Raw genomic sequence first — 71464 nt, 5'->3', positions numbered from 1 at the left:
TGATTCTGGAATTTTAACTACTGGGATTGGGAGTGGTGGGTTGATTCTTTTCTCACCAGAATGATGTATAAGTTAGTCTCTATCCAGCCTGTTCCAGCTTCAATTGTCAGACAGGACTTCTCAGACATTTAACAATGCCTGAGTTCACATTTTTAAGAGTCCGAAGATCTTAAAATGTATCTTTCTTCTGAATGAGTGAAACCCATCTCAATCCCCAACAGACATGATACATCGATTTTCAAAAACAAAATTTTATCTCCAATGATTACTTAGAAACCTGATTCATATATTAGAGAACCAGTTTACATTGAAAATATCTATAACTACTGAGTCACTGAAGAATTCCTCTAGATTTTTATTTGAAGTAAACAATGAGTAGTCCATGATGACTGTATGCAATCTCTTACTGCTGCACTCATAATTTCCTTTTGGCAGAGCAATGATGGATTCTCTACATGATCCTCCCTCTTCTGAATACTCCTACCACTGTCTTCACCTTTCAATATGGCCTGCATTTCAAAATGCTGTGTGCTGAAGGTTAGAGTGTCCAGGATGAATAATACTCTGTATTTCATGCCAGACTCTTATATCCCTTAAACTACTTGCTTTTTCATACCCCCTTTCAAAACGAAATACCTCTCATTCTTACCAAAGCCCCTGCTCTGACTCCTACATAAACTGACCCAGATTTCTCACTTCTGAAAAAATCAAAAGTGTGAAAAAGAGAAATTGAACCATCCCTCTAAATGCAGCTTTGGCTTTATCCTTCAAATGCTTCAGCTATTGAAGAATTATAGAAGTTGAATCTTCCTATTGTGTCCTGCCGTACTTTGCATGAGAGTGATAAATTAAAACCCAGATGCTTCCTCTATCTACCTCAGTAATCTTCAGGTTCCATGTAGACCGCCTTTCTGATGCACTGAGTTCTGAACAATTGAATCTCCAAGCTTGGAGTCTCGTTTCACCTCAGAGGGCATTATCTTAACTTTTCCACACTACTACATTCTGATTCACCTCTTTAAAGGCCCCTGAGATTAAGAGCATCAACAAGCTCTTGGGTTAATACAGCTCTCCCAGTACCCCATACGCAAGGGGAGGGGTCACCTATATTGTTAACGGTAGGACTGAAAACTCAGTTCTTCCACATGATACCAGAAAGCCTCTTGGTACAAGTCACAGTAAAGATGCATGTTGCTACAGGATTTAGCAGCTTAACATCTCTAGTGTGGAAAAGCTGATTTGCCCTCAAGAAAACAGCTCACTTTCGCCTGATCTGGGAGACTGCTGAACATTCATTTGCATCTACAGATGACCATTAGGATTTGAAGTTCACCAGCCTGGAAAAGGGTATGTTTCACTGTAAGATACAGCATTAAGCTGGTCTTGGGATAAGTTTAAAAGTGAAATAAGTATGAAGATGTTCAGTATAATAAGTTTAAAGTTTATTATGAGACAAGAACGATGAGAATACTTGGAAGTGTTAGTGGTCAGGATGTTACTGAACTTAAGGGGTTCACAGCTTGGGATGTTCCATTCAAGAATGAGAAATAGTTGTGGTTGTCATTAGGTAGTTTTATTTACTTGCAACAAATAAAAGAGACAGGGGATTCACATCCAAAGCTCTGTCTCCAGGAAAGGAGGCTTAGACGCTGCTTTTATACAGTATTTGGTTAATTGCATGTTTGTTTCTTCTTTGACAAAAATTATCTGCTTGCAATTCCAGTCAAGCTCATCTGATTGCAGCAGCATCTGCAAAATATTGTGCTACATTTTAGCATTCAGCAAGCATAGCATTTAGTAAGAACTGTCTAGACTTTGAGACGTTTGTCCTATCCAACAAGGAGATAAGAAACATTAAGACAAAGATTCAAATAATAGTAATGTCCAGTGTGTGACAACAGCATTAAAAATGACTGCTACAGGTCCTGACTAGGTAGAAGCAGGGCTGCACATCAGAGCTGACTGGAGGCCACCTGTGCAGGGTTTCTGGGCAGTGACACTGCTCTTAGTGAGCAGTGGGTCCATCACCCCCAACATCTCCCCTCTGTAATCAGTGAGGTGGTCCACTACAGAAAACCCATCATGGCAGGATAAATGAAGAAGGATACTGGGAAGGAGCAAAGCACTGATTACAAATATCTTAATAATGAGCAAATGTGGCAGGAGAAAAAAAATCATATTAAGGCAAATGACCATGGAAACAATTGAGTCCCAGCAGGATGGAACAGATTCTGTGTAACATTCTGTGACAGAGAGCGAATCTTCTCATATGTAGACTAATCAGAATTCAAGCTCTGCTTTAGCTCAGGTTTCTGTAGCTAGATCAGATACCAGAAGTAGCTCCCTACCTATAAATCCAGTGCAGCTGCTCTCAAGCCAAACTGTACATGTTTAGGGAGTAATTGAGACACTGCAGCCATTGGTTATTCAGTTGCCACAGCTACAAATTGTTCAGGTAAAAAAAATTGGAAGGACAAATGAATCTACAGAATCAGAAAGTGTCATCGAATCTCAGAAACATAAAGAAATAAATCCTTTCACGAACACCCTTTATAGAAGAATACTGAGTGAACTTTCCTCTGATGTGCCTGGTATTTCCAAAATTGAAGAAGAAAATTCAGAGGAATGAAGAATACCACCTAATATTGACACCATGGCTGTACTGACTAGCACAAGGCATGACTGTATGTATGCTTCAGTAAGATATGATACAGTGCTAGCCTTAAGTCTTCTCTAGTTACAATAAAGCAACACAGGTTTTGACATTACATTGTTTCATTTAAAAATGCATCATTAATACTTAACCTGTGTATTATAAAATGAAAAGTAAATTTTTTGTTAAAGTGGGGAATTTGTACAAATAGCTGTCATATACTTTTGAAAAGTAAACATTTTGTTACTGAATATAGAAGAAAATTTGGGGTGAAAATAAACAAGGAACAATTTTTTTATTTACATGTTTATATTTTTCTTTTGTAACAGTTTAAAATGTGTTTGTTGTTGTTTTTATGATACATGCAAACATAAGATGCAAATGCCTGTTTCAATCTTGTTGGCTTTTATTACTAAAAATTATATATCATACTTACCAATCTAAAAGAAGTACATTTGTTTTCTAAATTGTGTTTTAAATGTAATTGTTTTCAGGACTCTCTACTGAATTAAATTGTGCTGCAGTTTTTTCCTAAAAGAGAATGGGAAAATTATTTTTTTACTATAGCAACTGGAGAGATCATTTTATTAAAATAGTAACTGCCAAACAGAAACAGTCACATTTGCTTTTTAAAATCACATGAATTATATTAAGGTTCAGAGTAAGACAACAAGGATAGATAACACTTGGAATAAAGTTAGAGTTCAGTGTTTGTAACAAACATAAAGATGACTACCAGAATAGAGTTAAGATTCAGATTGAAACCACAAACGTAAAGCTGACCACTTATTTGGTGTGAGACACCAACATGAAGATGGCCCCTGGAATAAGGCTGTTCTCAGTATGAGAAACAACCCTGAAGATGACTGCTGAAATGAAGTTAAGGTTCACTGGGCGACACAAGTAATTAGATGGCTGCTAGGATAAGATTATGTTTCACTTTAACATAACAAGCATAACAATAAATGCCAGGGTGGATTTATTCATCAGTGTGAGACAAAAAGCATCAAGGTGACTGCTAGACGAGGTTAGGTTTCATGTGCAACAAGAAGAAAGAATATCACTGAGGGAATAAGTTTAAAATTCAGTTTGACACAATAAACATGAACATGACTGCTGGAATAAGGTAAAGGCTTAGAGTGTGACAGAAGGTCACTGAAGGAAGAGGACTGTGTTCAATGTAACACAACAACCAAGACAATGACTGATGGATTATGGTTAAGGATTGGAGTGAGACAATAGTGTGAAGATGATGACTGGAATACGGTTAAGATTTAATGTGAGACAATAAGTATGATGATGACTACTGGAATAAGACTAATGTTCAGTATCAGATAATAACTATGAGGATGACCAGTGGAATAACTTTGTATAGTGTATGACAACAAGCATGATGATGAATGATAGAAAAGGGCAATTATTCAGTGTGAGACAACAGGCATGAATATGACTACTTCAAATAATTACACTGCAGTTTGAGACAAGCAAGGAGATGACCACTGCAATAAAATTAAGAAACAGGGTCTCTACTGTAGAGCAAGTCAGCAGTACCCAGGAGTGACCCAGCCACTGCTGGTGATCCCTGTCTCTAGAGACCCAGGGAAGGGGTTTTGACACCATCTTTAATAATGGCACAGGGTACAAGAGAGGGGGGCTGCCCTCTACCCAGTCTCCCTCTCCTCATACTACATAGAGAGGCACTTAATCATCTGGCTGGTCTTTGCAATTAGTTCTGGTTCCACTCTTTTGATGTTCAAAAACTGACCAGTACTGGATTTTTCCCATCAACAGGGCCCAAAATAGATGACTGTTGTGCATGCTATGCACATATGATTATCCCTGCATGTTATGTGCCCTAGAAGGCTGACACTTATAGACTGTATTACCTGGGCCCCCTTGCCCTCTGGCTAGTAGTTGTGTTTGGCCAATGTTAAGCAATTCATGAAATCCAAGGTGGGAGGAGAGAGGCCAAGGTGTTTATTCCTAACCACAACCCTGACTTAATCATTATGTCTCTGGTAGTACCTGTGTTCCTCCACAATTGTAGTTCCTGGTAAGTGGCCCTTCCTCCATGAATCTATACTGATAGGAAATAAATTAATGGTTGCTTAGGTGCAAAGCAGTGGTCCCCAACCTTATTGGCATCAGGGACCAGTGCTCCTATGAGAATCTAATGCCTGATGACCTAAAGTGGAGCTGAGGCAGTGATGCTAGTGCTGGGGAGCAGCTGCAAATACAAGTGAAGCTTTGCTTGCTCACCCTCCACTCACCTCCTGCTGTGTGGCCCGGTTCCTAGGTTCCTAACAGGCCACAGAATGGTATTGGTCTGTAGAAAGGGGGTTGGGGATTCCTAGTGTAGAAGACAGGAAAGGATGGGAGGAAGAAATTAGAAAGAGGCCTGAGGAGACTTGAGGGTGATGGACGTATTCATTTGATCGCACTGATGGTTTCAAGAGGGTATACCTATGTCAAAACTTATTAAATTATACACCTTAAATATGCTCCATGTATTGTACAACAGTTATGTCACAATAAAGGTGTCTAAATAGGAAATAAACATTGTCTTTTATTTCATGCCATACACAATTTTTTTTTTTTTGGCTGGAGCGGGAAAGTTTTTTCTCTGTACGCAGATGCTTCCTGCAGCTCCACTCTCCTACTCCCTTGCATTACGAGCCACAAGCTGCCACTCTAGCCCAGGAGAGGAAAACTAAACATTATTTTGAAACGAGCAAGATCAAAATGCAAAACTAAAACTATAAGACTTGTAAAATAAAGCATAGGAGAAGATCTTGGTTACTTTGGGACAGGCACAGATTTTCTACATGAGACCAAAAACCATGAACCACGAAGAAAATACTGATAAACTTCATCAAAAAGAAAAAACTTCTGGTCTTTGAAATTTGCATTGTGAAAATTGAAAGACAAGTCACAGACTGGGAGAAAATATTTACAAGACATATATCCCACAGAGGCTTGGTATCTGAAATATGTAAAGACCTCTTACAACTGTTGGGGATAGTGAAAATTTACCCGCTCTCTCCTTCTTTAGTTCTTACAACTGGACTAATAATAAAATAATAAAATTAGATCAACAGGAGGAAAATCAATTTAATATGTAAGCATGGGAAAATTACAATATGAAAATGTTCATAATATAAAATGAAGCTCAAACAAATGATGGAACCAGGTAACTTTTTATACTTTTTAGACAAAGAAACAATAAAAATGTGAGAAATTGACAGAACAAAGAAAGTTAGTGCTCATTAGAAAGGACTCTAAGCAAGGCTTGGGTATTCATTAACGAGGAATTTAAACAAAGGCATTCTCAGATGAAGGCAATCTAAGAGAATTGGTAGCCAGCAGACCTACCCTTAAAGAATGGCTAAAGGAAATTCTCTAACCAGAAAGGAAATTATAACACAAGAAGGATGGGACTTTAGGAAGGAAGACAGATCAATGGAGTGAGTAAAATCGGGGTAAGTATAATAGGATAATCATCTCCTCATGAGTTTTTGAGATCATGTTCTATGGTTAAAGCAAAAAGTATAACATCATCTAATGTGGGTTCAGTGTACATAGAGGAAATACTTAAACTATATTTAAAAGGGAGGAGGACAAAGGGAAGTAAAGTTTCTCTATTTCATTCAAAGTGGTTTAAGTGCTGACACCAATACACTATGATATGTACACATGTATATTGCATTTTAAAAACTAGAAAATAAATAATAAAACTATAGAATGAAATAAAATGATAAAAAGCTATACAAAGAGCTATATTCTAAAACATTATAAATAAGTAAAAATAGAATTTCTAAAAACTGTTCAAGTATCCTATTGGAATGCAAGAAAAGGAAAACAGTAATGAGAAATAAAATGAACAAAAAAGACACAATAAAATGGCTGATTTACAAATAACAATTAGAAGACAAAAATTGGCAGAGTAGATTTTTACAAAACATCATCCATCTCTATATTATCTAAAAGAACCTCACTTCAAATTTTTCTGTGATTTTAAAGATTTATTCATTTTAAAGCATAGTTTTATGTTTTGTATAATAATAGCTTTTATACAAAAACATGTTTTCCAAATAAATTACAAAATAAAATTACTTAATTTTATAATGAACATAAATATTAGAGAACTTGGAAGCAAAGGAGTTTGGAATTGTAAAGGCTCTTTCAGGCCATCTAGTCAAATGGCCCCATCGTGGAAAACCTCATTTAACAATATCACCAACCAATAATTAATTTCCAAATGGTGCTAGGACATTTGAAATGACAGGAGCCTCATTGCTTCTCAAGGTTACCCATCCCTTATGTTGGCCAAGGACAGTTTCAGCTAACTGGCCTAATTCTAAAACATGGAATTACACTGTAGTAGTTTAATCCCTCTCAAGCACAGCAGATCTTCAAGTATTTGAAGGAGATTTTGTATCTCTTTTGTAAGTATTTGTTTTTTAAACTACAAACATTTCAATCATTTATCACAAGGTATGGATTCAGTTCTTTCATCACCCACACCACCTTCCTCTGGAATCACTCCAGAGGAATGCTCTTCTTGAAGTCATAAAACAAATCTAAAAATATATAAAAGAATTAAAAGCATACACGGTTTGATTTCTGACCACAATGGGATCAAACTAGAAATTAATAATAATATAAAGATAACAAGAAAATCTCCAAATGTGTGGAAAATAACACACTTCTAATTAATTTATATAACTTCTACATAGTAACAAGCACACAGAAACTCAAATTAAAAATACAGTATGACTTATAATTGCTTTAAAGAAAATGAGGTAGATAGGGTAAAGGGGGTCAAATATGTGGTGACAGAAAGAAATCTAACTATGGTAGGTAAACACACAGTGTAAATATATATATGCCTTACTGTTTAAGTGAACAGCTTAAACTTATTGGATTTTGTTAACCAATGTCACCATAAAAATAAATTAATTAAAAAAAATGAACACTTAGGAATATATTTAGTAAACATGTACAGGGTTTGAATGAAAAAAAATTATACAAATTTTGATGAAAGAAATCAATGATATAAATATATAAATAAAGAGATATACTATCTTAATAGATTAGAAAACTAAACATAGAAATGATGCCCCAAAGTGGTCTGTAAGTTTCCACTATTTGTAGCAAGGATTTTGTACCCATAGACAAACCTATTCTGAAATAGCTAAAAAAAAATGTTAAAAAAGTGGGAGGAATCACTCCACCCAATATGAAAACATACTACATAGCTACAGTAATCATTAGAGTGTGGTATTATAGGTCAATGCAACATAATAGAGGACACCAAAATAGACTCACGGAAATATGTTCAAGTATGACAAAGATGAAACAATAAATTCAATGGAGGAAGGATAGCCTTTTTAACAAATTGTGCTTTAGCAATTGGACATTCGTAGTCAAAAATTGAACCTGGACTTAAACCTCCAACCTTACAGAAAAATCAACTCAAAATGGACCACATACTTAAATGTGAAATTAACATTTAAAATTTTTAAAAGAAAACATAGGGAAAAAAATCTAAGGCTTGGTAAAAAGATCATATGTATAATACCAAAACCATGATCCATAAATTAGGCTTCATCAAAGTTAAAAACTTTTGCTCTGAGAAAGCCCTTGTTAACCGAATGAAAAGACTGGGAGTAAAATATTTGCAAATCACATATCTGACAAAAGGTTCATATCTGGAATATATAAAGACTCACAAAACTTAATAATACAAAACAGTTCAATTAGAAAATGACAAAAGGCATTTCACTGAAGAGGATATACATATAGAAAATAAGCACATAAAAAAGATTTTCCCCACCATTACCATTAGGGAAATACAAATTAAAACCACAATGAGATATCAATAGATACCCGTCGTAATGGCTAAAATAAAAATTAAAAAAAATAGTGATAACACCAAATGATGATGAGGATGCAGAGAAACTAGATATATTCATAAATTGCTGATGGGAATGGAAAATGTTACAGCTACTCTGGAAAATAGTTTGTCAGAGTCTTAAAAAAACAAAACATGCAATTACCATACTACCCAGCAATAGTACTCTTAGGCATTTATCCCAGATAAATGGATTTTTTTTGTTCATGTAATAACCTATAAACCAATATTTCACATCAGCTTAATCCCCAACAGCCAAAAAGTAAAAACAACCCTGATGTCCTTCATGGGTGAATGGTACACATACTATGGTACAACCATATTAAGGAGTACTACTCCGCAGTGAAAAGAAATGAACTATTAATACTTGACATTTCCAACAACTTGGATGACTCTCCAGAGAATAATTCTGAGTGAAAAAAAGCCAATGCAAACAGGATACAGACTGAATGATTCCATTTCTATAACATTCTTGAAAAGACAAAATTAGAGAAATAGAAGATCAGTGGTTGCCAGGCATTAAGGAAGGAGAACAGGATGGAAATAGGTGGTCATAAAAAGGCAACAAGAGGGATCCTTATAGTGATGGAACTCTTCTGTATTTTCACTGTGGTGGTGGATGCATAAACCTACCCATGTGATAAAAATCACATATAACTAAACACGGACACACACACAAGAATAAGTAAATTGGGGAAATCTGAACAAACTAGGTAGATTATGTCAATATCCTGATTTTGATATTATACCATAGTTTTGAAAGAGGCCACCACTGTGGGAAACTGGGTAAAAAATACATTGGATCACTCTGTATTTTTTTTCTTACAACCATATATAAATCTATAATTATTGCAAAATAAAAAATTTAATTAAAAATTAATTGCAGTTCTATATACTAACAATGAACATGTGAAAATCAAAATTAAACACACAGTATCATGTATAGCCACTCCAAAGAAAATGAAATAGATACAACTCTAACAAAATATGCATAGGGTAGCTGAGTGAGAACAAAGAGGTAGCCCAAAAGAGTTATTTTGTAGTGATGGACTATTTTTGTGTCATGATTATATTGATTGTTTCATGAATCCTGACATGGGGAAAAATTACTAGAGCCATACATGTGCACACACAAATCAATGCAGGTTAGAAAAATGGCAAATGCTGAATTAGGCCTGTAGTCTAGTTAACAGCAATGTATCAATGTCAGTTTCCTGGTTCTTGTATTATACTGCATCCACAGAAAATATCACCATTGGGGAAGCTGGGTGAAAGGCACAAGGTCTTTTTTGTACTATTTTTGTAACTTCCTGAGAGTCTATAATTATTTCAAAATAAAATGTTAAAAATAAATGAGATGAGGCCAGGAGAGGTTTCGGAAATGATTGGAGGAAATAGGCTCTGCAAATGAATGAGGCTAGATCCAGTTTGGAATAAAGGGTTTCGATGTAGCTTATGTCTATATTTCTGTGGCCACTTTTTCATTGTATCACACATATTATATATATATATATATATATATATATATATATATATACACACACACACACACACACACACATAAGGACACGCATACATAAAAATAATGAGTAAGGTCCATGGCTATGCCACCCTGAACAAGCCCAATCCCATCTGATCTCAGAAGCTAAGCAGGGTGGGGCCTGGTTAGTACTTGGATGGGAGACCACCTAGGAAGACAAGGTGCAGTAGGCACAAACAAATAAAAAATAAGGGATTGTAAGCTGACAAGGTCTTTGCAATCTGTGAGGTCGACCAAGGGTTGTCTCGCCTAAAAAATAAAAAAATAAAAAAATAAGAATGAGTAAAAAGTGTTAAGTTGTCCTTCCTACTGCCTTAGCAAGAAGTAAAAACAATGCTGAGTAGTTTGACATATCTGCCCTGGTATTTTTTATGCATTCATACACATGCATGGTTATGCTCTCAATAAAATCATGATGCCACACAATAAACTCGCTTTTTTTCCTTGACCATGAAGGTATTAGAATTGCTCAGTTAGTGAATACGAGTCAGATGGGTCCCTTAAACAGTTAAACGATGCCATAAGGATGTTTACGTGTGACGGTGAACATGCATTTCAAGAGGGCCTTAACACTCAAGCTAGGTCTCATGAAAATGGGGAGTCATGAATCTACTTCTTGCAAACAGATTTTTAAGAGTCATGACTCTAATGAAGCGTGAACATTTCCATAGTCTTGAAAACATGATAGAGTTTGGGTTGGATTTGATTTAGAATAAAGATTTGATGAAAGCATGATAGGGCTTTTAATCCCACCAGCAAGAAAAAGGCCATGAACGAGGACAAATGAAATCCTGAAAAAACTTTCTGCAGTGTCCAGGGCAAAGACAGACTAAGAGAAGGGCTTAGAAATCACTATGGGTTAAAAGGTAAGGGAAATGGGCAATTCACGAATAAAGACACATGACAAGCAAATATACCAGAAAGGAAAACAAAAAAGTGTGTGTGGGTCTGGTGGAATTCCGTAGTGCATTGGCACCAGAGAAATGTGAATTAAAGAAAGGTACAATGGGTTGGCTGGCAGAATTTTCTGAGGAGGCAGTGGGATATGGTGTGAACTGGCAGAGAATTCCAAGTGGGCCTTCTGTACAGAATTAGCATACTGGTCCAAACTTTCTGCTCTGCACGCCCCTCTAGGGCATTCCACAAAAACAATCCCTGGGGTGCACTAATTTAAATAGGCTCAGACTTCCCGCTCTGCTCCGAGGAGCATTGGCTTACCAACTGGGCAATGTCGTGAGCAGGGCTATGCCTGTGGCGGTAGCTCAGTGGCTCCCGCTAAGGGCTCAGGTTACAGCAGGGGCGGAGCTACACTGGCGGCCTCTGCTCAGGGAACCGCCGAGGGGGCGGGGCTGTTCGTGGGCTGCGAAGAAGGGGCAGTGGCTGCCGCGGCGGTGACCTGAGCTCAGCCAGGGAGGAGACCGAGTCCTAGGGCGGGGCAGAGCAAGGGACATCCCAGGACGCGGGTCACTCCAGGCCTCGCGTCCACCTGCCAGCCCGCTTGCGCTCCTGCGGGTCGGCGGGGCCTGCGCCTGCTGGGCCCATGGCTGCGTCGGCGGCTGTGTCGGCAGCGGCGGCGGCGGCGGCCCTGTCTGGCCTGGCGGTGCGGCTGTCGCGCTCGGCTGCGACCCGCGGCTCCTACCACGCCTTCTGCAAGGGGCTCACGCGCACACTGCTCACCTTCTTCGACCTGGCCTGGCGGCTGCGCATGAATTTCCCCTACTTCTACGTCGTGGCCTCGGTGATGCTCAACGTCCGCCTGCAGGTGCGGATCGAGTGAGCGCCTGTGGCCACAGCGGCGAGTCCGGAGGGTCCCGCGCCCGCACGCCTGCGCGAGTAGGGGCGCGGGTATGGAGGACGGCGGGGTCGCCGGGACGCTGCAGGGGGGAGGAGGCGGGGCGCCCTGGGCCCCTGCACCCTAGACCTCCGCGGGAGGACGCCGGCCACCGATCCCCGGACCCAGCCGTGACCCGCCCACACGCGCGGATTGCACACGAACTCACAAAACGGGCCCTTTCCCTCGGGCTCGAGGAAATTATCTGAGTGTGGCCGACCTGTTGCCTCACCTTGGCGGAAGGGGGAAACCAGAAAGAAGAAATTGTGCTGCAAGGACTTGCTCTGACTGGGCCTGACCGAAAAGGTAGGCGGCCAAAGGTTGGACCTGTGGGCTGGAGGGGGGCGGTTGCCGTGACATCTAGACGTCCAGACCCCTTGGGGGTTCAGGGGAAATATGGAACGAACCCGAAGAAGCCAGTCTGGTGAGCTGCAGAGCTGAGCAGAGGCAGGCACAGCCTCCGCAGTCTCTCTGAGTCCCTTGTCACGACTCCAAGATGGGGATGAGGGGCAGCGGTGGCTTGTGCATCGTCCATATCAGAGGTTCAGCCCATCACCAATGGAGACCCAGGCGTCCCGCCTGCTCACGACCCAGTCCCCGCCTCTTTTTCCCCAGAGGCCTCGAAGGAGTCACCTGAACCAGAAGAAATGGGGGGGAGGGGTGGGGTGGCCCCCAGAGAGGCCCTAGAAGAGAAAAGATGCTGCCAGCCTTCTCCACCCCTTGGGTTGGAAGCCAGAAAGGATGGTTGTGTTCTTGACCAAACCGCAGGTTTGTCTCCTCAGCTCTCAGGCCCCTGGGCCCTCTGCAGCTCCCTGCACCCCATCTTCCCGGCCAGGGGCGGGGGGTGGGGGGCACAGCGGAGGGGTAGACTGCTGTCTGCCTGCCCCTGCTGCCCCTTTTGCTCTCTCTCCTCTCTGAGGGCATCCTCCCAAGCTCTGCATGGGAGGCAGGGGAGAGGAGGAAAGACACCTTCGTCCCTATGCCCACCCCCGCAGTCTTGCTCTTACTCCTTCTCCGCCATGCTCCCTCCTGCCCTCCCAGATGCCACGGAATGCCATCCTCCAGCACTGACGGCCTCCAGCAGCCCCCTGTGGACAAAAAGAATCTGGAAAATGGCGATTTCCTTGAGCAGAGGGCAACTCTTGGGCTCGGGTGGAGAGAGCAGATGCAGTAGGGGCTTGTAGAGGAGGCGATACTTGGGGAACTGGAAACTCTTTGGGTGGGGAGGCAACTCTCAAGTCTCCATTTTTTTTTTCTTCCAGGGACTGGTGTTTGTACATGGGGACTCTCTCCAATGGCCTCAAGAGTCAGATTTGTGCCCACAGGCACCCCTGGCCCAAGAGCTTCCCGGGAGCAGCTGAGTGATGGGCCTGACCAAGGAGGAAATGAGTGGTCTTCCAGGCAGCCACCCCAAGGGCTGGGATAACCTAGTGATCCAGTGCTAGCATGTGGAAAGATGGGGACCATGTTACCTGGGCACTGAGATCTCCTAGCAATACCATGAGGGACTTTTATTCTCTTTACCTACTGACTCGGGAAACTGGCTATTGGGCAGGGGGTGCATTTGCCCTAGTCATACAGATAAAGAGTGGTGGAGCTAAATCTGCCCCTAGGCCTGCAGTCCCCCATCCCACCCCCAGTCTGCTCCTAGACACCTGGCACAGTAGGATGGGAGAGGGGAGAACAAGGCTCCCAGGGGACCTAGGGAGAGAGAGGTCCTGGGTAGGGAATGTGGGGAACTAGCTTTCCTTGGAATGGTAGGAGAGGTCAAAGGGAAGACCAGGAGGACAGTCTGAACTGAGATGTGTCCCAGAAGCCCCTGGGGAACTAATGTCTACACCCACAGATCTGGGTCTACCCACGCCCACCCCAAGCTTGACCAAGGGCTCCTCAGCAATTAGACACAAGCTTCTCAGTTTGGGTGGGGGTGAGGGCCTCCTGGGGACATGATGTAACCATGAGGGTGAAGGGATAAACCTGGGGTAGGATGGGGCTGGGAACCATGCATGACCTCTGTCTCCGGGCCCGACCGCACTCCCAGAATCACATGGGAGACACTCCTCTAGGATGAGCTTGGATTGGTCCTGGAGGACTGGCTTGTGCTGCTGACGGCTGGCATACCAGGATGGCCAGGAGCAGTTCAGAAGGGGAGTCAAGAGAGACCATGGCCCTCACCACCCGCCCCTGGTCCCATCAGCTCTGACACTGGTTACTCTCAGCCCAGGCACTCAGAATTCCCGGGGCTGAAAACCGCAGCAGTCTGGTTGGCCCCAGCAACAGAGTGGCCCAGTCTCACACTATCTGCCCTCCTCAGCTGCCCAGCTGGAACTCGGGTCTTGGGTGAAGATCACCTGCCTCACCCAGGGAACTGAGACTGGACAAAAGCCACCATGTGCCCCCTGCAGTCTCCCAGAGACAGAACTAGATGGCTTCCTTCCTTGTGCCAAGTCTCCCGGGAGCCCACAGTCCTGGTGGCAACTCCTCCACTCCAACCCTATCTATCCAGGACTACTACTGGGAGTCTGCCAGCCTGCTGACTCCATCCATATTTCTCTGGAGACAGCCTCAGAGAAAGGAGAGCGACATGGGCTTCATGAGTGGGGAGGAGGATGAGGACCCTTTTTGGGGCTGATACACTGATGTACCACTTTTGAGCCGAGGTCTCACCGTCTGGGCAACTGAAACCCAGCTCCAGCCTCTTCCTGGGTCAGGCAGGGAGGAGGAAGACCTGAGAATGGCATGAGGAAGGCTCCTCATGGATTCTGTGCCCTGTCCCTCAGGGAGAAATGTACACAGGAGCCCCAGGATTCTCTGGCCTCACGGATAGAGAAGCTCCACCCAGTGCTGAGGGGCACAGGAAGTGGCTCTGGGTGGAACTGCTGAGGCTGTCTCTGCTCAAAGGGAATGGGCCTTAGACAGTGTTCCTGCCACTGCTTTTCTCATCATTTTGGCCTTTGAGTAGTGAGCTGCTTTTCTTTTCGAACTCCCATCACACCCCACTGGACCCTAGCTGCTTGATGGGTTCTCAATGCACTTTATTTATTTGCAGTCTCTTTTCAAAGCAACGGAACTTGTACAAAATCAAAGACACCAACCCATATAAGGTGACTTTCACTTTTTTGTGTGTGTGAACTCTACACTGGTCAGCACAATATGGTCAGAGAAATGTTCTCGTTTCTGCTATTGTCAAACCTAAGAGACTCTCTGAGTTGAAAAAAAAAAGTCCTTGAGTTCAATAAAATGAAACGAAACTGGAGGCCTCCTATATCTGGCGTGGTACTTAAACAGTCTCAGCAGCGTAAATACCTTGTGTCTGTGTGGAGAGCCAAACGTCCTGGGCTGAGGAGCAACGCCCCTCTCCAAAGAGTAGGCGGGGGATGGGAAGAAAAGCACTGCACCCACAGCAGTTCTTTAGTAATTGACCCATCTATTTAGTGTAGCGAATTAGGCATTAGCACATGGAAGGGTGAGGCCATCCCAGCAACCAGAGGATGGAAGAGCAGAAAATAGTTTCTATCTTAACCCCTTTGGGGAGCCCAGGAGAGCAGACAAATCATAAACTGGGAGAGCTGGGGCCAGCCTTTTAGAGGCACATAAATAAGCTCAGGGGGCAGAGGGATGTCTCCCGGAGCCACATGAGCTGACACTGTGACGCCGTGACGGTGGAGCGAGTGGGCCTCTCTCCTCAGTGCGCAGGGGGAAGGGTAACTGATGTAGGGAGGCAGGATGACTCCCCAGGTTCCCCATCCCACCGCAACATCTTACCCACTGCGGGGGGAGGAGGAGAGTAGATTTTCTCACTCTGGTGAGATGAGTCCTTCAGAGGCCCGGGCAGGAGGACCCACACAGCTCCTGTAAGAGCAGAGATCAGGAGGCCCCCTGGACACCAGAGTGCCTGAAAGCAAAAGGGGGGAGAGGAACATCCATCACATAACACGTGACCCCAAAACCGTGATGGCAGCGGGACAGCCAAGTGAATATTCAAGAACAGAGTAGGGGGCAGGTTTCTAACATGGGCTCTAGAGAAGCGTACAAGGCAGTACTTCACACTGCCGAGCCAAGAGCAGAGTTGGCAGCACTCCTCTGCAGCTCAGAGATAAGAACAGCGACGCGAAGTAGAAGGTTCCAGCCGTGTTTCTATCCTTTGAAGGTACTGCCGTAACAGGGATTAATCGGAAGTGTAGAAGGCAGAGAATCGTTACTCATCTTTGATCCAATATTAAGTTGGAGACCAGGGCCAGGTGTTCATCTCTGCCTCTGGATTTTTCTCAGCACCACTGCCAGACACACACCTTTTATCCGACCAGTTCAAATAGACACAAAACTCTCCTGAATCTGCCCCGATGGTGACTTTTGGCTTTCAGTCAGGACTTTTTGCTTTAACAGTATTTCCTGTTGTGTATTTTCATTGCACCAGTGGGCCGCTTCCACAGATGAACGCCTCTCCTGGCCTTGCAACCCGTGCCCCATCCCTGTGATATTAGAAGCTCACACAGGTAGTCACCACCACCCCGTCAGTTCCTGAGCAGTCGCAGGCCTCAGTGCTTTCCCCACTAGGCTGGGCCGGACAGAGAGCTGGGATGTTCTAGTGAATGATCGGGCCATCTAGGACTGGTCTGCCACTTCCCCAGTGCCTGCCTACTGGGAAACAGATGGGACATTGCTCTTTAAAAAAAGAGCGGGAGTGCTTCCGTACCGCCCTCACCCACCCCCAGCAGGCTTGTCCACGCTGCCCTTGGGCCTGGCTCTTGGCTCTGGCCCTGGAGCCTTCTCCTTGCACATGAGTTGTTCTGGGCTTCTGGGCACATGGATGCTGCCCCCACATAAATGGCTGCCCCCTCTTGACCTAACCCGATACCGTCCCACATTCTCAGCACTCCCAGCAGGCTGTTCCAGCTCCTCCCAGGAAGAGAATCAGAACGGGCAAGCAGGACCAAGGCAGTGGAGAGAGAGCCCCGAGGGGAGCACGGTCGCACACCGGGACGTTCCAGCTATCACCCAGGTGGAGAGCAGAGACAGAGTCCCTCCTGCACGGTGAGCAGAGCCTCAGGGAATGTCGGGGCCAGGCCCCTACAGCCCAGAGTCCGGGAAGGCCACGGGACTCTGCTTAAGCGCAGGTTGCGCCAACCCACAGGCTGACGTTTCTGTGAGTAGAAGAGGTAGCTACTGTTCTAGCCCTGTGGCCACAGGCTCGAACCCATGAGGAGGCCCTTATTTTGGGTTGGCCAAGTTGCATCAGGCTTTTCCTGGCATCTGGGTGTATGGCGCAGCCTCAGAACCCCAGCCCTGGCATCCTACACTGCTAAATGATGCCCAGGTGCAGCTCTCCCTGGCTGTCTCCTGACTCTGCCTACCCTTGAAGCAGGATCAAGGCCCACCTCCTCGGACCTCACCCAGCATCTACATCTCTCCACCCTTGTATGAGCACCCCCAGCCCGCTAAGAGCAGGCCGCCATCTGCCGTCCCTCTCCCTCCCTCAGCCTCAGCCTCTGGTCTCAACCAGGCCCCTCCCACTGCCTCCTGCTCTGCTCCCACATTTCCACAACCCTGAGCTCAGGGCTCACCCGGTATCTGGGCCGAGACACAGTCTGTGTCTTCCGGTCTAGTGTTCCCAGTGCTCCTAGGCCCCCTTGTTGGCACCCATGTCTGTCCTGGGTCTGCGGCTGCCTCTGAGTCTGCATACTGCACCCCACCCAGCTCCCTGTTTCCCGGATTTGCTCCTGTAGCCCCTCCAGCCAGGCCCATTCTGGCCCCCGCACTGCCCTTCCCACCCACCCAGGCAGGAGCAGAATGCTGTGACAGCACCTGCCCGCAGAGGCCAGCACTACAAGGCCCTCCATCTCTGGTCAGAGAGCCCCTCCTCCCCGGGCCCATGACTGAGCTGCCCGATCTCCACAAACAGCAGGCCAAGGCAGTGGCACAGCCAGCCAGAACTTCCCAGGGTTCGCTCGCCCCCACCCCGCACCAGCACACTGCACCAGATTGGCCGTCCTCCCTACTACGCTGCTGACAGGGGCAGATGCCCCCGACCACACGCCAGTCATTGTGGCCATCTCCAGGATGTGCTCCACTTCAGCCACCTGGAACAATGCTGGACCTGGAGCTCTCCTTCGCTTCCGCAGAGCAGTCCCCGAGGCGACCCCAGTCCAGCTTTCCTCTTGGCCTGCCACCAACCCTTTCTCAGAAGCCTCCCTCTGTGGCTGCCATGACCACCTTCCCTCTCTCTGGCCTCCACAGAGCCCATCTGCAACAACCGCTTTGGCTTTTCCACCCACAACACCCACTTCCACAGAAATCAGGGGTCTCCCCCAGGACCCCCGACTTCTCCCTGCTCCCCCACATACCAATTCGTGCCACAAGCCCTCCGGCGGCGCATTGAAGTAGAGATGGGCTCCATGCCCCCAGGAAAGGCCTTCAGGACACCCCGACAGTGGGCTCACCGCCACGCCCACTGTGCCTCGGGGCGGGGCGGGGGGGAGGGTGGACGCAAAGACCCTTGCCTGTTCACTCAGTAATGCATATTTCCTGGGCCCCTCTCTATGCCCGACCCGTCGTGGACTCTGGGCACAGAATCCAGCGGAGCAGTTGGAGGATGCGACAGAGAACATGCGAGCGCAGAGCCGTTTTGAGGATTGCATGAGTGTTTCCCATCCTCCGCTCACCAGCTATGGGGGACCTGGGCGTGTCGCCACGACCCTCTGCACCTGTTTCGCTGTCTGCTCCACCGGAACAGTAATGCAGGGCCGGAGCAGTGGGTGCGGAGGGGAGGGCGGCGTCACCATTCATGTCAGTGTTTTGAGACCAGCAAACTCATTTCTTTTCTGTTTCTAGTTTCTCATTCTCCATGACCTTGCAGTGGCAGCAGTCTCCACAGATATGCCACCTGCGAGTTGCTGCAGTCCGAGGATGCGCTGCTGGGCGAGCTTCTCCCCGACGTCAAATTTCATTAAAAAAGTCAGACCACATCACGCTTGGAATCACAGCGAAATTGCTAAAGCAGAGACTCCACAGCCTCACACTGACTCCATTTCCCCCACTCCCTTCCGGTGCCCCAAGACCTTCCTTCTCTTTTCTCGCCTCATCAAAGCCTGCTGTGCACCTGCGACTGTCCCTCTCACCGTAGCCTTAGCAACACCCCGCCAGCGCTTTCTGCTGTAGTTCGAGGGAGCAGCCAGTCGATGGCGCTGCTCCATCAGCGCAGGCCAGACTCGGGCGGGAGCACGGAGCATCTCACCCTGCTTTGGCAAAGTCAGCTTTCTGCACATCGAGGAACCACGAGGGTGAGATACATAGGCCTTCAAAAGTTCTACGGGCTGCAAGACCTTGAACGAATCAAAACCTCTGAAATGATCACGTGCTTCTGATCTCTATGCACGCTACAACAGAGATTCACAGATATGGCCGGGGAGCAGCCCCCTCCTCCCCTTGTAAGTCAGTCACCAGGGGCTTTTCAGCACACTAGCAATACTGGGAGATGGTCAGTCAGCCCCATCTTTAAAATGGGCTCGGTGCTGTCGGAGCGGGCTTGGAAGGGGCAGCCAGCCGCAGTTGAACCCTGGCTCTTCAGGTGATGAGCAGAGGGACTTTGGCCAGGTCCCTCACACTCTCTGAGCTTCATTTTCTTCACCTGCAAAGCGATTAGCAATTCAGAGGTTGTGTGAGGAATCGGTGAAACAATGCACACCGCTCAGTAAGCACTGAGCACAATGCCTGACGCCTGGGAGCGTCGGTCAGTAAAGGAGGACTAGTCTTTATTAGCTGTTAGCTTTATTCATCACAGGAGCTGTTCAGTCTCAGGAACATCCAAAGGCAACGCTGCATCAGTGTCAAGGGCACGAGCTTTGTCGTCAGATACAGCAGCTCTACCACTTAATAAGGGCTGTGGGAACACGGTTCGGCTCGGCCTCTCTGAGCCCCAGCTCCGTGACTGGTGAAATCAGCATGTGCGACACCCACCTCCTAGGCTGTCCCGGGGATCAAACACCACCGCGGTGTGCGGTGTGCATGTGGACGTGCCTGGTGTGCAGGAAGGGCTCCGTAGGGGGCAGCTGCTGTGGCAACCCGCACAGCAGGAGCACCGGCACCGAGCATCGAGCATCGCCCACCACGGAAACGGTTCATTCCTTGCGCCTTGTCTGACCCTTGTTCGCCTCTTTTGCATCTGCTCGCATTCCGTCGCACAGAACAGGCAGCAGACATCCAGAGGGAGAAAGGGGGGAAAAAGAAAAAAAAAAAAAAAGGAAACACGAAACGGAGGCAATTCTTTTCATCAAAAATGTCCTGGCTTTGGAATAGACAGCCACTCTATGACTTGGGTGGTTGTCCTACAACTTAGATCCGCACCAAGCCTCCCTGGAGCTCACAGCCTTCCCCTGCCGGCACCCAGCTTTGCGGGGATCATCGCCGATCCTTGTATGCCCGAACCTTAGGCCTCCTGCAGCCACAGAGCAAGCCTCTTGGCGCTGACTCTCCTGGAGAGTGCCTCTGGGAGGACAACTGAAGGGGGCCAAGAGCCCGGCCACATTGCTGACCCCACACTATTCTTTCCTCTGGCTCCACCCATCCATCTCTGTACTTTTCTATCACCTGTGTCTTCCAAGGAGCATATGGATTTGCCCCGCCTCTATGGTCCAAGAGGGCTTAAAACCGCAAAGTCAGCCACATTGCCTCCCCCCTCCCACCCTGCCAATCCCTGAAACTCATGTATCTTCAGACTCCTGTGACTCACCGGGTGCTCCTGAGGACTTTATGTCCCCACTGCCCAGTTAAAATACACCTATCCTGTGATCCGTTTCCCCTGAGAATACCTTCTGCTCTCTAATTCGTATCGGTAGCTTATCCTGACCACTCTCCATAGTTCTCCGTCATGAAAGTTGATTGGCACTCTAGTTTGCAGATCACTCTCTAGTGAATTTGCCTCTATTCTTGACTGTTGTAAAAACAAGTATATGAGGCCGAGGACCAGCCCTTAGATATGGTAACCAAGCAGGTCCCGATCATCGACCTAACTGCCTACGGCACTCTCACATGTTCAAACTTGAAATGTTCCAAGTCGAACAGACCTTTTCTAAAACTAAAACTATCCTCCTTTTCTTCGTGGGTGGTGTCACCACCATCCCCCACCCCCCGAAATCAGGAGTCATCTCTGATGTCACCTGTGTCCTTCTCTCCCATGTAGCCACTTAGTAAGACTCCACTCTCTGTGGTTTCTGGAAACCATCTCCCCTTTCTATCCCCATCAGCCTTGCTGTGGTCGAAGTACCAATTATTTCCCCCTTGACTCTCTTCCAGTTTCCGGTCACTGCCTACCTGTTCCCAGGTTTTCAGGCCCACTCCCCCCAGCAAATCCAAATTCATCCTCCTCGTTGGGATAATGGGATTTATGGAAAACACAAATAGGGCCAAGACACTCTCGTTCCCAACATCTTTCAAAGAATCCCAAAGTTTAGGATTGGGCCCCGCCTCCAGAGCCTCTTACCCTTTCTCTCTGAATCCAATTTCCAATGCACAGTGTGCGTACTGTGAGGCTTGTGTTTCCCCACTCTCTGGAGAACCACAAGCTCAATAAAGCACTTCATGTTCAGGAGGACCTGAAGTTGCAGCAGCTCTCCGAGGCAGATTGCAGTTCACAAATGTCATGGAAATGTTCAAACGCACGGAAGTTGAAAAATAATGCAGAGAAACCTGCATGTCCCATCATCTATCCACACTGAATATCAACCCATAGGCAATCGGGTTTGATCTCCGTCCCCTCCCCTTTCCCGCTACCATGGGATTATTTTAAAATCATGCCCGTGTGTCCTATATGAGTATGCACAGGAAACTGCTTTCAAAAGGAGGGCTGGAAGGCCTTGTGAATAGCTCTAAGAGCACAATTTTTGGATCTGTTGTACTCGTCCAATGTATTGGCTTGCGAAATGCTTCAGACATCCCCAAAGCCAGGACTGGGCTCTTAGGGTGGCTGATGCGGGGATAACTTTTTGAGTTTCTAGGTACGCGACAGGTATCCAGCCCTACAGGAGAATAAACCTTTGCAGGTGACTCCGGCTGTTATGCAAGCAAGTGCACCAGGCAGTGCGATGCCGTGCGTGAGGGTGTTGCATTGCATATCAGATCGTCGTATGCAGCCTACGGCAAGCCACGAGATGACCTTTTCCCTGACGTATAACAAACAGTGTGCCTGAGGAAGCCCGTGCTCTCTTCACCATCTCACTACCTACCTCCCTTGGATCGATACTAGGCTCTGATGCTTGGAGACTGGGTGTCCTGCCATGAACTAACTACCAGGTCTGCCAAGCTACCCTCCCCAACTGGTGATTCCTGAGGCTTAACCCTTTGTTGAGGAAAGAGAGGGACAGGTAAATTAACAGCTCCCTATGAGAAGTGACCCTTCGGGCCACTCCGTGCAGGCCACAGAGCCATATTTGAGGGTTGTATGGGGTGTTTCGGGAAATCTCCTGACCCCGTAAGGGTAAGGCAGAGGTAGGGTGACTGGTGTGGTTCTACGGAAGACCACGTAGGAAGTCAGAGGCCCAGAACTTGAAACAGCGGGCACACAGCTAAATCCTCTTTCAGCTGATATCAGAAACCTGGTCCCTGAACCCTTCAGTTTCCCATTACATCACAGTGCCTGGTTTTGTAAAATCTCTGTAAAGGCAGCATCAGAATAGGTAAGTCAGAGGGATACTTCCGGCACGGCAATGTGAGGAGCTCCACGGACCCACCCCCACAGTGAAACTGGTGCAAATGAAAATGATTTCAAAAGTAGCCATTTAAAGTCTCCACAATGATGCCAAGGGAATACAGGAAGCAAAGAAACGCTTGCTTAAGAAAGCCTACTGAAACATCGGCTCCTGGTGGATCTGACCTGATTTGCCTTTGGTGTGTGTGTGGTGGGGGTGGGGCGGGGCTGTGACTTTGGGTGTGTCTTTCCCCTTCCGTTGTTTTTCTTATTTACCATGTGTGCATTCGTGCTTACACACAAAAGATCTTGGAATTTTACGTGCTGAAAGATGTCAAAACGGATACGTCCCGTGTTTGTATCCTACCGGCTGAAGGCAGGAGTCACAGGCCGATTGGTCTGTCCAACGGGCACCTTTTCTCTGAGGAGTGCCCGCGGCACACCCACTCTTCTCCTGGCTGTGTGGCTGAGTCCCCTGGCCATAGATACTTGGTTTGTGTCACACCTGTCGCCTCACCCTAGTTGAGCCAATCATAGTCTTTGTTCTATTAATTTCCGAGTCTTGAACTGGACCCCGGGACTGGTTGATTTCCCGCTAAGTCTCTCTAAAGCCATTTCTTTAGATAATTTTACTTAGAAGACGTACATGTTGATTTCTCCTGAGCTACCCTTTTTCCCCATTCATGTGATACTTATTTATGGCTCTGGTTTCTTGGATGTTTGTAAAGTACTTGTGTTTTTCTAATGAAATTCGTTTGTTGGAGAAGCTCCTACTTGTAGATTTTTATTATTTGCAATGTATCGCAAGTGTGATCACAAGTGTGATCAAGGCAAGCTGATGGTTCTGCTACCAAGGGTGTACCAGTGTGGAGCTCTGAGCTCTGTGATGTGGGGTATTGTTGTCGGGGGGGGCGGGGAGGTGGCAGGATGAGTGGTCTCCACGCCGGGATTGAAGTTCTCCCCTTGTTAAGGTAAGAAAGGTGGGAAGTAGTCAAACACCTTCCTACGTGAAGTGATCCTTTTGGCCACTACAGGAAGACCACAAATACATACCTGGACATTGTAGAGGTGGTGGAGCATCTTCTGTTCCTGCTAGAGTAAGGCAGACATAGGGTGACCAGCATGGTTCTGCAGAACATCATTCCAGAAGTCACGAGGACCAAAACTGAAAGCAGTGAGCATGCAGTTATTTCCTGGTCAAGCCTACATTAGAATCTTGGTCCCTTAGTCTGAAGTGTTTCTCATTGTACCATACTGCCTGGTCTTATGAAGTCTCAGTAAGGGCAGAATGCAGAGAGGCAGGTCAGCGAAAGAATATTTGTAGCATTTTGTCCCTTAAATGAATCAATACAGTAGCCCCCACCCCGCCCTCCCACTTTATCCACAGGGGATACGTTCCTATACCCCCAGTGGATGCCTGAAACCTAGATACAGATTGGATAGATAGATAGATAGATAGATAGATAGATAGATAGATAGATATAGATATTTATATAGATATATAGATATATGTGTGTGTGCACATATATACGTGTGTATATGTGTGTAAATATATATAAATATATACACATACACACACACACACACTCACACACAATTATTTTCCCTATACATACATATAGTTTATGACTTCACATATTCGAATTGCCAGCATCTTGCACTTTGGGGCCATTATTAAGTAAAATATGGGTTACTTGGACACAAGCACTGTGATATCGTGACAGTTGTTGATCTGATAACCGAGATGGCTACTGAGTTACTGATGGGGGAGGGCAGAGGAGTAGCATATGTAATGTCTATAGGCTGGACAAAGGGCCGATTCACATCCCGGGAGGGATGGAGTGGAATGGTGCATAATTTAAGCCTTATGAATTGTTTATTTCTAGAATCTTCCATTTAATATTCTCGGACCGCAGTTGCCCACAGGTCACCGAAACGGCAGAAAGCCAAACCGTGGATAAAGCGGGGGATACTGCACATTTTCCACTAGTCGTATAAAATTTCCCATTAACTAAAATTGTACGTCCTCTGTACACATTAGCGTGGTCTAAACATTTGTCAAATTGCCTCATCATCGTGGTCGATAAAATCTTCCCGCACGAGCTAGAGAGAAAGAACTGAGACGGACTGTCCTGCCTGAAGATGTGCCACACCGGGTGGTTGGGCACGGGTCACGCCCTGGGATTTCATAAAGATCTTGGGTGGCAGCTGTCGGCAACTCTATTCTTGCCATCCAGTCTGGACGGGCCCAAGCTTCAATGTCTCATGTCCTGCCTGAGGGGTTCCTCAGTATTCAGAGTTCAAAGAACTTCGCCTAGTCTCTCATGACAGCTGAAACTTTATTTATATCCTTATTAGTTACCTCTATGTGTTAAGGAATGAGCCGGCACTAGGCTGTGAGCTACTCCCACCCAGCTACGCTCACCCTCACTCGAACCAGTATATATAGTCCCCACAGTGTGTGGCCCTCTCTCCAGAGAGTCTCAGAAATGCTGTTCTGGGTGCCGAGCAGTTTGTAAGGGACTGAAGAGGAAGATGGTCAGTGACATGTGACTCCATTTCAGTACTGGCACAGCCACAGGTGGCAACAGATGGCCTTCCCAAGCTTGCGATGGGAATCCACTAATGAATCTTTGTCGCGATTCCAATATGGCTTGGATGCCTGGCTCCACTGGCCGCCCAGCCAAGTGCATGGTGTTTTCCCTTAGTCGTTGGACGTTCTCTGAGCTCTCACCACCATCCATAAGTCAGGGAGTACTTAGAGCTGGTTCACCCTGCCACCCCAGCTTCCCTAGAGATTTTTAGTGGCAATGAGAGGTGCCAGCCCAGATCGAGGGGCCTGGGTCTGGGAAAAGGGACAGTATGGGCGTATGTGTGTGGGTGGAGTGTGTTAAACACCTTCAATAGAAAGGCTGAACCTGCGGGCAAGAACCAGGAGAAAGCTTTGGGAGACTCAGGGGACTCACATCTGCTTTCCATTTTGGATCAGCAAATTCAAACCAACCAACCCACCCACTCACACGCACACAAACAAGATTGGGAGTTTAGGTTGGGGTGTTTGCTCCTGACCGTAAGCTGAAGCAATCATAGGGATTGCTTCGTGTGTATGTGTGGGTTTTCCCATTTTGGGGGAACACTCACCACCCTGGCTGCTTGATGTCCAGTGTCGGAAAACTGTTGTTTCATGTATTTTGAATGTTTCTTTTGAAGTCGTGAATAGTTCTGGGACAGCTAGGTGCACAAGAAGTGTTGTGCACTTGAAAGGTCACGGGGGCACCAGGCGCTCTTGCAGCTCAAGCAAGTGGAGGCAAATATGCTGTCACCGTATTGGTACGGAGCAGCAGCTGGCTCTGTAGCTCATTTAACTCCAGCTGCATCCCCTCCATCAGCTTCCCAACTCCTGAGGCAGCACGTGCACCTCTTGGGGCAGTGCCTCAGCTCACGTACTTCCTCCATGTCCTCGCGAGGGGAAAATGAACATCTTTAAGATGTTGTGCCATCCTATCTCAGAGCTGGGTACGCATTTCTGTTTGCCTGAGTATTCTCTTGTGTCCTTCTTTAGCATTTAAAAATGCTTGTTAAGCGGCCTTTACGATTTTAAAAATATATTCCTAGGCACAACTGTTTCTTTGTAATTGCTTTTCCGAATTGAGTCAGTAACACCATTTTCTATATTTTAACTGGTTCTTTTCTCCATATATAAAAGCTTGTGAAGGATTTCCATTAATTTCGTAGTCAGCCAACGAACGAATTCAGACATAACCTGTAATTGCTAGAGTCCCCTCCTTCCATTGGTTAATCCCTTAGTCATTCCTTTCCTTTATTCTTACATATAGAAATGTATAACGTCATGGTTGGAAAGCATCCGACAACTCGTACTTTTGTCTTTCAGTTTCTATACTGATAATCCTGTCGACCCCCAAAAAGAAGACACCTACTAAGATGGGCTCCTGGTGGCTAACCCCTCTCAAATTAAAAAAAAAAAAGTTAAAATAAACAATCAAACAGACAAAAACAGAGCTTAGCAGCCATTTCTGCACAGGTGGCTCTCACGAAAACCGAGCTTCAGGGAGACACCTGCCCTGAACCACCTGCCTTCCTGCCTGCACTGTGCTCCTACCATCTGAGCCAACCCTTATAAAGGAGTTCCTGAATTGTATTCAATCAGTAGGACTTCCCCCATCCCCTGGGAGCTGTGGCAGCTATATCCCCGCCCCCCCAGCAGCTTCACCGATCAATCAGAGCGGCTCTATTCTGACCAATCGGGGCAGTGCTTTTTCATCACTCGCACTGCTTGCCCTCATCTGCATGAGGGCAGGCCAATCAGGGACCAGGGGCGGAGGCTTCTATTTATATAATTCGGCTGCCCTCTGGTTCAGGGAATAAGTGCTTCCCTTCTTCACTTGAACACCGAGAATCACGTTTCCCTAGCTGGAGCTGAAACACCGAAGACACCTTTGCGGAGTCCAGATGTCCAGCCAGACAACGTCCTCGCCCCAGGGCTGCCTGCCTCGCAGCCAGCAGCCGCGCTTTAACACTACCGAGCTGTTGTTCCACAGCCATGCTGTATCACAGTGGAACCGTTTGCACTGGCTACAGTTCCCTTTCTCGGCGCACAACAAATTGGCAATTCCTCTTAGCGTCGGATCGGTGCCAACGATCGGTTAACCATCTTTTGGCCTCTTAGTATAGCAAATTAAGAGAATTCTTATCATTTAACCTTCTTTACAGTCATTGGTCATGGTGCATTATTCCAGTACCCTGCTCTGGATTACGCTGGATAACATTTGAGGCTTTTCAACTACCGACATCTCCAACCAGCAGTGCAATACTTTTCTGGCTGACAGATTCACCCATGAGCAGGAAAAATGTTCACAGGACCTCACTCAAGTCGCGTCCAGGGCCAAAGTTCAGCAAAGGGTATGCTGCGGCCGGGGGAGGGGCGGGACTGAGGGCTGGAAAGGCAGGATTCCGGCTCCTTCCCCTGGCCTCCCTCACTCCCTCTTCTCGGGCCCTAGCTCCGTGCCCCGCTCCTCTGGCTCTCCCCAAATCGCAGAAAGGGGACCCTACGGAAAGCCTCGGCCCCGCCCCCCCATTCTGACCCCGCCTCCTCGAGCGGTAGGTAGCCCCGCCCGCTTCCTCTGACGCCTCCGCCCCCACCCCAACCCCCCTCCTCCCAGGCCTGCGCACTAGCGAACGCCCGGCCTTGTGGGCGGAGCCCGCGCACGCGCCGTGTCCCGCGCCGTGGTCCCGCCCACCCTGGCCCTGGGCCCGCCTCTGTGCGCACGCACTTCCCGCCCCGCCCCGCCCCTCCCCGCCCCGCCTGGCCCCGCGAGCTCGGCGCGCGATGGACGGCAGAGTGCAGCTGATCAAGGCCCTCCTGGCCCTGCCCCTGCGGCCCCAGACTCGTCGGTGGAGGAACCCGATTCCCTTCCCCGAGACGTTTGACGGCGATACCGACCGGCTCCCGGAGTTCATCGTGCAGACGGGCGCCTACATGTTAGTGGACGAGACCCTGTTCTCCAGCGATGCCCTGAAGGTGACGTTCCTCATCACCCGCCTCACGGGGCCGGCGCTGCAGTGGGTGATCCCCTACATCAGGAAGGCGAGCCCCCTGCTCAATGATTACCGGGGCTTCCTGGCCGAGATGAAGCGGGTCTTTGGATGGGTGGAGGACGAGGACTTCTAGGCCGGGAGACCCTCGGGCCTGGGGGCGGGTGCTCGGGGGAGGGTTCGCGCGCCAGTCGCCACCGCCCAGATCGCCACAGGCGTCCTCGCGCCGCGCCTCCCCCTCCCTTACGTTCCAGTCGCCTTGATCTCCCCCGCGCTCCTGTCCCCTCCCGCGCGTGCTTGCCTTTGTTCCAGGAATAGCGCTCCAGGTTCCCGCTGTTGCCGCTGGGCCTCGCTCTGGAGCGCGCCGCCGCCGCCGCCGCCGCCGTCTCCGGCCAGCGCGGCCCCTCTCGTGCACACTTGGACTCTGTCCTGGACTCCAGCTGCGAGCTGGGCTCCCGTTACGCTCTGGACAGACCCCCACAGCCCAGCCGCCGCCATCCTACCAGGCAGGCCCGCATCGATGTGCGCTGCGGTTGCCATCACTATCCGCCGCATCCCACCGACAGACTGCAGCCTCCAGCGACCTGGTCTCACCCGGGAGGTATCTGAGCAGGCCACAGCCCCTGGACAGTGATTCCAGCAGCTCACCACCACCACCACCCGCGCCCCCACCACCACCCCCACCCGCGAGGGGCCGGCCAGCCTCTCACCTTCAGCGGGACCCGTTCCTCCCTACTCCCAGAGACACCTTCTACTCCAGCCAGATGGCTGCCAGGTCCCGGGGGTGCCCGGCAGCCAAATCGTGTCACTCACTTTCTCCCGTGGACCTGTTAGTTTCGCCCAGCATCCAGTTCTCTTCTGAATTTGCCGCCGTCTCTCCGATGTGTGCCTTTCGTCCAACACCGTGACCCCCGCACTCTGCCCAGCTCTTCTACACTACCTGGACAAAAGTCTTTCCCTTCTTTTCAATAAATGTCAGATGCTGTTAAAAAAGAAGTGAGTCTCAATGAATATGGCGCCTCTCCCTCCCTGGTCCAGTGATGGGGTCGTTGTCTTGTTCATTCTGTGGCCGATGTTGAGTCTTGCGGCATACAACAGCCAAGGTAGTCCTGTGGTGGTCCTGGGGATGGAGACCCCGCTGGTGATCATTCAGTCCCAGAGGCTGACTTCCAAACCAGTCGGTTCCATGCCCCTTGGGAAATGGACCTTGATCTGATTTTGGCCAAGGCGATGTAAGGAGAAGTCAGCTAGGAGGCTTCTCTGAGGCGGTTTCCTCGTTTCCAAAAAGCTGCTGGAAAGCACAACACCGAATTGTTACAGACCATGAATTCCACACGTGTGTTGGTCGACACCTGTGAAAGTTTTATTTTATTTAACCCTTTATCCTGGGGACCAGCAGAATGACAGAGGTGCTTACATTTATAGAGCCATGGACCGTGTAAGTAGTGGGGAAAGGAATGCCGCCCAATCGCCGTTAGTTTGGGTATAAACCCCGTTGATGACCTGCGGGACCGTAAAATTATAACTTTCTCCAACAGGGAGAAAAGGAAAACAAATGTTACTCGTTACTGTTTCTCTGCACGCTAACCTCTTAAATCTACAGTGCTGCCAAATCCTCTGCTATCTCACGTATGGCTGGGAACAGTTAAGTATCCCGACGGTCAGAAAAAAAGGTGGGCTTATAGGACAGCACTCTAGCAACTCTGTGCCATTTCTAGTTTAGGTGACTTTTCCAGAACATACGAAAGAGGAATCAATCTCAACAGCGATGTTGATTGTATTTCGTCTCTTTCTCTCAATTTGAACGGGTAAGCCTTTGTCCTTCATGTCTAGTCGTCTGTATGGCCGTATGTGGACCTAGAGGTCCGTTATGTGCATTATGTATCTGATAATGTTTTCATTCCCCCAAATAATGGAAATATATTGATATTCAGATGGTCCTCAGATGGGCTTACAGGGTAGCACTCTGGTGTGATGTTAAGTCTTTGAACCAGCTCTGCGTTATTGTAATTATGGTTATTTCTCCAGAAGTTCTGTAAGAGGTGGGAAAATGCTGAGCTTAGTTCATGCTTGGGTTGGCTTGTTGTGTGGTAGTAAACGAAATGGACTTTGAATAGGGCAAACCTCATTAATTTTCAATTTGGCATGTAATTGGTCAAAGTCTTTGAAATCAGACAGAACACTTGAGTTAATAATATCGAGTTTTATGGTTCACAGGGTTCTAAAATATTTGAAAGCCGCTAATTATGAGGTTCTGTTTGAAGGTGCTGGCAGTCTGCCTCCCTGGATTCTGCCAACATGGTTTTTGAAGTGTTTGGAAGGAGTTTACTTAATGCAGAAAGTCCATCTTATTCTCTATCATCCGTATCCACCTGGAGCTGGAGGTAGGTGGAATGGGCAGGGACCTGCTGGGTACCCTTTGAAAAATGTCAGTGGGTAATCCCCTACTGCCCTCAGTGAAAGTGTCCCTGTAGTGTTCTTTCTCCTGCCAGAATGGCTCTGTTCAGGATTGTCCCTTGGACTACACTAGTTGTATCATCCCCAGTCCTTTTTCATGCTAAAAATGTCTTGGAGAGGGTATTACTTTGCAAGAATTAATCACGAACATCTATCTTTGCAAGATTCTTTATAGGGACAGAAACAATTGCATTTGTAATAGGAGGGATGTTAATTTTCATTGCTTTGTGTTATTACCCCTTGCAATTGTCATTTTGATTCCCCTCCATTGCCCATTCTAAACAAGAACCTACAGTGAAAAGTAGACGATACTAATTGAGAAAAGGAAGAGGAAAACAGGAACTTCTGGGCAGAAACATTAACTTTAAGAAATTAAGGAGAGATGATTCCCAACGAATTGCTCAGTGTAAAGAAAGCAGAGAAGACCACCACGTCCTACAGAAACTGTGTGCTGTGAGAGAAGTGCACTAGTCAACCACTTGTGTTGTAAAGGTTTTTATGAGCCCAAATCATTCATGTTCTTGGAGGGGGCAGTACTGTAGGGAGGCAGAGATTACATTGTGGAATAGTATAATTGCTTTGTTATATGGAAGAAAATTCACCTCACGATGTGGGAGGCTATCGATAGACCTTTGACTGTAAGTTAAAAACGTATCTTATTTAGGCATCTGCAAAATTCAGGTAGATTTGCAATACAAAAAAAAGTTCCTTCTTCCATAAGGAAATACTGCAACTATGGTCCTGTATTAGTTTGCCTGGGCTGCCATAACAAAGTACCTAAAACTATGTAGCCTAAATAACCAGTAATTGTCTCGCAGTTCTGGAGGCTAGAATTCGAAAATCAAGAAGTTGACAAAGTTAGTTCCTTCTGAGGCCTGCGAGGGAAGGCTGTCTGTTCCAGGCCCCTCTCCTTAGATTGTGAATAGCTCTCTTCCTGAGTCTCTCTCTACACTGTCTTTCTTCTTTGAGTGTCTGTCTCCGTGTCCAAATTTCCCATTTTTATAAAGATGCCAGTCATACTGGATTAAAGCTCACCCTAATGACCTTATTTAACTTGATTGCCTCTGTATAATGCCTTTCTCTAAATAAGGTCATATTCTAAGGTACTGGGAGTTAGGATTCCAACATATTTTGGCGGGGAGACACCAATAACAGGTTTCATGTTCATATCAGTGTCTCAAGAGAAAAAAACTCTCTGGTCTGGTCTGTTTATGTGGCCTCTTTTATTCTAGATCTTGAATGTCATTTCACGTTGAAATGAGTAGATGTGACGGAATCCACCTCCATTGAAATAGGAAGAGGTCCTTGGCTCCTGTCAGTACAGCAGGTCATTAGAAGGAGAGATAGAGATAGGGAGGGAGAGGGAGAAAGAAAATGAATCTCAGTGCAATTCAGATTAACCCCTGCATTGGCTCCCTGAGTAAGTATTTTTTTTTCTGGTTGATCTTGCACAGCTTTTCAGAAACCCTTTTAGATAATTCAGCATAGTCACTCTGAAATCCTCCCCCCACCCCAACAGAAGTATTCCCTAGTAAGTAAACATATACCTATATATTGGTTTGGGATCTGGATAATTTGTGGAGTTATAAATTGTCCTAATAATTTAATTTTTTTATTTTTTAATGCTAATAATTTCTTATACATTCCCAAATCTCTATATAACATTAAAATGTAGCGACACAGAGAGTACTAGCTACACAGATAAGTATTTTCACAGCAACATATTGAAATTCAAACAATTATTATTATCAATTACATTGATGCATTCAGCCCTCCAATTTTTATCAAGTTGTATGTCTTAGTTGGTTAACATATGGTTTACTTATGATGCCTAATATTAGCATAACGCTTTCATAATTCACTTGCCATCCCCTTTAAATCTCCTTTGAAAACCTTGATTAATTGACCGGTTCACTCATTTGTCAGTCACTTATCATTTATTAAGTATTTCCTGTGTCCCAGGGATTGTACTATGAACTATGAACGCATGGCTGCAAAATTATGGTCCAACCCTTCAAGGAATTTAGAGTCCATTTGGCTGTAGTGGAGATACATGTATATGTAGTATGAGCTTTGGGTTTGATTAAGGACTAGAATCCATGCTTGGTCACACCAGGTAGATGACATTTTACAAATTTCTTAACCTTCCTAAGCCATTTATTTCCTCATATGTAAAATGGGTAAAATAATACATATATATTGGGTTCTTTATGAGAATCCAATGGGATAACAAAGTCTGAGTACTCAATAAATAGGACTTGCTAGAACTATAATAACAATAGCTTTACTTTTTTTTTAGAAAGACACATTTATTCAGCATCATGATCAGACCATTACATGACCATGCAATCAATAGCATGGGTGCAAAAAAAATCTACATTAAAACCCTTTGTTGCAATGCTTTACACTTTCCACAGAACAGAAACTAAAATAACCTGTTACACGATTAGTCACAAATACAGTCCTCGAGGTTTTTGCCCATGTACACATGAGTATTGTCTAAAACATGTCTTCTTTGTAGCAGCGAGGCCCTGCCACCATGCTTGGCTGAGTTCACAAATCTGTTGTAACCTGTAGCTTCCCTGTCACTTCTCTGGCTCTCTTCTCCCGCTAAGCTTTCTTTCCCGGCCGTAAACAAACCCTCCTGCCACTGCCATAGCTACTGCTGCTGCTGCTGGAACCACCATAGCCACCTTGGTTTCGTGGTTTGGCAAAGTATTGGCCACCACCACCATAGGGGCCAGAGCTTCTGCCTCCAAAGTTTCCTCCTTTCATGGGTCCAAAATTTGAAGTTTGATTGTTGTAATTGCCAAAATCATTGTAGCTTCCGCCACCTCCAAAATTGCTTCCATCATTATCAAATCCATTATAGCCATCCCCACTGCCACCATATCCTCCACCACCATGGCTGCCACCAAAGCCACCTTGACCACTGAAGTTTCCTCCACGACCAAAGTTGTCATTCCCACCAAAACCACCTCCACGACCACCACCGAAGTTTCCAGAACAACTTCGACCTCTTTGGCTGCATGAAGCACTAGCCATCTCTTGTTTAGATAGCGCTTTCCTTACTTCACAGTTGTGGCTATTCACAGTATGGTACTTCTGATGGCAATCTTATCAATCTTATCTTTCCCATAGCTTTCATCAAAGGTTACAAAAGCCAATCCTCTCTTTTTGCCACTGCCTTGGTCAGTTATGATTTCAATTACTTCAATTTCTCCATACTGTTCAGAGTAATCTCTTAGGTGATATTCTTCAGTGTCTTCTTTAATACCACCAATTAAAATCTTTTTTAAAGTTAAGTGGGTACCAGGTCTTTGAGAATCTTCTCTTGAGACAGCCCTCTTTGGTTCCACAACTCTTCCATCCACTTCTTGTGGCCTTGCATTCATGGCTGCATCCACCTCCTCCACAGTGGCATAAGTGACACACCCAAAGCCTCTGGCACTTGGTGTTTGGATCCCTCATCACCACACAGTCTGTGAGCATTCTCCATTGCTCAAAATGGTTCCTCAGACTCTCATTAGTTGTTTCAAGGCTCAAACCTCCGATGAAGAGCTTCCGCAGCTGTTCGGACTCTTTGGGAGACTCTGACTTAGATATGACGACCACTGGTGGGGCGACTTTAACGATGCTTACTCTTCGGCGTCCACCGACAAAGGCTTTTTTTTTCTTTTTTGAATATGACAATGACTTGGGGCTTGTATATGGCGAAGTGGGAGAATAAGATAAAAAAGCATTTAAATATGCCCTATTTGAGGCAGAGACTATCTCAATAGAGGAAGTTGTAAATGAGTTAAAATTTGATTCCACTCTAAGAGGGCCACCCTTATCGGAAGTACAGAAGAATGAGAGAGTCTGGTTGGTATATAAAAGTCAGGAACAAGATATGGTAGAAGCTGAGATGGTATAGGTGGAACACTACATCTTGAAAAATCTTGTATGTCATGCTAAGGCATATATCAATTATCCTGTATTCACTGGGGAACAACGAAAAGATATTGAATGGGAGACTAGTGTGATTAGATTTGTGTTTTAATGTTCAGTCTGGGGCTGATATTGAAGATAGATTGTGGGAAGATGGAATGTGGACCAAGTACAGCGATGAGTATTTTTCAGGTGATAGTTATTGAGGGCCTAAAGACAAAGGACGGGCTGAAAAGAAGTGACATTTAGAGTCATTGAACTTGATGCTTAGTTGGGGAGAGGTAGAGATCTAGGATGGGCCCAAGTTTCTGGCTTAGGCAATTGGGCTACTTGGACTTGACATGGGCCAGGCTCTTTCTAGCTTTTTTATTCTTCCGCCTGAAATAGTTCTTATTTTCTTTGTGTTTTCCCATAGCTTTCACCAAACTTATTCCCATTCACTAGATCTAGTCATTTAATTCAGAATTTCTGACTTAACCACCAAGTCTATTTGAGTAGTTCCTGTAATGGGCATCCCATAGGTCCTTAAACTTTCATATGGTATCATAGTGAAATAGGATGAATGTCATTAAATTGTGGCTATTCAACACATTTTTTACAGATTTCAAAACCAACTAGATCAAGTTACAATTTACATGCAGTAAAATCACCCATTTTAAGTAAACAATTTGTTTTGAAATACGTTCATACGCATATACACATATGTGTGAGTGTATGAGTGTGTTTTAATTGCCTCCTATTCATCCTGTTGGTGAGGGAGGGATTCCTGCCCTAGAGTTATGGGGATGGCTGAACACACAACTCCTGATACTGGGCAGACAAGATCAACAGCACCTTATTACTCACATATACTCACAATGCAGTGGAGTAGGATACTGCATACCACAAGGGGGGTGCACTTAGGAACAGAGTGAGCAAGCAGGACCTGTGGAAGGCAGGCTTTGCAGTATCAAGAGGATTGCAGTGCCCCTGGTTCCTGAGGGAGGATGTGATTGGCTTGTTTGAATAATTCTTCGTGCTGGTGGAAACTGAAACCTGCTACTGAGGGATAAGCAAAACCTGTGCCTGGTCTCCTTGATAAGAGCTGTTTGGCTGGGGGACCCTACCTATAGGAGTAGAGCGGGGAGGAGAACGTGTGTTTAGAGCATTTCATGCCTAGCTTCCTTCACCTCGGCATAATGTTTCTCTATTCATCCACATAATAGCAAATATCAGTGCTTTATCCCCTATTATTGCTAGATAGTATTCCAATGGATAGATATACCAAATTTGTTTTACTAATGTGACGAAAATGTGGGTAGTTTCTATTATTAGGCTATTATGAATACAGCTACTATGAAAATAATTATGCAAGTCTTTATTTGGGCATATGTTTTCATTTCTAGAGCAAAAACCCAGGAGTGGAATTTCTTATATCGTTGGCGTATATTTAATTTTATAAGAAACTACCAAACTGTTTTCCAATGGTTTTACAATTACACACTCTCGCCAGCAATGTATGAAAGTTCCAGTTTCTCCATATTCTCACCAATAGTTGGTACTGTCATTATTATAGTTGTAATTTATTATTTTAAATTTTAGGCATATGTATGTCTTATCTTTTTTATTTTTATTTCCCTGATGAATAGTAATATTAAGTATATTCTTTATGTCCTTATTGTCCATTCATATATGAAGGGTCTGTTCAAGTCACTTGGCTATTTTTTAATTGTCATTTTTCTTCTTATTATTGAGTTATAGTGGTTCATTATGTTCTGGATAAAAATCCTTTGTCAGATATATGCATTCCAAATGTTTTCTCTCGGTGTGTACTTTGCTTTTCAATTTCCTGAAAGTAGTCTTTTGAAGTGTGACATTTTCGTAGTTTATATGAAGTCCACTTTATAATTTTTGTCTTTTATGATTTGAGATCTCCTGAGAAACAGATGCCAAGATAGAATCAAACATTCAAGAAGTTTTATTGGGGGAAACACTCGTGGAGGATAAAGGAGAGGAAGAGAAGAAGAGACAGGCGAGGGGAGCCTTCAGTCCATGAAAAGTGAGGAAGAAGGAAGGAAGAGGCTCAGTCTCCAGTTCAAGTCCAAAAAAATTCATTCAAGCAAATGGGGAACTCAGAGCAAACTGTCTGTTATTGGAGTCCAATGTCAAACAGTAATGACCCAGCTCTAGTACCCCTGCTCTGCTCGGTCATTGGCTGGTGGCAGCCTGAAGAGAGCCTGACCTCAGTACAAATACTACACTGGGTCCAAAAGTGCAGTAATTGCAAGGTGGTTGCCTACTACTATCATCATAGGAGGTTGTCTTGAAGGTAGATCTGAGTGGCACACTTCCATGGCTACCTCAGTGCACCCCTTGTACAGCACAGTTCTACTTCTCTAGGCAGAATAGGGGAGCATCCCCTTCATGGTTCACATGGCCTCTCTGCCTGAGAGAAAACTTAGAGGTTGTAGATTAGTGTAATGAACTATGGCCCCTGTTGCTGTAATTGGTCTCCAGGCCACAACTGTGACTCATCTCTTCCTCCTCCACTACCCATCCTAAAATTCCATCATCTTCAGGTCTTGGTGGCTTACCTGGTGGTAAGGGCTTGAGTCCTTGGCAACCATATCCTTCTCAGCCCAGGGTAAATATGCAGCAATTCACAGTTAAAATTGAGCGAAGGAGTACCGGGAAGTAAATTACCTGGGTTCAAGCCAAATGAAGTTTGTTTCCTTCTTTTTTAAAATCTGAATAATGTTCCACTGTATGGATATACTAAATTATCTTTATTCACCCATTGATAGACATTTAGGTTGTTTTAATAGCTTGGCTATTGTAAATAATATTGCAATGAACATGGGAGTGCAGGTATCTCTTTGAGATCTTGATTTCAATTCCCTAAAGTGGGATTGCTGGATCATACAGTATTTTTGTTTTTAATTTTTTGAGGAAACTTCAGTGTACCAGGGTTCTCTTTTCTCCACATCCTCACCAATACTTGTTATTATTTTTAAAAAAATAATAGCCATATTAATAGGTGTGAGGTGATATTTTACTGTGGTTTTGATTTGCATTTTCCTAATGATTAGTGATATTAGCTCTTTTTCATATACCTGTTGGCCATTTGTATATTTTCTTTGAAGAATTGTCTATTCTGGTCCTTTGCTCAATTTTTAATTGCATTATTTGTTTTCTTTTGCTATTGAGATATAGGAGTTCCTTATATCTTTCGGATATTAGCTCCTTAACAGATACATGGTTTGCAAATATTTTCTCCCATTCCATAGGTTCACTTTTCATTTTGTTGATTGTTCCCGTTGCTGTGCAGAAGCTTTTTAGTTTAATGACATCCCACTTCTTCTTATTATTATTTTTATTATTATTATTATTATTATTTTACTTTTGTGGCCTGTGCTTTTAGTGTCATATCCAAAAAAATCATTGTCAAGACCAATGTCAAGGAGCTTTTTCTCTGTCTTCTAAGAGATCTTATGTCAAGGAAGATGATTTTGGGGTAAATAGTTCTATATAAAGGCAAAGCTATTCCTCTTATTCATCAGAGTCCTCTAGTCATAAACATAAATGGTCAATCAAGGAACACCAAGTATTTGAATGAAACAGCAACATAAAAGAAGTCCTAGATAAACAATGAAATATTTGGTGCAGAGGGTAGGAGATCAAAAGATCCAAAGGATCAAAAAGGATCTCTAAAAAGTTTCCTTATTTATCACTACCAGAAAGATTAGAAAATATATTACATACATAAAACCAGAAAAACAATCATAAAATGAGAAAGTTCGCAGATAAATAAAAATATCATTAGAAAGTACAATGAATATGAAGGAGACAGTGCAAGATCTAAGTTAGATTTTCAGGAAGATAAACAAAGCACAAAATAGATTTCCTCTGTAACATCAAGCTCTTAAAAGGGAAAGGTATTTTCGAAGCAGTTTCCACAATCGTTCATAAAATTCCTGCTTTTGCACTCAGCGTTGATGGGCTTTTGCAGTTAGCCTTTAGGCCTACAACTTGTTGCATATTCTGTGTCACAAACGTATCACCGAAAAACATCTCCCCTCAAATCTGGAAGATCTCTTTGAAATTATTGCTCTTGACAGCATAAGCAATATTTAGAATTAGTAGCTGATAAAATAAAAATTTGCCATTTATAAGGACTGGAATATTCCAGATATTTAAGAGAATCCAGAAATATTTCAATTTATAGAATTAGAGCTGGATGGAATCTTAAGGTATCACCTCAATTTCAGGAAAAGCCGTGGACCATAGAGAGTAGGTGGGTTTTTCACAGTCACGCAGAGCCTTAGCACCAAAACTGGCCTCTAGATTTTTAGCCCACTGAAGAATGGAAATCAGTTTAAAGCTCATAAACAAACTCTTAGATTTTCTAGAGTTATATGGTTTTTGAAACTTCAGGCATTGGTTCAGTTGAACAGACTTTCGTTAATAGAAAAAACAATAGGCACCTTAGGAAACAAAACTTTTAAAAAGAAGCCATACAAATAGTTTTAGATAAAACACACAGTTTAGTTCAACTGCTGTCAGGGTGACAGGAAAGCTATTTCGATCTTGACCAGGATTTAAATGCTGTGCTCAAACAAATGTATCCATTCCTAATGACATTCTAGGGATTTTAGACACAAGTTTCCATAGAGATGTGATGACCAATAAGAAATCACTGCTCAGTGCTGGTCACATTTTCTGAGTGATGTCCGTGTAGCCTTACCAGTGCCAGCTCTGCCTCTAGGTCTGATGCTTAAGATTTTTAAGACTTTGGACAAGTGAGCTCTCTGAGCCGTTAGACATTCAACAAGTTGTAGCTATTATTATTATTATTATTACTACTACTACTACTACTACTATTATAAATTCTCACTTAAAGTGGGGATAATTAGGTACTACTTCATAGGTAATCAAATGAGATACGGAACTTAGAACTTCAGCATGTAGTAATTGCTCAGTAAATGGTAGTAGCTATTAGTAGCCGTAGCAGTGTTATATCTAATGTGAAAGTCAAGTTATAAAGTCAGCATATCAAGTCAAAAATCACATTAAAATTATCCATGAAAAGTCCTACTCATTTCCCATAACATATACTATCCATGCTTTTGCGTATAGCCTATCCAGCTGATCCTCTATCGCATGCTCATCCTGTGGCACATACTTACTGAATAAAATGGCAAGTGAAATTGCTCTTTGTATTTCTTTTATGTTCCTGCGTTGGGTGGGGAGGGAGGGGCAGCATGCACACACAGTCGAATTTGCATAGCTTGAATGCAGTAGATGGGACACTATTGGTTTGTGAGTGTTAGGAAGCTAGCTCCCTTCAGTGTCATCTACTGTGAACCCCATCCTTTGCTAATTTCTTGTTTTCTGAGATAAAAGAGATGGAAAGGTTTTAAAAGCCTGACCATGGGAAACCAAAGATTTTAGAGTTGGAAAGGGTCTTGAAGGTGTTGGCTACTGTGCTAGGTGGCAGAATATCAGAGTTCCAGGGGCAGCTGGGTTGCTTACAGCCCAGATGAGCCACTTAGCCCCTCTGCCTTTCAGTATGCTCACAGGTGAAATGATGGCCTATGCTGCCTGCCTTCCAAGGTTGTGGAAAAGACTTCATGAGACAGTAAACATCACAATAAAGATACTAATAATAGCTAACACTTCATGAAGGCTCAGTTATCTCATTCAATCCTTACCATACCCTTGAATGAGTTAGTGCCCATAATTATCCCCAATTTACACATGGAGAAACTGAGATACCAGAGGATGTGTCAAAACACTTTGAAAACTCTAAAGTGCTATGCAAGTGTAAGGAATGATTGAAATGAGGATGTTGAGAGATAAAATACAAATGTGACCTTGGGCAAGCCACATCCAAAAACTGGGCCTAGTTTTCTTATCTGTAAAATGAGAAGGCTGAACTCTTTCAAGGTCCATCCAAAACTTCAAGAATCTAAATACAAAAGCTTGGAGTAAGGTTCATGTCTATACACTACAAAGTAAATTATTTCAAGAACAAAATTCTGATAAATTTGCTTGTCAGACTCTACAGCAGCTCTATTCAGTTCACATGTTGAAGCACGCATGACATTTCACCTACTGCCAAATCACTCCTTTCTTTTATGTCTATTTGACAAACATGAATGCTTTGAAATGTTGTAGATGTGACGTTGCACCACAATGGAAAAGCCCCAAATGTCATCCAACATAATCCAAAGCAGGATATTCAAGGAATAATGCACCACGACCAATTACTGTAAAGAAGGTTAAATGGTAAGAAATCTCTTAATTTGCTACGTTAGGAAGCCAAAAGAGGATCATCACTGTAGAAACCCAAAGACAAAAATAAGAGAAGTGGGACTGACTCAGTAGTGGAAAGTGAGTACTTATAACCACTGTGATGTGATAGTGGTGAAACTGTCAAAACTTTCATCAGTGGAGTACTGAGACACGACACCAATGGACGGAAAATTACAGGCAAGTGCAGAAGCTCAGGAATTTCAGATGTTCAGAGCAAGTAATAATTATAAAGATGGAGTAACTGGATGGTTGTTACAAGAGGCGAGTAATGAACTGCAGAATGAAAAGAAAGGCTAAGGGTGAATAGGCCAATTGCCTCTCAAGTCCAAAGCAAAAAGGTCTCATCTAGAGGCAGAATGCACAGGAGTCTAAGGATTTCACAAGCAAACATTACTCCTCTTTCTAGAGAGAAGTCCAATTTGTTTAGTACCACACAACAAGCCAATCCACGCATGAACTAATCTCAGCATTTTCCGAATTCTTAGACGTTTCGGAGAAATAACTATAATTACTATAAGGCAGAGCTGGTTCAATGACCTTGTAACATCACACCGGAGTGCGACCCTGTAAGCCCATCTGAATACCAATATATTTCCATTATTTGGGGGAATGAAAACATTATCAGATACATAATGCACATAACGGACCTCTAGGTCCACATACGGCCATACTGACGACTAGACAGGAAGGACAAAGGCTTACCCGTTCAAATTGAGAGAAAGAGACGAAATACAATCAACATCGCTGTTGAGATTGATTCCTCTTTCGTATGTTCTGGAAAAGTCACCTAAACTAGAAATGGCACAGAGTTGCTAGAGTGCTGTCCTATAAGCCCACCTTTTTTTCTGACCGTCGGGATACTTAACTGTTCCCAGCCATACGTGAGATAGCAGAGGATTTGGCAGCACTGTAGATTTAAGAGGTTAGCGTGCAGAGAAACAGTAACGAGTAACATTTGTTTTCCTTTTCTCCCTGTTGGAGAAAGTTATAATTTTACGGTCCCGCAGGTCATCAACGGGGTTTATACCCAAACTAACGGCGATTGGGCGGCATTCCTTTCCCCACTACTTACACGGTCCATGGCTCTATAAATGTAAGCACCTCTGTCATTCTGCTGGTCCCCAGGATAAAGGGTTAAATAAAATAAAACTTTCACAGGTGTCGACCAACACACGTGTGGAATTCATGGTCTGTAACAATTCGGTGTTGTGCTTTCCAGCAGCTTTTTGGAAACGAGGAAACCGCCTCAGAGAAGCCTCCTAGCTGACTTCTCCTTACATCGCCTTGGCCAAAATCAGATCAAGGTCCATTTCCCAAGGGGCATGGAACCGACTGGTTTGGAAGTCAGCCTCTGGGACTGAATGATCACCAGCGGGGTCTCCATCCCCAGGACCACCACAGGACTACCTTGGCTGTTGTATGCCGCAAGACTCAACATCGGCCACAGAATGAACAAGACAACGACCCCACCACTGGACCAGGGAGGGAGAGGCGCCATATTCATTGAGACTCACTTCTTTTTTAACAGCATCTGACATTTATTGAAAAGAAGGGAAAGACTTTTGTCCAGGTAGTGTAGAAGAGCTGGGCAGAGTGCGGGGGTCACGGTGTTGGACGAAAGGCACACATCGGAGAGACGGCGGCAAATTCAGAAGAGAACTGGATGCTGGGCGAAACTAACAGGTCCACGGGAGAAAGTGAGTGACACGATTTGGCTGCCGGGCACCCCCGGGACCTGGCAGCCATCTGGCTGGAGTAGAAGGTGTCTCTGGGAGTAGGGAGGAACGGGTCCCGCTGAAGGTGAGAGGCTGGCCGGCCCCTCGCGGGTGGGGGTGGTGGTGGGGGCGCGGGTGGTGGTGGTGGTGAGCTGCTGGAATCACTGTCCAGGGGCTGTGGCCTGCTCAGATACCTCCCGGGTGAGACCAGGTCGCTGGAGGCTGCAGTCTGTCGGTGGGATGCGGCGGATAGTGATGGCAACCGCAGCGCACATCGATGCGGGCCTGCCTGGTAGGATGGCGGCGGCTGGGCTGTGGGGGTCTGTCCAGAGCGTAACGGGAGCCCAGCTCGCAGCTGGAGTCCAGGACAGAGTCCAAGTGTGCACGAGAGGGGCCGCGCTGGCCGGAGACGGCGGCGGCGGCGGCGGCGCGCTCCAGAGCGAGGCCCAGCGGCAACAGCGGGAACCTGGAGCGCTATTCCTGGAACAAAGGCAAGCACGCGCGGGAGGGGACAGGAGCGCGGGGGAGATCAAGGCGACTGGAACGTAAGGGAGGGGGAGGCGCGGCGCGAGGACGCCTGTGGCGATCTGGGCGGTGGCGACTGGCGCGCGAACCCTCCCCCGAGCACCCGCCCCCAGGCCCGAGGGTCTCCCGGCCTAGAAGTCCTCGTCCTCCACCCATCCAAAGACCCGCTTCATCTCGGCCAGGAAGCCCCGGTAATCATTGAGCAGGGGGCTCGCCTTCCTGATGTAGGGGATCACCCACTGCAGCGCCGGCCCCGTGAGGCGGGTGATGAGGAACGTCACCTTCAGGGCATCGCTGGAGAACAGGGTCTCGTCCACTAACATGTAGGCGCCCGTCTGCACGATGAACTCCGGGAGCCGGTCGGTATCGCCGTCAAACGTCTCGGGGAAGGGAATCGGGTTCCTCCACCGACGAGTCTGGGGCCGCAGGGGCAGGGCCAGGAGGGCCTTGATCAGCTGCACTCTGCCGTCCATCGCGCGCCGAGCTCGCGGGGCCAGGCGGGGCGGGGAGGGGCGGGGCGGGGCGGGAAGTGCGTGCGCACAGAGGCGGGCCCAGGGCCAGGGTGGGCGGGACCACGGCGCGGGACACGGCGCGTGCGCGGGCTCCGCCCACAAGGCCGGGCGTTCGCTAGTGCGCAGGCCTGGGAGGAGGGGGGTTGGGGTGGGGGCGGAGGCGTCAGAGGAAGCGGGCGGGGCTACCTACCGCTCGAGGAGGCGGGGTCAGAATGGGGGGGCGGGGCCGAGGCTTTCCGTAGGGTCCCCTTTCTGCGATTTGGGGAGAGCCAGAGGAGCGGGGCACGGAGCTAGGGCCCGAGAAGAGGGAGTGAGGGAGGCCAGGGGAAGGAGCCGGAATCCTGCCCTTCCAGCCCTCAGTCCCGCCCCTCCCCCGGCCGCAGCATACCCTTTGCTGAACTTTGGCCCTGGACGCGACTTGAGTGAGGTCCTGTGAACATTTTTCCTGCTTGCGGATGAATCTCTCAGCCAGAGAAGTATTGCACGGCTGGTTGTAGATGTGACGTTGCACCACAATGGAAAAGCCCCAAATGTCATCCAACATAATCCAGAGCAGGATATTCAAGGAATAATGCACCACGACCAATTACTGTAAAGAAGGTTAAATGGTAAGAAATCTCTTAATTTGCTACGTTAGGAAGCCAAAAGAGGATCATCACTGTAGAAACCCAAAGACAAAAATAAGAGAAGTGGGATGCATTTCCAAACGCGACTTTACACATGTTCTACGTGAGAATAAAGGAATGGAATAGCCAAGAGTTTCACAAATTGGAAAGGAGGAGGGGAAATTAGCCCTCACTCATTATGTCGGAATTCATTTGTACTGCTGAGTACAAAATCAATATAAATTCATCACCACTTTTCACACATACAGAAAATATACCCTATTCAGAAAAGCAATTCAAAGGAAATAGTGCCTAGGAATGTGTTTATATATATATATATATATATATATATATATATATATATATATATATATATATAGAAAAAGCCACATTAAATGTTTTAAATGCTAAACAGGGATACCAAAGAATACTCACAAATGGTACAATATCCCCAGATGTAGGATAAGATGACTCAACATCATAAAGATGTTAAATTTCCCTAAGTCAAATGCACTTCCAACACCTGACTAGCGTTGGGGGCATGTCATGAGCCAATATTGTGTTTAATTCAATTATGTGCACTATTCTCCCCCCACCACCATTATTCTACCGAAGAAGCACCAAGAGGATTTTGTTTTGCTTAGACAAGCTGATTTTAACGTTATGTGGGAGAATAAACAACCGAACTGTGTGTAAATGTTTGAGACATAAGGATAATGAGGGATGACTTGCTTCAACAGATACTCACAAATATATTATCATTTATTAGTTTATTTTTATTGTCTTTTCCCCCTGACTAAAATACAAGATGCTGGCAACCTCAGTAAGTGCCCCGGGAATAGGGCTTTCCCACAGCTAGCTCCCAATCAGGGAGCTGAGAATGAGTCTTTTTCAGGGAGCTGTGACAGGTCAGATAATGACAGTGGTCTAGGTTGGGACTTTTCAACTCCATCTGCCATATCCACATGTTTGCACCATGAGACTTTCTTTCACTAGCACCTGCCCGTACCCGAATTGCCCTCATCAGACTTCAGCCTGCCTACCTCATGGCCTCATCACCATCCCTTTGCCCAGAGCCTTGAGAACCAACCCCAGATATCCAGGATAAGATTCCTTTCCTCCCCACTGGGCTCCACATGGAGCACACCTCAGCCACCCTCTCTGCCTTAGCCTTCCATGCTGGCAGATCATGGCAAAGGAGTCCATGACAGGGACTCCCTCCTTCTTCAGTGGGTGCGTTTAAGCACAGGCTAGACACAGCTTAAGAGGCGAGGACCCTGAGAAGAAAGAGTCATTTGATGTGCACAGCAAGAAGGAATTTATCTGCTGAGGTGGACTGTTCATGGTCAACCAAAGGCCCAAATTTTATAAAGAATAAGAGCCTAGCAGGCATTTGCTGACAGGGGCTTCTCGCATACTCTGTACACTGGAAAGAACCTCAGACTGAACTCTCGGCTTCCTGCACTATGTCCCGTTTGTTTACACTGCCTGAGTCAACCACTGCAGGGAAACTCTGGTTGCTGTCTTTCCTGTCCGATCAGAACTGTGTGACTTGGGTACCTCATTTACTTACAATGGACCTAACTGAAAACCTGGGCAAGAACTATGAAAGACGGCATCCTTTTTGTCTCGTGGAACACAGTTTAGCATGCTACCCGAATCTATGTCTGTGTTGCTCAAATAAATGCCTTTTGTTCTTTATTACAGTCTAAAATTAATTTTGGTTTACAGAGGTAAATAGTGGACTGAAAGATATGGCATAAGAAAATATCCAGCATGAAGCACAGAAAGGTAAACAGACGAAAAATACAGATAAAGTAAGACACACGGAGGATATAGTATGAAAATAGTTTGAGAAGGACTAGACAATATTTAATTGGAGTTTGAGAAGAGGAGAAGAGATAGAATGAAGCAAAAGCAGTATTAGAACAGACATTACCTGAGAACAAACACCTAGCATAGAAAGATGAAAACAATCTACATCTAAGCACATCTTAGGGCAACTATTGAAAACCAAAGACAAAAAGAAACATTCTAAAGCCTTCAGTGGAATAAAAGCAAGTTACCTTCATAGTAGCAATAAGCCTGACAGCTGACTTCTCAATAGTAAAAAATAAGGAAAACAAAAGAAAATGAAACATTATCTTCTATATGATAAAAGAAAATAATTCCCAATGAAAAAATCCTGCGCCCTGCCAAAACATACTTCAAGAATGAATTTGAAATAAATATATTTTTATATGAAAAAAAAGAGAAAACCCTGAGAGAATTTGTCACCAGCATAATAGTACTTAAAGTAAATACCAAGAGTCCTCAGGCAGAAGAAAAAAATTTAAGTGAGTGAAAATTAATGAACTGTAAAAATATGGGGGCGGATCTGAGTGAATGCTGCCTTAAGGGTTTTAAAAACACAAAGAAGCAAGCCATGACCCACTGTATCTTAGCTTCTGCACCCCCTGACTCTGCCTTTATGTCTCGCTTCTTGCTATCGGTGGGTAAGCAACAGCCTTAAAATCTAGGCATTTCTTGGGGTTCTGGGCTGGCTCTCTTCTCAGCCCATTCTCTGTCCTCAGGAGATCTCATCCACTGCAGGGACGCCCATGTTGAACCTCCTGCAAGAAAGGCCTCCCAGCCTCCCAGGTCTTTCTTTCCTAAATTCCAGACCGTCTTTCCATTCTACTTACTGTTCATCTTCATTTTGAATATCGCCAACACCGCAACATTGTTGCAACATGATCTCTTTACCTTTCCTTCTCTTTACCTTACCTTTCCTTCCTGAAAGTGTTCTGCCCTGTGTCTCTTTTCTCACTTGATGGGACCACCATCCTTCCAGGCAGCAGTGTCATCAAACTTGTGGTAGCTCCTGACTCTTTGACGTCCCTTTTTTCACATACTGGCCACTGCACACACACCGCAGTCCATGTTTACCCATGTTTTTCATTTAATCTTCACTGCACTTTTAGGAGCTTCAGCATTCATTGCCATCCACTTGGACTAACAACCTGCTTACAACTAAATGGCCTCCCTTTCTCTCCCAACTCCCTGTTTTGATCTGTTCTGCACAGTGACAGCCAAACGATAGATTTGAAAGGCAAATTAGATCTTTTTATTCAAGGCCTCGAACTCTCTAAGGAGTCTGGAGCATCCAACTCAGGTTTCTTTGCACTAGGCTGTTCCCCACCCACCCCCATCTTTTGCCACTTACATCATTAGTGCTCTTTTCCAATCCGACCATAATATGCATTCTTCCCTGAGAAGGCCATGTGTTTCACACTCCTGCTCCTCTGCCCTTTCCCCTCAATCCTTAACACTGCCTCCTCTCTCTCCTGCACCACGTCAACACTTCAGCCTGCCTGCCGCACTTTCTTGTCAGACTAGCCTAAGGTAGTCAAACAAATCTTCAAGAGCACTTCGTCAATTCCTCTATCAGAACACCACCCACATGGCACCTTCTGGTAAAACCAGTGAGTGGACGAGAGAGTTTATGAAATCCTCAAGGGGAAGGATTTCTGGAGCTCTCCCAATGAAAGGGACTATTTCAGTATCTCCTTATGTGCGTTTTGAACCTTCCTATATATTGTGCTATATACTGAGCTACATTACATCAGAAAAGAATAAGCTATTAGCCGAGAAATTGTAAACTGGTGGTAAGCTTAGGAGAGATGAGACGTATACATGAAGAAGTTGTACAGGACTTGATGTATTCATTAGCATAGAGCCATTAGCATAGACGAAAGTAACAGCACTGCGGAACAAAAAATTGGTTAACTGGACAATGTGTTGTAAGATGCGGATTATGTGATACGAATGGTAAGTAGAAAAGGAATTAGAGAAAGCAGATTGGTGTCAGTTGGGATGACATGGGAAAGTCTCCAGGAAGGAGGTGATATGACCAGAGACATGCATGACAATGAAAAAATAACAAACACAGTTGACTTCATATGAAAGCTTAGTACGTGCCAGGCACTAGTCTAAATGCTCTGCTTTAACTTGCCGAATGTTATGGCAGTCCAATGATGTAATTCTCATTGGTATCCTAATTTTACCGATGACTAAACTGAGACACACACACACACACACACCCCACAATGAAGGTCACAAAAAACAACAAGGTAGGGAATAACTGTGATATGAATTCAAACAGCAGACCTCCAGCCCATATACTTAACCACTATCCATAGTGCATAGTAGATAAGAAGTAAGTGATTATTTTCCACAGACAGGCTATGGACACAATTTGAGGTATAGATGGGACAAGAGTGAACTGTGACCATAGATCGAGGGGACATAGGTTATCTGAGAGATAGAACCTGTGTGGCATTCGTCGTCATATGCCAGATACTAAGAGGACCCAGCGTGTGTCCATCTGCTGAGGCCAGCCAGAGGGAGAAGCTTGGTAACACATTGGGAAAGAGCTGAGAGATCCTGGGACAGGATTCACATCTACCTCTTTTGTCTTCCTTCTCTTCCCTCCCCATGGATTAAGTTCCCAGATCCATCCCTTCACTGATTTCTGGACAGAGCCTGCAACAACTCTCCTGCCATCTGGATCTTTGTCAAAGTCTTACCCCAAGACCCCAACTCTGGAGGAACTCACCTATCTTTCTCCGAGCTTGCAAAGAAGCAGCCAGGCTCTATTAGATCGTCACCCATGTGGGCCAATTGCTGTGTTCTTAGCACTGTGCAGTAATCTGGCCGTATGCCTCTGGTGTTTTAGCTTCCTAAACCATAGTTTGGAACTGAATTTAACCAATTTCATGTTGCTGTTTCTTCATATTTCCTCTTGGAGAACTATGAGACCATCTCTCTCAGCTACCGTTGGATGTTGACGATATTCCAGGGGTGGGTAGGGTGACATCATGAATAATTACATAACATGCATGACCCAGTGATGATGTGGTTCACCTACCGCAGTTGGGAGCAGTCGAGTTCAACATCGAAGGCAGTCATTCCTAGGTGAGCTGCATATCCCTGTTTGAGTGGCTGTAAAATTCCCTTAGCGGATGGCCTCCTGAAAAGGAGTAGGCTTCCAGTCTCAACTTAATCATGAAACATGGTGTCCTTTCCAGACAAGATCTGAAGGCGGTTACCTTTCATCCTATAGCAACAGAAGAAATCGTTACTCTGCGGATGGCGGTGGGGCATAAAATGAGGGAAGGAGCCAGAGAAGAAGTGAAGCTGCTTGCGCCTAAGTCTTGAAAGTGGGAAGGGTTGAGGGATTTCTACAGACAAAGGGAAGACAGGATAGGATATGGAAATCCTGAAAAGGGAGGTTGGGGGCTGTTTGAATTAATCGCTGAGGCCAATTCTGGGAGGCCGCTATGAGCGACCTTGTCTTTGGTTTTCCTTATCTTTCTTTTGTCACCTGAACTGACTCGCCGAAATTCCAAGTACAAACTTTGGGTCCTTCACGCTGTGCCCAGGCCGGCACTGTCCGATTCCAGACCTCACATGAGTCCCCTGGTTCCCGTGATCTCTCCCCATGTACCCATCTAAGAGCAAAGAAGAACTAACATTTATTTACCTGTAGGCATGGGAGAAGTAAAGCATGGAAAGCTCTGTGGAGGAGGGTACAATTGAACTAGGCCTGGGTAAACGTGGTCAGCAAGATTTCCAGAATCGGAAATGACAGGAAATAGAGACTATGATATGTGTAAAGGCCTGAGTAGTAGAGGTGCACACTGAAGAATGGGCATAGATGTAAAAGTGGTAGCAATATAAGCGAAGGTGAGTTGTTTTGGTTGAGCCTTGAGCTATGGGCAGAGTTTCCACTCATAGACCTGGAGAGAGTGGACGGTCTCCCTGTCAATCATTGCAGGCCCTCCAATGACGATGTGCGAAGGCGGTGCCATAGAAGGATGTCAAAAAAGCCCTGCTACGCGCGCGACCTAGTTCATTAAAATCTGGCTTGTACACTTGCGGCTTCCGTGGACGGTTACTGCTAGTGCCGAGGGAACATGGCGGCTCCCTGTACCGCGGTCTCAAAATGTAAGTTTACTCGACTTTATTTTGTAATTGGCTTTCTGTAGTGTGATTCTGAGAGACTCGGGTAGATGGTGTGTCCTGATGTTCTTTGACAGGTATGTCTCATGTGCTCCTGGACTGATGACAGGGAATGTCCGTTAGCCGCGTTGGCACAGTGTTCTGCTTTATGTAACGACATGATGGGTCTTCCGGATCATTTTGGCGTTTTTAAGTGTGGGTCTTGAACGCCCCCATGCGTGGTCTTAAGTGTTTTTTTTTGGGGGGGGGGAGGGAGTGGGGGGGGCGTTTGCTGCTTAAAATGAAGAAATGGCTAGTGCTTTTGGCTGAGTCGGTTGTGGGTCCAGGACAGCACAGTGGCGGTGGGCCGCCAGGGAGCTGATTTTGCCGTTTATTGTATAATGTTGTTGGGTGGACATTGTTGCCGGATATTTGTTTAAATCTTGGTCTTGGCCATTTTCCTGAGATTTCTTAGCAGTGACAAGATTTCTCTCATCCTCGACCCGAAAAGAGAAAGTAAGGCCTTGAGGAGCGTGAGTGCATTATGACAGCTGCTGGCCGCGTTGCTGCCTTGGAGCACAGTATTTTTGTTTCGTTTAATAACATGACTGTATGTTTAATGTCATTTGTTTGGTTTGATTTCGGAATCGGCCTTCTTCATATGTTGCTTTTAGAGAGGGAAAAAAATCCTGATAATTTCCGTGTGAAAATGGGTAAACAGCGGCCTGGTTGGCTCCAGGTTTGTTGACTGACCATCGGAATCTCCTTCAGTTACCATTGAATGCTGTTGTGCACTTGTATATAATGTACTTGTGTATTTAATATCGTCGTATTCAACCAAGAGCGATCCAGGAGCTTTACTTTTTGTGCTTTTCCCACAAAACAGGTTGTGTTGTTTGCAATTTTAGAATAAGGCAAATAGCAGTCTGGTCGGCAAGACCTTGTTGCTTTAAGTCCCTGAAGGGAATCACCCTCCGCCAGGGATTCTATTTCTTGCTTTATTTTATAATATAACATAGTATAATGATGTGCTCTTTTCCCTTTTTCATTACATTGCAGTTATTTGAATTTCGTTTAATTTTTATTTTCGCCGTGTTTCATAAATATTCTTCACATGAAAGTGTATTCAGTGTGCACTTTGGGAAATGAATTGTCCCGCTGGACACTAGAACCTTTAACAAACTCTGAATACCTCCGAGTCGCTCCTGTCAGCCATTTAATTTAATTTTACATGCTCATCCTCGGGGATTCAATTAAATTTTGGTTCTGGCACTACTCACAAATTTCCTTTAAGTGGTTTGGTGTAAATTTTTTATCTACAGAGGAGGAATTTAACATCTGATTGAGTGGCTTTACGTTTATAATATAATTGCGTGTTTGACATAAGTTATTTTTGTTAAATTCTGGCCTTGCTCTTTATAAATTTTCTTTAAAATGAACGTTTTGAAGTACTCTCGATTTACAGTGTAGAGCAATCAGTTGGCTGAGGCCTTGGCATTTTACGACAGTGAATGCTATCGTTAACCATGTCGTTATCCGCCGTTAACACAGTACGGGATTTTGTTTTGTAGGAAAAAAAATTGTGTTTGCTATCATTTTATTCTAGTAAATGCGGGTCCCGGCCCTTTTCATAAGCTTCGCGCTAAAGATTTTCACGTTCCTTTCAATTTACAAATGAGGAAAAGGTTGTTTTAATTCTTTGTGCTTCTTGCTTTGCGACAATTAGTGGCTTCAAGCAGCTCGCTAACCTAACCTTTCATTTTAGTTTACCATTAAAATTTAAAATTTGTTGAAAAGCTAGTTTTCGTGTCTCTTATTTTATATGCCTACTAAAAATAAAGGAATTTTCGTTTTCAATGTAAAAATAAAAATACGCGCATCGACCGTCTATCTGGCGGAGCGTTTGTTGTTTTACCACGGTGAATTCCGGGAAGTGCCGGTCACCGGCCACCACCGGACTTCATTTAGGATCTTTGGGGATTTCATATCTGCCAATAATTGCATGTTGAATATGGCGTTGTTCAATTCAGTTCCGATCTTAGTCTTTTCATGCATTTCCTTTGAAAATCTTGGAGCATTTTCAATTTACGTATAAGGAAATTCACTCCCAGGATGAGTGCTCTCTGTTCTCTAGGAGTGGAGGGCCCTTGCCAGTCGCGTGCATACTTTTGAGTATTATTTTAGAACCGTACTTGTGCATCTAATGTATTGGTGTTTCTTTAAATGTTGGCCTAGGTCCTCCTTCCCAAGTGTTCTCCCATGGAAACCAATGTTTTGTGTAGTTTTTCTTCACACACGCAAAAAGGAGGATATGCCCGTTTATATACTGACTGGTCTGGCCCAGGACAACAACTATCCTCCTTGTTTGAAGTCCTGGGCCATACCGCACATGCTACTCCCCGCCCCCAACCTCCCATCGCAGACGGTGCCGTCCTCACCTCCTTGACCACCAGTGCTGGCTGTGCCTTAATGCCTCTAGTGCTAGCACATTGGCTTAAAAAATAGGCAGCACCTGCCTATGTATACTCATGTGTCCATCATGTGACACCTAGTAGGTATGCAAGAGGAGAAGTACATTAAAGGAAAACTGTTGTTTTATCCAAAACCCTAAGGACCCTAATCACTGAGAGTAACCTGATACTTGGTGTTAAATAAAATAGCTACTTCCTTTTGATAATGGTGATAGTTGCCTTTTTCGCTGGTTGATTCTTGATACTGATTCACATTATGCATATTATCTCATGTAGAAATGATTTAATGACTTATAGTGGGGAAACATTGATGATCTCTAAATCCACCTTGATTACTTTTAGAAATGTGAAAGATTCACTGCTGGTGTTTGGGTTGTAGTTTATCAGTGTCATTGGTACTGGCAGGAATGCAGATTTCAGGAAGTGGGATGCTAACTAGCCTCGCTAACCAGCCTCACTAACCCTGACTTTTCAGGCAGAGCCCTAGACCTTGAGCAATATCTAAGTGTGGAATGGAGGTATTTTTATCACATGCCCATCGCCCATTGTATCCTAGGGGTATACTTGCAAAATAAGAGCAAATTCCCCAATCCATATACTACAAATGTTTAGTTTTTCCTGTCGTTTTCTCTTCAAAGACCTATGTTTATTGTCAGATGGTAGTAACGTTGTGTAATTAATGTATGAAAGTATTCGTGAAATTATTCTGAGTTAAATTAGCTCATTTCTAGTTTTAGCAATCTTTGAACTTACTATGTTACCAGTTACTCAGTCTAACATAACGACACAGTTGTTTAATATGCATTTCTTGGTCTCAAGTAAAACACAAAACCCATTTGATTGATTTGTTACCCATAATCTTGCATGGTTTATGTCAGTAATTGGTAACAAAGTGAGAACATGTAAACCATTCCAAAGGTTTGTTACCCATAATTTCATAAGAGCCAATTTCCTTATTGCTGAAGAGAAAAAAACTGGAGTTCTGAGACTCCCCTTCTAGCAAGTAACTGGCAATATCTCTCAACATAATATTTAATAATTCTCCTATGATGTTTGATTAAAGCAGGATGAACCATGGTTCATTCTTGATGGGACAGTGAAGCCTCTGGAACAGTAGTCTTATCTTGTGGTTTGATTCTTGCAGTTCCTGTTTTATCATTCACTCTTTTGACCTACCTTGCACAGGCTGCATGATTGGGTACTCTGGCTCCCCTAACCATTTTCAGAAATTCCTCTGGATAAGAGAAAAAGGAAGGTTGCCCCAGACCCTCATCTTATGAGTTTCCAAGTTACCTAATTTTCCTGCAGTTATGCTAGGCAAGTCTCTTGCAGATTTTTACAGTCATCATCTCCTTCAGGACCTGTGATGGAAAAGTCCAGTACTGGTCAGCCTATGGCCTTGTGATGGGAAGAGGGTGTACCCGGAACCAACAGTCAAGACCAGCCAGACAAGTAAGAGCAACCTTATGTTTTGTGAGGCCACAGATGCTGGGCGGAGGGTAGCACCTATCCCCTGTCAGCTGTACCAGTATTTAAGATGGTGTTGAAATCCCTTCCCCGAATCTCTAAGATAGGAACTTCCAACAATATCAAGGTCACTCCCTGGGCACTGCTTGGTAACTGCATGGTAGAGACCCTGTGTCTATAATCATTTTTTAAAACTAGTCAGTGGCATCTTTTTCCAGTCCTTATTTGTGTTCCTCTGCTTACTGTGGATGCCACTGTTACAGACACATGGACTTTATTAGAATGTCAGGTTTCAAAACAAAACTGATCTTGACTTTTCACTTCAAAGTTTTGATTTGTCTTTTTATCCTTTTTGGAAAACCATTATCATGCCGGGCAGGATGGACCAGATGGGAGTGTCAAAAACAAACTTCAGGAATCCAGAGCTTGTGGGAGTGCTGCTCATGTGCTTTTTAAATCAGGTACGAGAACATGGATTTGAATGGAATTTAAAGCCAGCTCTATCTAGGAAAGGTGGAGTGGCGGGGGAGACACCTACACACCAAGTAGGTGCCAGAGAATGTTAGTCTGCCAGTCTACCTCCACTGCGGGTGGGCATTTATTTGGCAGTGGTCCTGGAGGCATGGGTCAACAATTCAAATAATATGTAGGTCAATATTTCTTTAAATAGTTACTCTTCCATAGAGTTTTGGCCTTTTTATGTATGTATGTGTGTGTATATATATATATATATATATATATATATATGTGTGTGTGTGTGTGTGTGTGTGTATATACACATATATATATATATACATACATACATATTTTTTTTTTGCCTTGCACATGTTGCTGATTTGCCTTGAGGATGTTACTGAGACCACACATCATGTTTCATTCACCATACATTTCTAGTAGCTGAGTCTGAAAGAGCCTCAGCTCTTTCTTACTCTCACCTTTGAGCCTCAGTTTTCACTTTCGAAATGAGAACCACTCCTTGCTATCAGGGGTGTTGTGAGAATCAAGTGTGATAATCTTTGTAAAGTGCTCAGTACAGAGGAGGTACTGAAGGAATTAGTACACCATTTCCAGAATCCATGTATTGGAGCAGAACATTAATGGCTTGGTTTTGCCCCCCTTCCTGCCTGGCCAGACCCCATTCCCACTTCATTTCTTTAGACGTTTGCCGTAATTTCAACTGAATGTTTGTTTCCTTTCACAGGGCCAGCAAATTTCCTCGGAGATGACTGAGCGTCTCTTTGGAAACCAACCTCTTTCATTCTGCTATGATGCCAGGAGGTAGCCCGGCAACCCAGACTTCGCCTGGCTCTGAGCCGCATTGTTTTCTGGCCAACTTGGAAGCCTTACGTTGAAGCCGATGTGGCTCAGCACCAAGTTGGGGCTGGAGGGTGGATGTTAACTGGCTGTGCCAAAAAGAACTTCTCTCTTTCCTTGCCTATGTAAAGTGACTTCTTTTCCGGGCAGTGGTTAATTTGTTGAAAGTCAGGTGTGGAGTTTTGACAGTTGGGGTGGGGGAGACTGCTAAACATAAGAACTATTCGAAGGTGCATTCGATGACACTTTTTATCTCTCGTTTCATAGATAGCCCCGGCTCCTCTATTGCTTTATCAGCATGGGTTTTATCCAGAAGCTGGCATCACAGAACCTGAAGTTCACTCACGAAAGGTTAAAAAAAAAATCCACATTTCTTTGTGATTAGAAACTCAAGTGTATAGCCTTTATACAGCACATTACTATTTCAAAAACTTCTTATTTATCCCTGTAATTAGTTGACTTATTTTAAAGATATGGAAGATGGAGGTCATTATGGTTTTCTGCCCAGTGAAAACCCGAGGCCTGAAATTCTTAGAACAACCTCTACCCAAACCCACATTCCTTCATGACAGTGACCAAAACTGGCATATTTATTAGTCAAAAACAGTTATGAAACTTAATAACTGTGATGCCTTCTTCCCTTTCAACACATACTTGTTCCCACTGCCCATCAAAGTCATCCTGGGTCCCTTCTTTGGGGGTAAGGTAGGGAAGGCCTACATGAATAGTTTAATGAGTAAATCCAGTGAGTATTGGCACTTAAAAATTACTCACAAAGCTGAGGGTTCCACAAGGGTGACTCTCTAATTGGTGACATTCTCAAAACCAACACTCTCAGGGAAAGAGAAGGTGACCCTCCTCTTAATATAAGGTGGGATCTGGTTCAGTGGTTCTTTCCCAAGAGTTCATTCCTAAGCCTGCCATGTCACTCAGACCCATGAGGCACGTACTTAATGTCTCCTCACTAGTGATAATGTTAATGTGCTATACATTCTTGGTATGGAGTATTCCACATCAAACTCATGTTTGCCTTAAGTGTCTGTTCACTCCTCGTAGTTATGTGGGTGATGGAAAGAGTATGGATAATATTGGACACTTTAAGGCAAGGCCTTTGAAATGGAGTATATTTCTTGTCATACTGGTTCTTTGTTATATCCAGACATTTTATAGCTGAATTTTATATGCGTGTATGAGTATGTGTACACACACACACACACACACACACACACACACACACACGTATATATATGCCACATTTTCTTTATTCATCTATCTGTTGATAGACATTCGGTTGTTTCATAGCTTGGCTATGGCGAATAATACTGCGATGAACATCAGGGTACAGATATCTCCTTGAGATAGTGATTACATTTCCTTTGCATGTATGCCCAGAAATGGGATTGCTTTGTTATATGGTATTCATGGCTGGTTCACCAGCCACTTCTGATTGTCTGTTCTTTTAAGGAGAGCTATAGAAGTTAGAGGTTCAAAAGAAGCCAGGTTGCTCTGATCAGGAAAGATGGAACGACCAGCTCAATATGGTTCTTCTTTCTGGTTTCTAATGCCTAAAGGTAGGGAGCAGGTGGGGAAGAGTATCCCTCTGTAGAGCTGCTCTCAGGGCTCAAGGGGAAAGCAGACAAGGGGATACGGGCCCACAGCGTAAAAGATGCCTTGGACTTTGTGTGTACAAGATGCCTCCTGCCCACTTCCCGTCCCTGGCACTACCTGGAATCGGCATAGCTAGAGGACAGAAGGTAACAATGCACATTGTTGATGTGACATGAAGACATATGACCCTCTGGCAAAGATGAAGTTTTTAGGATGGGGGTTGTTCCTTATTTTTCTAGCTTCCCTGAAAATTTTGGACTTAGCTGCTGGGGAATACATTGGTGTTGCTGATTCATTCTGTCCCTTACCTTAGCCTGTGAAAAATGTCTCGAGGGATGGTGGCCTTCGACCTGCTATAGTGCTGTCTAAAACATTAATCCAGGGGAGTCTCCCGAGAGGCAAAATGCTATCACTTCTAGTGAAGGGCGCTTGGTTTAGTTGACCACTGAATCTTTCATACTGATAGTGAGCTGTATTCCCCTGAGGAGACTGATGAAAGTGAACTGCTGTTGCTAGTATGTTCTTCCAATATACTGGCCAGACACTTCTACCTCCAACACTCCTGTGGCTCAAGTGCCTTGTTAAATCCTAAAGCAGGCACATACTGGCAATGGCAGCGTCGGGGGCATGGGGAATGTTGGGTCCCCGGGAGGCAATTGGCCACGTCCAGTTGTCAGCCTTCTGTGCTCTTCCACGTAGGTGCTGAACACAATGATATCCACTATGCCGAGCAGTGGCATATGAGGAATCATTCGGAACCCCAAATTCTGTGGAAGGGAAGGTGGTTGGAGTTTTATCCAGACATTTCCATATTTTAACCCGGCCTTCCTGCGCTCTTCTGCTGAGCATACTCTGCACGTTGGTGGGAAGGGAAATGTCACGTGGGTCCTGTCAATGAACAGTACCTGAAATTATTAGGATGGGGATTCTTATTTTTCTAGCCTCACTGAGAATTTTGGACTTAGCTGTTGGGGAACACATTGCTGTTCCTGCCTCTTTTGTGCACTGCTGTAGCCTGTGAAAAATGGCCTTCAACCCTCTTGTACAGTTGTCTAGACCATTAAAGGGTCTTCTGAGAGGGCAAAGACTGGGGTTGTTTGTTCCTCATGGGCAGGTGCAAATGAACCTGAGATAAGTATTGTTTTCCAGATTCCAGCGAACTGCAGTTCCGTCTGTCACAGAGGCTTTGCTGTCTCATAGCTTGATCTGTGCTTCTCCTTAGCCTGAGAAAAATGGCTCAAGGAATGGTGGCCTTCGACCCACCAAACTGTTGTCTAAAACATTAACCTGGGCGGGGGGTCTCCTGCGGGACAAGGCGCAGGTGACTTTTGGTACTTTGTGGACAAGTGCAAATAAGCCTGGGATGAGTATTGTTTTCCCGTTTCCAAGCGGACTGCAGTTTCTTCTGATAGTGAAGGCTTTGATGTCTCACGGATGATCTGTGTCTTACCTTAGTTTGAGAAAAATGGCTCTCGGAATGATGGCCTTTGACCTATATACTGTTGTCTAAAACATTAACTTGGTGGGGGGTGGTCTCCTGAGGGGCGAAGTGCTGGTATCTTTTGGTACTTTGTGGACAGGTGCAGATGAGCCTGGGACGAGAACTGTTTTCCAGTTTCCAAGCGGACTGCGGTTCCGTCTGCCAGTGAAGGGTTTTCTGAGTTATGGTTGTTCTGTGTTGCAGTAGGCGTGTGCAAATGGTCACTGGGTAAAGGTAGCTCTTTACGTGGTATAGTGCAACAATCTGAGGGAGTTCTGAAGGAACTGCTGTTGCTTATGCTGATTTCGTTCTCGAGAGACATTTTTTTTCCTTTCTCTTGCATCCGTATTCCTTCTTGGGCACCTGTTAAGGTATTCATGTTTCTCTCTGATTTCCAGGAGGGTCTTGCTGACTTTCTGGTTTCAGTTGCTTAATGTGTTCTCTCTTTACCTAGTTCTCAGGCATTGCAAGCTGTTTTTCTGCCAGGTCCTTGCAGAAACATTCCTGGGTTGTAAAGTTGGCAGGAGGCTTATTTAGCTTATAAAAGGTTCGCATACTTTGTGAAGAGGAGACTGGACCATATACCCTCAACTGTCACGGTGGTTGGGAGTGGTGGGGCGGTGGAGCCCATTTCTAATACCTCTGTGGTGTTATTAACTTTTATTGCTTGTGCTCTAGCCTACTTATGTTTTTACCCCTACTATTGTCCTCAGGGGGTGTTCTCTATGATCAATATGATCAATTGGAATGAAGATTCAAACTAGAATTTTTTTTTTTTACAAGGGAACAAATCCACTTTTACTTACTAACTTTCAATAAATTTAGCTCCTTGTGGGGTACAGCATTACACAGACTGAGTGTCCAATGGCCTTAGCAGGAAAGTTGCTTTGCAGTTTAGCATGATCCATGCCACTGTTTCCATGAGCACGAGTCACCTTACCCTAGATTACCCTGGTTTTGTTCAGTTTGCCACCAGACGTCACTGTGTTGTTCTTTGCCTTGTAAACATAAGCACATCTCTTGCCTAGATGGAATTCAGTTTCATCTCACGCATAAACACCTTCAATTTTAAGAAGGGCTGCGTGCTCCCTCTGGTTCCACTGACCCTGCTTATAGCCAGCAAGAAATGGCCTTGGACCATAGCCTTCCAGACATATTTGTCGTTTTAGAAGTCCTGTTCCCTGCAGGCCCCCAAAGTTCAGCAGCAAGAGATCCACTCCAACACTACAGATGTTGTTTAAAGGTGGTTTAAATTGACATGCTGATGTCTATGATCTGTTGGCAAGTCGAGCTGTACTTTTCCGTTCAGGTCCTCCCCAGAGGAGCAGAGGTTTATCTCCTTCTATTGGCAGAGGTTTGATCTCTATGTCTTGTGATACACAGGATGTGATAGAATACTAGGTAGGAGATGAGGAGGACTCAGATCCTGTGTTAGGCCTCTCAAAAAGGGTGGCAAGAATGTGCAAAATGTTCGAATGATCTCCTCTAAGTCCCTCCGCATTCGAGTTTGCCCTCTCAGCCCGTCATGCTGACTTCAGGAGTGCACTATGTGGATTGCTGACTGCTGCCAGCCAGGCCACCTCACAAGGTAGATTTGGGTTGGCCTTCTGAGCTTCTCTCAGCTCTTCTTTCTTAGTCATATGCAGACCTACTGTACCGCTTCTTATTGGCTTCAGAAAAGAACAGCAGTGTGCCGTGTTCAGTGACTCCTAAGGAGATCCGCTGATTTTCTCAGTCTCCCCCATCAGTCAGTTGCAGCAGCCTTACAGAGTGCTTGGAAAGGCCTGTTGTGGACTCCACTCTAGTGTCAGCTCGGAACTATAGGTCGTGTAGTCAGGATGCTGAGCTACAGTATGTGGGGTGTGGTTAAAGCCAGGAACCAAGCGCCTGTGCTCCTCTCCTCAGAGCTCAGGATAGATGTATTGTATACTGAAGATTTTGCTAAGAGGGTAGAACTTACGTTATGTTCGTATTGCAAAAAAAGTAGTAATAATACTCATTAATGAGGGTGGACTGACGTTTGGAGGGGATGAATATGTTTATGGCATAGATTCTGGTAATGGTTCACAGATGTATACTTATCTTCAAACTCATTAAGTTGTATGCATTAAACATGTGCATCTTTTTATATCTCAGTCATACCTTCATATCTCAATAAAGTGGTTTAAAATAATTATAAAAAGACCCCCCCGCCATGATTACAGATGAGTGCTCCCCCTGAAACATATTTAGATTGTAGGACTGGAGGGGAAGAAAGCTTCTACACGGGGAAATGGGAAATGCCATTTACTGCTTCTGTATCTTCGTTTTGCCTTGGTTTTTCCATTTATATGTAGCGTTTTCATTGGCAATGTATAAGGTCAACCTTCGGTCCATAGGATTTTGAATTTCATAGAATCACAGCAGTTCTACAGGAGCCACGAACTTCACCTGCAGGACTTCGACTCAAAGAGTGGCTCTGTGACGTCAGCTATTTGTCATATGACCAGAAGTTGACTTTGGGGTATTGTGATTTTGGGATCGGCGTGGGCTTCTGGGTTGTTTTCATTGTTTACAATATGTGCTTTTGCACTTACTCAAATCTTTAGAAGTATTTTACATATGGTGGCATGTCAAAATGTGTGCGTATGTACTGTATTTGTATTCTACCGAGTGGGAGGCAGTAGCATCAGGCTGGTTCGTCTCTTCAGTAGGTACCTTTTCTCTGAGACCTTCCCACACCCTTCTGTTTACTATGTGAGTTCCCCTGGTGTTACACTTTTCCCCTTATCTTAGTTGAGCCAATCATACTTTTATTATATTTAGAGTGGGACTAGGCCGCAAGAATGAGTGATAGCCTGCAAAGTCTCGTTAATATCATTTCGCTGCAGAGAATGTAATTTGAAAGACCTGCAGTTGAGTTCCCCTGAATTTTCCTGATATCGGCGTCTTTAAAACGCGTTTGTTCAAATATACGGTAACAGAAGGAAACTAGACTTTGGGTGGTGAGCACACACTAGAGTATACAGATGTCTAATTATAATCCTGTACACCTGAAAATGATATAATGTCGTTAACCAGAGACACCCCAATAAATTTAATTTGAAAAAAAAAAAGAAAGAAAAAATGTGTTTGTTGCTTAGGTTCCTTGCAATTTGTAAAATGCCCGTGTTCTTCCAATAAAATTGATTTGTTTCAGAAGATGCCACTTGTAGATTATTCTTCACAAGGAACACCAGCATGATCAAGGTAGGTGTGGCTCTGCCAATGTGCATCATCAACATCATCACCTGAACCAGGGCAGAGCTCGGAGGCATTAAGGACAGGGGTTTGGTAGCAGGGGAATGGGGTCCCCAGGCCATTAGGGAAGTTCTTCCCCTTTGTTAAGCTCACAGTGTTTCCCCTTTGTTTAGAGAAGTATTCCCCTCCAGGTAGTAGGTAATTTAATACCGCCCCATGAGAAGTGATCCTTTTAACCACTTCATAAAGGCCGCAATTGCATATCTGGGGATCTTGGAGGCTGGGGGGTGGGAACCTCCTGATTCTCCCAAGGGTAATGCAGAGGCAGGGTGACTAGCATGGTTGTACAGAAGATCAGTACAGAAGTTAGTGGGACCACAATTAGAAGCAGCAGGCACACAGTTTATTCCTAGTGAAGCCTGCATTTGAATCTTGGTCCCTTGTAGCTGAGGCATCTTTCATGACACTAAACCGGTAGGTGTTATAAAGGCTTGGTGATAACAGAATTAAATTAGTTAGGTGGGTAGAAGAATGTTTTGGCATTGTTTGTTCTTTACACATATCAATACAGTTTCCAGTTCTTGTATAAAATCTCCAGTGGACTAAAATTGCATGTCTTCTGTACAGCTTTCCGTAGTTTAATCATTTCAGAAAATAACCTTATTTTTGTGGTCATTAAAATCTCCCCCTACAGGAAAGGAAAGCAAGAACGTGGCAGTCTGTCCTGCCTGAAGATATGTCACGCTGGGGGCTTGGGCACGGGTCTCTCCCTGGGATTTCATAAAGGTCCTGGGCCGCAGGTGTTAGCAACTCTGTTCTTGCCATCCAGTCAAGAGGGACCCAAAGCTACAATGTCTCATGTCCTGCCTGAGAAAGTTTATAGGTTTACTTTTTTAAATAAATGGCATTAGTGTTCCTGAAGGATTTATTCATTAAGACATTGGGCTTTCCCCACTCCCAAATCTACTCTTCCTCTGTGTTCCTCACGTTGGTCAATGGCAATTCTTCCCTTCCTATTGCTCAAGCCAAATGCCTCGGTGTCCCCATTGACTCCTCTGTTTCTTTCACGCCCCCCCACCATGACCCCATCAGCAAATCCTTGACTCTACCTTCAACCTGCAACCAGAATCTGACCACTTCATTGCACCCCCAGTTGTCCAAACCAACTTTACCACTCTCCTGGATTATTCTAATGGTCTGTTTACTTTCCTTGCTCTATATAGTCGCTTCTTGCACATGTCTTTTGTTGAACATCTAGACATTTTTCTGTATAAAGAACTTGGAGGTACAGTTGCTGGGTCACAAGGATGCTTATGTTTAGCTATGGTAGATTCTGTCAAACAGGTTCCCCATTTGGTTGGACCAATTTGCACTCCCACCAGCAGGGCAAGAAAACATGGCCACAATCCCATCCCATTAATGCATCAAGTGTATTCATTTTTCCTCACTCCTTTCAATTTGGGGGATGCCTCCTTCATGCCATTGGAATGACACACTAGCATCTAGAAGATCTGTGTACGTAGCCATTGGTGGTAAACCCCAAGGCTTCAGAGAGATATGATGCTGGTCGCAAGCCCAAAAGGCAGAGCGGACCAGGACTTGTGTGCCACGATGGGCAGGGCTACCCGCTGTGGGATGTGAGGGCCAAGACTGTATTTCAGAGGAGGCAGGGCCTAGGCTAACCCCCACGTGCCCTCTTTCCTCCTCTCAGTCCTGTCTGCTCACACACATTTTTTATACAACGGCGTTCTGGTGAGAATGAACATGCAAGACAGCTTTGACAGGGAGCAGGAATTTAGAAAACAGTAATAGGTAGACTGGAAGTTGTGCGTTGGCGTGAATGCAGACCCACCTCTGTGCCTTGCTGCCCTGAGGATGGTTTGTAGGCTGCTTATATGAAGATGGGGTTCAAGGACTTCTCTTTGCCATCCTGGAACACTTTGTGTCACTGTGCGGCTGCCAGCAATGCGGGGCCCTGGAGAGCACAGGGCCATGAGCCCTTGGTCCTTTGTGTCTGATCCTGATAACAAGTCAGTATTTTCCAGGGTAGCTTTGAGAGAGCGAAAACTACGCCTGGCCTCACCTCGTGCTCAGTAACTCTGTGGCTCAGGAGTCCATATATATCAGAGCTCCCCAGGAGATTTCGGTTCCCAGGCTTTTTAATATGGAGGTCTCAGGGTTCCAAGAGAACAAGAGCGAAAGCTTTAAAAAGCCTCCTTGACTAGGCTCAGAAATCCTACAGTCTCCCATCCACCGCATTTCATAGGTCAGAGCAAGTCACAGGCCAGCCCAAGTTCGAGGAAGTTGATAAAAGGAGTGGCAAAGTCCCAGTGCAAAGGGCTGTACATCCAAGGATGGGAGGAATTGTTGCCACCTTCTCTGCAATCAATCTGCCATAGTCACTATATGGAAATATGAGTCCATACCTAGAGCAGGGTCTCATAAGCAGAATATGAACTCATAAAATTATGGGCATGAGCTAATATATAGGAACAAAGTCTGCATGTGGGAGATGAGCTTACGCAAGTTGTGTGAATCCCTTCTAACCCACTGGTGTGAGCATTGACTTAAAAACTGGGTGTAAAGGAACCACCTATCAGTTTGTAAGCGGTTAGAATTCCAGCTTAGCCTTTGCACTCTGTGCCTTAAGAGGAATAGAAAAGAAAAAGAATCTCCTGTCTACCACCAGGAAAGTGGAAGAGAAAATAAACATCTAGCCCACAAGTTGAATTATTGTGCAAAGTCCAGATGCAGGGTTAGGGTTTTAGACCACTTTCTGGGATCAATGAAACTTTGCTTCTTGATGGAAAATAAGGCCTGGCTTGACACCATCCGAGTTAGAAGTGAGAATGTGATATGAACTAGTGTATCTGAACAGGCTAAGATTATTGGTTCCTGACTTGGTTTCAATGTTAATCAAAAGAACGAAACCCCAAAGGGTTGGTCGTCACAGTAATACTTTGTTCTTTGACAAAATCTCTCACTGGAGGCACTAAGAACGGTTCGAAAATACACCCCTGTGAGACTGTCTATGCTGTTTTCCCATGGGAAATTGCTGAATATCGTGAGCACTAATTCGTCAAAAGAAAATGGTTCATTAAGAATCTTAAGATGTAGACTCAGAGTGGCCTTGGACATCTCCTAGTCCTGTAGCCTGATTTGCGGCTCTCCCCACCCCCAATTCATATGTTGAAGCCCTAACCGGAACATGATTGTATTTGGAGACGGGGCTTTCTGGAGATAATTAAGGTTAAATGGGGTCACGAGGGTGGCGGCCATGTGAGGACACAGCAAGAAGGCAGCCACCTGCAAGCTGGGTAGAGAACTCTCAACAGAAAGTGAATTGTCTGGCACCTTGATCTTGGGCTTCTCAGGCTCCAGAACTGTTGTTCAAGTTACCCAGTTTATGTATTTTGTCTTGGCAGCCCGAGCTGACTAAAACACCTAACTTGGAGTCTTCCTAATTGCGATCTGGGAAACACTGGTGTACCTGGACTGTTGGTAGGTGTTGGCTCCATGGTCAAACATCTTTGAGAATAATATTAACACCTATTGGAGCTCCACAATGACGTTACCACATTAAAGACGTCCGGTACCCTAGAGCGAAGGAGCTCCTATTAGCTTTACAACACAGATTCCTTAGTGGGGAGTGCTTTGGAAGCATTTGTAGAATGTTTTTTCGTTGGTTTGGTTTGGTTTGGTTTGATTTGGTTTGGTTCTGTTCGGTTCGGTTCGGTTCGGTTTTATACAGGTGTCTAGGCACCGATTCTGCTCCACACCTACTGAACCAGAGTATCTATGGGTGAAGCATGGGCATACGTATATTTTCAAAGATCATGGGTCTTTCTGATGAGTGACCCTAATTACGAACTACTAAAGGCATACAAGCTTTATGGAGCAGCGTTTGGGAACTACTGATCTAGGACAACACTTATTTACAGGCGAGAAAATTGAGGTCCCAATAGGGAAAGTGACCTGGCCACGTGTGAACCCAGAGCAAAAAATGTTTGAACCGGGTTGCTGCTGATATAAATGACCTCTAGATGGCAGTCGACTTCTTGGTTTCAGTCTGTACCCGCAGAGACAGAACAGTTAAACAGTAACGGGATGAATTTGACGTGGAAATGCAGCAGTTTAGTCAAATGAGTGTTTTGCTATGATATGCTGCCTTAGACCAAGCAGCTCCTGGGCTGTTTCTGTGTATTCCCTGCAGTCCAGGTTTCCAGCCTGGCAAGAGGAAGTCTAAATAGGGAAGAGAGAGGTCAGAGGGCAGCAGTACCTTTCCCATAGAACCTGTTATGGCCACGAAGCCAATTGCCCTTTAGAGAGATGCCTTTTGAAATCCAGTCATTTTGAGAACCTTTTACCTCGTCCCTACTGTTTTCTTATTAGAATCGTAGACTTTTTGGAGAGTTTCAGACTCTGGCAGGCCTTGTATCTGCTTATTAACTTCCAAACTGACCTCGAGCAAGTCACCTCCCCTCACTCAGCCTCAGTTTCACCATCTGATTTATTTTCATTAAAGCTCCTTCAATAAATCAGTGACAATCTGGATGATGGCTAATAGCTACCCTAATCATTTATGTTGGGCAACATATGGCATCACACATACAAACACACAGGAAATGCATATGTGTATTTCAAATACCTGTTACATACTCAGGAAGAGCTTCCTTTTTTTTTTTTTTTCAGTGTCACCAGGGGCGAAGTCCAGAGTATAGCAGGCTCCAGACACAGAACTGCAGTTCCACTTTTTTTGTGATTCCCTTGGAGCTGTCATCCTCCATGATTTGGCTTCATTGTCAGACTCTTGGCAAGATGGCTACAGGAGCTCCCAGGGTTCACATCCAGATCTAACAATTTCCACAGGAAAAAAATAAAAGGACCACACCTCCCTGCATTTATTTCTTAGGAAGAGGAAACCTTTCTCAGCAGCCCCCTAGTGCACTTTTCACATTTCACTGGCCCTGATTGGATCATATCCCCATCGATTTTCTTCCCTATTTGCTGACAAATGGAGTGATAGAATCATGATTAGTTTGCATTAATCATAGTGGGGAGTGATGAGTATTGAAGTCAGCTACTCGTAATCCCTTCTTACTCCCTAAGATAGATAAAAATGCTCATAGTACGATGCCAGAATCATTCCAAGTGCACTGAGAAGGATTAAATGGTCGTTTTCATGATGCGAGTCAATACTTGCTATCTGTTCTGTTCCATGTGACCAGTGTGTCTGTGTGTGGAAGGGGAGGGGCCGCCTCATGGAGAGAATAATATCCACCATCCAAAGATGCTGTTATCCTTCTGGATCGACTTAAGGCATATCATCCAGTGGTAGGAAGTGAGATGCAGTGTTATTCAAAGAATAGAGCTAAATACAGAATGGGTGGTAGGAATTCATGAATTTTGTTCACTGTGCTGGGCTCAGGCAACAGGCTGTGATTCTGTTTTCTGGGTTGTCTAATGCAAACCTGGACCAGATTCTAGCCTGTGACCTATGGCATTAAGGGGCTAGAAACCCACTGGCATAAGGTAGGGGAAGAAATTCTAAACTTCTGAACATGAGAATATTGTATTGGATCTAATGAGCATCCACCCGTCCACTCCCTAACTTTGCCCTCCAAGGAAGTTAAAACATCTGTCCTATAACTCTTGCCTCGAGAAACGAGTTGGGGAAGGAAGCATCAGAAGCTTTCAAAAGCATTTATGCTGTCTGTTTTGTCTACACTGAGGATGCCAGTGCTATTAAAATGGGATCTCTGATTTGTAGCATGTTGGAGGGATCAGGAATAGGTGAATCCAGGTGGTGACAGTTAACATCAGCAGCAAAGTGGGTATTATTTCCATAATAGGTGTCTGGGAAATCAACTGACATACTGTTATGGACTGAATTGTGTCCCCCCTCCAAATGCATGTGTTGAAGCCTTAACTCCAAAAGTGACTATATTCGGAGATAGGGCCTTTAAGCAGGGAATTAAGGCTAAATGAGGTCATAAGGATGGGGCCCTATTCTAATAGAACTGGTGTCCTTGTAAGAAGAGGAAGAGCCACCAGTTATATGGAAATAGGTATAGATGTATTACATATGTCCTCATATCTATCTATCTATCTATCTATCTAGCATCTATCTATCTATCTATCTATCTATCTATCTATCTATCATGTCTCTGTCTGTCTGTCTGTCTATCTGTCTGTCTCTCTCTCTCTCTCTCTCTCTCTCTCTCTCTCTGTCTGTATCTCCCTCCCACCCTCTCTCTATCTAAAATCTCCACACAAAAGAAAGGCCATGTGAAGATACGGTGAGAAGGTGGGCATCTCCAAGCCAGGAAGAAAGAGACACCCAAAACCTATATTTTGCTGGCACTTTGATCTTGGACTTCCTGTCTCTAGAACTATGAGAAAATAAATGTCTGCTGTTTAAGCCACCCAGTCCATGATACTTTGTGCAGCCTGGGTGCACTAATACGCATGCAGAGATCTCTGGTTATATGGATGATTAACCTTGGAGTTCTCAGGAATGAAATCTAGACAGCCCATCAAAAGCCTTAGATGGTCTGTATAACCAAAAAGACTCTTAGGTCTGGCCAATAGAGGCCCCTGGCATTTGAGTTACCATACTAGCCTAACAGCTGGAGGAGTAGCTCAGATATGATTCCCAGACATAAATCATCGATTATGCAGACCCAAAGTCCTTAGAATGGAGAATGGTCAGGTGAACCCGAGCAAGAAATCTGCTGTCGCACTTGTAATCCTTCACCTTGGCCTTCCCCTGAAAGCACCTGCAGTTGACCTTGGCAACTTGCAACAGGAAGCAGGGCAGCTCCATACCTTTCAGAGAGTAACTGGAAACTGCATTTAAGTCAATGCTAGTGCCAAGGGACCCAGAGCACCCCTGCAGTAGTACCGACCACGGAGTGGAGGGAGTGCTTATGGAGGTTAGAGGAAAATGGAGCTCTTCCCTGAGTCTGCTGCTCGGTGCGCTCAGTGAGACCCTGAACACCTCCTCTGGGATTATTCTACCAGTCTTAGATACACTTAGCCTCAACCCACATCTACACATTATTTTGAGTGTGCACTATTGTTATTGTTATTGATGTTCGACCTCATGGCGCTACGTGCCGTCCCCCCCCCCACCACCAGGTGGACAGTTGGGTCTCCTCTTAAACCCACCAGATCATGTCTCCAAAGCCCTCTCCAGGTGGAGGGATTTTTATTTGACTGGTAGTTGTCAGGGCTACCCCAAGGTTCTGTTGCTTCCTCTAACCTCTCTGCTCCAACAAATGGTATCACAGAAAACACTAAAGTTATCTTCTGTCCCCTCTGAAGGATGTAGAGAGAAGTCATGGAGTGGGAGGTTTCCCCCATCCTTTTCTTCCCAAGTCCACCATATCATAGCCTCTACTCACCCTGCTGCTCCAGGCTGCTCCAGCAAGCCTCCCGACTTCAGAAATCTCCAGCCAGAGACAGGTGCCTATCTCCTGTATACTGCCACATTGGCTACCTGGCCCCCGGGGAAAAGGGTATTAGGGTAAGAAGGGAGCAAATTGAAGCTATTAGAGCTCCTCCTCCTTGTCAACAGAGGAAGTAAAATGCAATAGCTCATCCTTATGGGAATTGCAGAGATTTTTTGCCCCTATCAAAGACTTGAATAATGCGGGCGTTATTCCTAGCACACACATACTAATGTGGATCCACAGCTAAAACAGGCTCTTCAGCTGGTGTAGATCACCATGCTAGTAGTTCTGCCCCTTGGCCCTTAACATCCAGTAGGTCCAATGGTGCTCAACATGTTTGGGGTAAAACAGTATGCCATATGGAGCCTATGGCAAGCCCCAATAGGAGAATCAACAGCGGAGGCTGCTAGGATGTAATACATGCTATGAACCAGCAGCCAGTACACAGCGCTGTTTCTTCCATTGCCAAGATTTAGAAGTCTGGGAACAGAGAGGTGGAAATAAAGGTGGTGCCTCTTATAATTCTAAGAAGACACCTGACGCATCTGCAACAGTCTCACTTCCCATCCCTGCGACTCTGATCTCTGGTCGCTTAGAGGTTTAAATTTCCTAGAGGAAACACATCCAGCATGAGATGAAACAATGGTTTTACCAAATTTGAAGCCACTCTTAGCTCCAGGAGCCATTCAAAACGGGGGATTGTGCTGTTCATGCTATTGAATGAGGGCAAGGAGGAGTATGGTTGATTCTTGGGATCTCCTAAGGTGCCTTCTTATACTACACTCCTGAGAGGGCGAACGACCGAGTACTGCGACCCTACAAAGGACCACCAGTGACTCAGACGCCTTAGGAAAGAAGGACCGAGACTCCTCAACAGTCAAGGCAAACGCTATGTGGAATTGATAGAGAAGTCACAAAGAACATGACTACCTCGTGGCTGTGTGAAGAAATGAGAACTGTACCCTCTATCTGTATTTCCATGCTTATTGTCATTAAAAAAAAACAACCAAGAAACAAAATCTTCTCTCACCACTTCTTTAGTATTATAAATAGGACAGAGTGGTGGTGGTCATGGAATTGTAGCATAGCGATACCAATTTGGGATAATGGCAGAGCTAGAGAAAGAGGAGACATCATCGGGAGAAGTTGAACTATGAGCAGAGGCCCCATGACCTCACCTCCAACTACGATCGCTGGAAACGTTTGTATGTGTTGTCTCTCTCTGGCTAGTTCTTGATTGTACATGTAGTGCTAATTGAATTATGCGAGGAGGGAGCGTTTTTGGAATCATATGAATGGAAGAAGGGTGTTTTGTACATGCTAGGAGTCCAAGGAGTAGAAGGTAATTATTGTCTATATTACTTCTGTCTACCTACCAACCCCTCCTTTCGGTAACGGCTGAAAATCACAGGAATTCGTTTCTTCAGACCACTGGAGTACTTGGGGTAGAAACACAGGTGATGGAAAGACATGAAAGTACCCAAAAAAGCCCCCGAATATGTGATATCCTTGCTTGTTTTGGAGCCTCCACCTTTTAAGACTTCAGCTGCCTTGCCCAGAGTCATTCAGATCCTTTTGTTCATCAGAGTTTGGCTTATGAACTTGACCTATAGGTTCCAAAGCATTTTTCAGGAAGGATTTGAATTGAAGCTCTTAGATTTGCAGCAAACCTAATGGGGACTTGTGCTGAGTCACGTCTTGAAAGACAGAACGTTTACAACCCTCTGACCACTCCCACCCCTATACAGGCATACCTCGGAGACAGTGTGGGTTCTGTCCCAGACCACCTCAATAAAGTGAATATCGCAATAAACGAGTCGTAATCATTTTGCTTGGTGGAGGGTCTTGCCTTCCATTCGTAAAAATACACAAATTTGTGAAGCACAATCAAACAAGGTATGCCTGGGGACGAGGATTCTAGAGATAGCCTCTCTGAGTTTCTGGGGAAGGGAGTCAATGCCAATAGTCATTCAGGTGACCAGAACCAGCCTGATCCTGAAGGCAGGTGAGGAACTTCAGAACTGCATCCAAGGGGGTCAAGGGTCACAACAGAAAGGCCAGGCCATAGATCAGCCTGAGGGAGTCCAGGGCATGGAATGCACATCTGTGCCTATAAAGTCAGGAGTTCGGTCATATCGGGAGAGGACCTGGAGGAAAGGAAGGGGGAAGTGGTAGAGTCAGGGTAGAACAGGAACTCTTTTGATCTGCCATGTAAGAAAGGCACTCCCTCCCATTTGATATATTCAGAGGACTGCATCT

The 71464-nt window shown here is 45.1% G+C and overlaps 3 protein-coding genes, 1 long non-coding RNA gene and 3 pseudogenes across 6 annotated transcripts; 4 read left to right on the top strand and 3 right to left on the bottom strand.

The window, feature by feature from the left end:
• Positions 1 to 385: 385 nt before the first annotated feature.
• LOC107499422 lies at positions 386 to 2860 on the top strand (annotated as a pseudogene).
• Positions 2861 to 10161: 7301 nt separating this feature from the next.
• On the top strand, positions 10162 to 10280 carry LOC118608525 (annotated as a pseudogene).
• A 1206-nt stretch (positions 10281 to 11486) lies between these two features.
• On the top strand, positions 11487 to 15203 carry LOC107499420 (small integral membrane protein 10-like protein 2A). Of its 2 annotated transcripts, none has more exons than XM_016123553.2 (2): positions 11487 to 12244; positions 13201 to 15203. In XM_016123553.2, the coding sequence occupies exon 1, from the start codon at positions 11648 to 11650 to the stop codon at positions 11882 to 11884; it is 237 nt and encodes a 78-aa protein (XP_015979039.1). In that variant the 5' UTR covers positions 11487 to 11647; the 3' UTR covers positions 11885 to 12244; positions 13201 to 15203. The 2 variants fall into 2 exon arrangements, with proteins under 2 accessions (XP_015979039.1, XP_036082784.1); XM_036226891.1 differs by lacking the exon at positions 13201 to 15203 and adding an exon at positions 12554 to 12763.
• A 12717-nt stretch (positions 15204 to 27920) lies between these two features.
• LOC107499438 (retrotransposon Gag-like protein 8) lies at positions 27921 to 29165 on the top strand. Its single transcript, XM_016123590.2, has one exon. It carries the CDS (start codon positions 27967 to 27969, stop codon positions 28306 to 28308), a length of 342 nt encoding a protein of 113 aa, XP_015979076.1. The 5' UTR covers positions 27921 to 27966; the 3' UTR covers positions 28309 to 29165.
• Positions 29166 to 32929: 3764 nt separating this feature from the next.
• On the bottom strand, positions 32930 to 37165 carry LOC107508350 (heterogeneous nuclear ribonucleoprotein A1-like). The gene is given in 4 exon segments (XM_036226562.1): positions 32930 to 33739; positions 33742 to 34079; positions 34081 to 34304; positions 37133 to 37165. Coding segments are annotated over 4 exon segments (1095 nt in total). The 3' UTR covers positions 32930 to 33239.
• Positions 37166 to 43753: 6588 nt separating this feature from the next.
• On the bottom strand, positions 43754 to 47566 carry LOC118607803. 2 transcript variants are annotated; one of them, XR_004952843.1, is made up of 3 exons: positions 47416 to 47566; positions 43994 to 44194; positions 43754 to 43895 (listed from the first exon to the last, which is right to left on the bottom strand). It is a non-coding gene; the product is annotated as an uncharacterized LOC118607803 (long non-coding RNA). The 2 variants fall into 2 exon arrangements; XR_004952844.1 differs by lacking the exon at positions 47416 to 47566 and adding an exon at positions 46977 to 47370.
• An 11787-nt stretch (positions 47567 to 59353) lies between these two features.
• On the bottom strand, positions 59354 to 59687 carry LOC118607751 (annotated as a pseudogene).
• Positions 59688 to 71464: the final 11777 nt, after the last annotated feature.

Source organism: Rousettus aegyptiacus, unplaced genomic scaffold, assembly GCF_014176215.1.
Source record: "Rousettus aegyptiacus isolate mRouAeg1 unplaced genomic scaffold, mRouAeg1.p scaffold_m13_p_9, whole genome shotgun sequence".
NCBI lineage: Eukaryota > Metazoa > Chordata > Mammalia > Chiroptera > Pteropodidae > Rousettus > Rousettus aegyptiacus.
Note: the sequence above shows the minus strand (reverse complement) of the source record. Positions and strands in the feature narration are given on the sequence as shown.

What these genes read in the sequence shown, in the direction of transcription:
- LOC107499420 (XM_016123553.2), top strand. Translation starts at nt 11,648, where the DNA reads ATGGCTGCGTCGGCGGCTGTGTCGGCAGCGGCGGCGGCGGCGGCCCTG.
- LOC107499438 (XM_016123590.2), top strand. Translation starts at nt 27,967, where the DNA reads ATGGACGGCAGAGTGCAGCTGATCAAGGCCCTCCTGGCCCTGCCCCTG.